Here is a 72,089-nt window from a genome sequence, read left to right as displayed (position 1 = left end):
ACATGCGAAGTATATATCGTGTTTTGGGTCTGGATCGAGTAGACACATACACAAAGTGATTTTGAAGATCCAAGATGGCAGCCTCTCTAATGGTCCGGGGTTCAGGTACACTTTGTAGTATATAGATACCAGTAAATAGCCCCGCCCCCTTTGTTTGTCCAGGGTTTTTTTTGGCAACCTGTAGAAGCTTTCATACGAGACACTGTATCATGGAAAATCAAGAAATCCAAAGCAACAAGTTGAGAACCTGCCCAGGGTTTTGGTGGTGGAGGTGTATATATATGTGTGTGTGTGTGTGTGTGTGTGTGTGTGTGTGTGTGTGTTGGGGGGTTTAAGCTGTCACTCTGTTTCTCTCTGTCTCATTCACTGTTAATGCACTACCCAGGCCAATCACGTCGTTCTGTGGGAAAGCTGATGTCCACGTCCTTCAGAACTGTGCAGCTCATAATAAAGACGTTGGAGGGGCAGCAGCAGAGGGAGGAGGGAAAAGAGGGTGTACGATTGTCCGGCTCTGAGCAGGAAGTTGATGCTGAATTGCTGAGTCGAGCCATTGTATGTGAGAGAAGGACCACCTCCATTTCTTCTACTTCTTCTTTGTGTGTGTGTGTGTCCGTTCTCTTCTCCCGGTGACCCCCACCTCTACCAGGCTCTCGAAAGAGCAGAGTCCGATAATGAATGAAGAGAGAGAGGGGGGGGGGACATGGACGAGAGAGAAAGAATACATTTTAATGTGTTTCTTTCTTTCATTGGGGGGTTGGACAGGCCTCTTTATCGTGACTCGTATCCCACCTCTCACCTCGCTCATTGAGCGCTTTAGGGGCATCCTGTGACCTTCGACCCTGAGGACAATAGGGGCCGGAATGTTTCCCAGTGTGCTCGGCACTGGCCGACAACAGGAACACGAGGGTGCTCATGGGAAAGCAACTGTTTACTGTGTGACAGGATGAGAGGACCCTTCTCTAACCACATACGTGTGTGCGTGTAATTGCGTAAGCGTGCAAGTGCATGTGTCTGCGCATGCATGTACATACACACACACTCTTATCTTTGCGTGTTCACACACACACACACACACACACACACACACACACACAAGTTCATATGCAGTACATTCGTTTTTTGCATTTGCATGTAAGCATAGATTGTCAACTGGAAACAAAGTAAACACACACATGCATGTGCACGCACGTGATTTCTTTACTACTCTATATCATATTTAAGGAGAAATCATCTGAAGGAAGAAACACTAATGCACGCTTGGATGAAAAAAAACCATGCTCAGAGAAATTCTCGGTATTGGATAGACAAGAAAAACGAGAAATAATTGAAAGAAAATGCAAATATGGCACATATCTGTGTGCTTGCATATGCCAAGAATCCCCTGTACCTCTGTTTATTCATGTGAGCAGCGCATGTGCAAAATCACGCCAGATGCACGTCAAGAGCTTCAGCTTGTTCCTCGTCCTGATGAGTTTAGGGACGTTAAAATTAACACACACACACACACACACACACACACACACACACACACACACACACACACACACACACACATGGAGCATTCAAGTCAAACCGGGACTTTTTCGTACCCTCATCCAGGGGAGTCCCACAATCCCTATTACTGTTGTAACACAATCCGTGCTTTCTAAATGACAAAACTTGGACCTCTCTCACATTCTGTTTTATATATACATATACATATGAGTGTGTGTGTGTGTGTGTGTGTGTGTGTGTGTGAAGTGAGCACAATAGGATACAGTTTCCCCGATTACATTTCAGCTCCCCGGGCCGTTCTCTTCGTAACGGGAGCTCCGTCACCACAAAACGCTTTGACATCTCTGTTCCTCGGAGGCTAGAGGGCGAGTTTTGAACCCTTTCCCCCGTTCACATCACATCACATCACATAACATCACCTCGGACACCCTCTTGAGACTTTTATCATAGGGTTCAAACGTCCGCTCACCCCTGCTCTCTTGTGTTGTCCGTATCTAATAAAGCATGAAGCCAGCTCTTCTCTTTTCACTGTGGCTTTTAGTTAAATAAATCTTGCTTTCCTGCATGGCCAAGTTTTTTTTTTTTTTTTTTTTTAAGAGCAGGACTGTAACCCTCCTCCCCTTCCCCTCCCCCGCTTCAGGAGGAACACAAAACGCCTATAAATGCAGCCTTTCACGGTGGTACAGTCTTCACGCTGGAGTCCAAGGCCTCCTCTGAGTAATAGACCTGTTTAGATTTCATTACCCGGGTGCCATTTCATCTGTTTGTACTTACAGCTACACGGGCCGCTTGTCTACAACAGGTTGTAGCGAAGAAACAGGCAGACTGTTCTTAGGGCGAACGTAATTCTCAGATACACATCGTCTCCCTTAGCGAAAGTTACGTTTTCGATGTAATCACGGAGGCTGATGCCGAGCAGAGCCACGGCGCTGACGTTTCTGATGCTAATTAACATTTCAACAACGATTTAGAAAAAAAAAACTGTCCAGAACACCGAGACACACCTACGCTCGGAAACACTGAGAGACATTGTGAAGCTAAAGAAAACGTTTAAAGAAACTATTTGTGGAATTATAACGTTTAAGTCGAACAGCCAAAGCAGGTCTGGTGTCTGATGTTTGCTTCTTTAGTACGGCGCTGGAGCTAAAAAAAAACGTCCATTCGCCGGATCAGAAAGAATGCTAAGCTAATCATGCTAAACCAATTAACGATTTTGCAAATTAGCATTTATAGGAATTTAATTAGCGACAACAATTTTGATTATTGTATTAACTAGTAATAATATTGTATTAACTAGTGATAATAACAACAGTATTATTTATTTATTAAATATTGTATTTATGATTTTTGAGACCCCCCACAGTCACACATGGAGGGGAAAGTGTAATAGTTTGGAGTTGTTTTGGAGCAGGGAGGTTTGGAGACTTATTCCGAAAAGTGAAAGAAATCCTGAACCAACATGGCTGCAATTCCATATTTCACCACTATGTGATTCTGTCTGGACTGCGGCTGTTTGGAACCGACTTCACCGTACAACAAGACGATGAATCGAAGCGTACGTCTGAGTTCTGTAAGTGTTTTTTAGAACGCAACAGTCGTCTGGAGTCTCATCTATCATGGAACAACCTGCCCAGTCACCGCACCTAAATCCTATTGAACTGCTCTGGGATGAACAAGAAACCTCCAACTAGTGAAGAACAAATTTAGCGAGTTTTACAAGACGTACGGCAAAGTATTTTAGCTGAACGTTTGGAGAAACGAAGTGTCCAAATGCTGAGTGTGTGTAAAACTGTTCTTCATGCAGAGGGAGAATTTTTCAATGAAAATAATGTGAAACATCTGGACCTTTATAGATTAGTTTGGTCAAAGTAAATGTTTATACCAAGGAACTTGTATGTCTCTCTGAAAAACCACAAAACACTCAGTGTTTCCAAACTTTTCACAGACACTGTATTAAAAATTATTGAAAATTTTTTATTTATTTATTTATTTGATTTATTATTTTCCTGTAACAGCCTGTCCGAATATTGGGCAAATAAATATGTTTAATGTTGTGGAACATCTGTAAGACAAGTTACTTCCTGTTCTCTCTTACATGAGTAAATAAAGCAGCTTTAAACTGTTATTGCTTTTCCAACAGCTCGTTTTTCCAACAGCTCGTTTTTTCCAACAGCTCGTTTTTTCCCTCTCTTTAACTCCATGGAAGTTTTACCAAGAAACCAGCTGAACGGCCAAAAGTTTGCAGACACCTGATCATAAAAGTTGTGCTTATTTTTTAACATCAAATTGCACATTTAGTCTTCATTTACTGCTATAATAACCCACACTTTTCTGGGAAGATGTTCCACAAGATTTTGTGGAGATTTGTGTGAGATTCATTCAGCTACAAGGATGTTAAGGTACTGACGTAGTCGAGGTCAAGAGGTCTGGAGGTCTGGGGTGCAGTCAGCATTCATATTCATCTTAAAGACCTTTAATAGGGATGGAGCTCTAAACCAGGAGATCTTCCACTCCAACGCATAGAAAGCAAATCTTAATGGCGATCTGGTTTTGTCATGGTTTGTGTCTCCTATTTTAAGTGAAGGGAAACTTTCATGCCAATGCATCTAAAGATGTCCTACACAACTGTGCGCCTCCAAGTTTGTGGGAACAGTTTGAAGAAGAACCACATATGCTAACAAAAAAACAAACCATGCCAACCAAGCATGAACCAAAACATGCTAACACTTGAACTAGCATTATAGAAAAATAGTCAAATGCAAAAACTAGTGATACAACACATGCTAACATGAATTAGTGTTTCAGAAAATAGTCTAGCGTAAAAACTAGCAATGGAAAAGTCCAGTGTCCCAATACTTTTGGCAGTATAGTGTATATGTGAATACATTAGTTTATTTTTCCTTTTGCTTTATTCTGAATCACTTTCTATTTTAAGTTGTGCTTTTTTGTTTGTCTTTGGTTGGTTATTTTAATCAAATGTCTGTGTGTGTGTGTGTGTGTGTGTGTGTGTGTGTGTGTGTGTGTGTGTGTGTGTATGTGAGCTGGCACTGTGTGTGGCTTTGTCGCTGTTTGTGCTTAAAAGAGGATTTCCCTCTTTTGTTCCCTGAGGAAACCCACTAGCTGTCCAGCTCGCTTTAACTGTCATTCACACTGAGCTAAAAAGCACAAAATAGCAGCGCTAATGTACGCCGCTAAAGCTGTCAGTAAACCCAGGCTGTGATTAGCAACGGGTCAGAGTGGGACGCAAATAATCCCTGAACCTTTTAGCCTGCGCCGGCATGCTGACTGACTGACTGTCATGCATTCAAACTCGATTGGTATTTTCACTTGTTTACTGTGTGTAAAATTACCTCTGGAACAGATAAGAACTCCGTAAATCCCCCTTGGGTTTATCTGGAAAGGGTCGGCCCAAGTGTCCAAGCTCCAAGGGGCACTTATTTTTAGCTCGCTAATCATAAACTGGCTAGGCGTCAAACTACAACTACATTATGCAGTTTTAATAGCGTAGTCACATGAGCATTATAGGAAATGGTCTAAAACTATGCTAAAACTTGAACTAGCGTTATAGAAAACATTCTAATGTAAAAACCAACGATACACATCATGCCAAATCTTGTACTTGGGTTATAGAAAACAGTCCCCTGAACTAGCGATACAGAACATGCTAACACTTGTACTTGTGTTATAGGAAACAGCTAAAACTATCAATACAGAGCAGCTAACACTTAAATTAGTGTTAAATAGTCAAATGTCAAACTAGTTATACAGAACATACTAACACTTAAACTAGCCTTATAGGAAACAGTCTAAACCCTAAACTAGTTATACAGAACATGCTAACAATTAAACTAGCATTACAGGAAACAGTCTAACCCCTAAACTAGTTATACAGAACATGCTAACACTTAAACTAGCCTTATAGGAAACAGTCTAAACCCTAAACTAGTTATACAGAACATGCTAACAATTAAACTAGCATTACAGGAAACAGTCTAACCCCTAAACTAGTTATACAGAACATGCTAACACTTAAACTAGACTTATAGGAAACAATCTAAACCCTAAACTAGTTATACAGAACATGCTAACAATTAATCTAGCATTACAGGAAACAGTCTAACCCCTAAACTAGTTATACAGAACATGCTAACACTTAAACTAGCCTTATAGGAAACAGTCTAACCCCTAAACTAGTTATACAGAACATGCTAACAATTAAACTAGCCTTATAGGAAACAGTCTAACCCCTAAACTAGTTATACAAAACATGCTAACAATTAAACTAGCCTTATAGCAAACAGTCTCACCCCTAAACTAGTTATACAGAACATGCTAACACTTAAACTAGCCTTATAGCAAACAGTCTAACCCCTAAACTAGTTATACAGAACATGCTAACACTTAAACTAGCCTTATAGCAAACAGTCTCACCCCTAAACTAGTTATACAGAACATGCTAACACTTAAACTAGCCTTATAGCAAACAGTCTAACCCCTAAACTAGTTATACAAAACATGCTAACAATTAAACTAGCCTTATAGCAAACAGTCTAACCCCTAAACTAGTTATACAGAACATGCTAACACTTAAACAAGCGTTACAGGAAACTATAATAAACGAGTTTAATGGATTAAATGATGTGGCTGATGAACTTTTTGGCAGTTTTGAAGCAGAGTTCAGTGTGTGAACTTCCTCTGAAGCTTGTAGTGTTTTCCTTTTCCACCTTCCGCTCTGCTCCTACGTCACTCACAGCGAGGATGTGATGGCGTGTCCACGAGCTAATGCTACTCCGCTCTTCCTCTCTGGATCAAGGAGACCCGAGTGTTTTCCTGCATGTATGTTGCGATGCGTGACTCACACATGACTCGAGGCGTCTCAGTGATTAAGTGATCGAGTCGGTCTGCACCAAGTGAAGACGAAGTTACTGATGATGGAGTCCACAAGAGAACGATAGAGTGTGTGTGTGTGTGTGTGTGTGTGTGTGTGTGTGTGTGTGCAATTAAACTGTGTTTTCTGTACTTGTAAAGGAAGCAAAGAGAGAGAGAGAGAGAGTGAGAGAGACAGAGAGAGAGAGAGAGAGAGAGAGAGAGAAAGAAAGAGGTTAATGATGTAATGTTGTACAGGACAATGGGCCTCTTTATGACTCTGAAAGGTGCTAAAAGTTTCCCCAAATGTCCTGTTTAGTCTGAACTTCCCACCAAATACCCTCTCCCTCGTTTTCTTTCTCTCCTTCTTTCTCTCGCCTGCTCTCTCTCTCTCTCTCTCTCTCTCTCTCTCTCTCTCTCTCCATCCCTTTCTTTTTCCTCTATTTAAAGGTGAGATAGTCTAAAATAAAAAGACTCTTGATCCCAACTATTCTTTCTCTGTTTCTTCATCTTTCTTTTCTCTATCCAACAGTTTGTCTCTCTTTCTCTCTATCTCTTTCTTTGTTTCTCATCTATCTCACTGTTTCTCCTCTCTTTCTCAAACTGCCTAATGGTCTCACTTTTTGTTCTCTGTCGTGTCTCTGCATCACTTTACTTTCTCTCACCCGCTATGTCTGTTTCTCCATCTCTCTTCTCTCCGTCTCCCCACTTCTCACTGTTTCTCCTCTCTTTCTCAATCTGCCTCATGGTCTCTCTTTTCTTTCTCTGTCTCTGCATCTCTTTTCTATCATTCATTCTGTCTATCTCTTTTCTCTCAATCATTCCTACTCTCATCTATCTCACTATGAGCTAGACTCATTGTCTTTCATTGTCTTTCTTTTTGTCTTTCTCTCACCCTCTATGCATGTCTCTCTCTTTCTCCATCTCTTCATCTCACCTCTCTCTCCTTTATCTCTGCCCCCAATCTCACTGTTTCTGCCTCTATTTCCGATCTCTCCGCCTTATGGTCTCTCTTTTCTTTCTATGTCTCTGCTTCGTTCTTTTCTCTCTCTTACTCTCTCTGTCTCTTTCTGTCTATCTATATCTTTTTCACTCTCTATGTCTCTGTTTTGTTTTTCTACTTCTTTCTGTATTTTTGTCCTTCCCTGACTCTCTCGCTCTCTTTCTATTTTTGTCTCTCCCTGCCATACTTCCGTTTCTCACTATCTCTCTCTTTTCTATTTTTGTTGCTCTCTGTCTTTTTGTTTCTCTCTCTATTTTAGTGTCTTTCTCTCTGTCTCATCCTTTCTTTTCCTTTTCTCTATTTTCTTCTCCACTCTCAATGACTCAAAGACTCTTGTCTTACAATGTCATTTTTTTTTTCGTTATTTTCTCTTTCTCCATCTCTCACTTCATCTGTCTCTTACCATTTTTCGGTCTCCCTGTCTTTTTCTGCTTCTCTCTCTCTCTCTCTCTCTCTCTCTCTCTCTCTCTCTCTCTCTCTCTCTCTGTGTCAGCTGCTGGCGCCTCCTGAACAAACACACAAAAAACACACAATCCCATTTACTTTTCAATTACCTCAAACTCACAAATTCCTGCCTTTACAGCGTGAGGATATTTGGCCCCGTCAGCAGGATCGTCAGCTCGTTACTGGCACCTAAACTATCAGCCTTTTAGCAAAGTTAGAATACGTATTAATGTTCGTTAAAAGTGCAAAGCATCAATAATATAATAATTTCTTTCTAACAATATTGCTGTGGTGCAGCAGGGTGGCTGTGTGTGTGGCTTATGAGTTGTTGGTGGGGTTAAAACTGTTCATAATCTGATTATGTTCCCACAAACTTGGAGGCACACAATTGTATTAAATTCCTTAGAACTAGGAAACACAAACCTGTTCCAGTATGGGGATGCCCCTGTGCACAAAGCCAGCTCCATGAAGATCTGCTTTCCATTTGATTTGGAGTGGAAGATCTCCTGCTAAAGAGCTTCAACCCTATTGATCATCATTTGAACACTGACTGCACCCCAGGCCTCCTCAACTTCTGACCTACATCAGTACCTGACTTTACTAACACCCTTGTAGCTGAATGAATCTCCACAAATCTCCACTAGATCTAGAAGAACATCTTCCAAGAAGAGTGGATCTTATTATAAGAGCGGGGATTAAATGTGGAACGGGATGATAAAAAAGAAGCAAACATCAATCTTATGCTCGGGTTTCCACAAACTTTGAGTGATGATAGTTTATTTCAGTAAACACTTAATAATAATGTGCTAATGTTTCTATAGTAACAGCTCATTCACAGGGTCTCAGTATGAATTATAAAGACAATAACATTCACACAAACACATTTTTACACTATTGTCATTGAACAAGGGGAAAAAAACATGTCATTGTTGATCTACTGAAGATACGGAAGGAGTCTCCAGTGCAAGAGCTTCGTCACAGTCAGTTTTCGTCACACTCATCTTCCGGACAGATGAGTTTAAGCTTTTCTGGTTTCTCAGGGACGTGACGTTCTACGCTGTTATTCTCTTATTGAGATCGAGAATGAGAATAAATAGAGGTTGATGAGAGAAAGGACATTTATAGCTGCTATAACGTAAGCGAGAACAGGACCGAGAGAGGGATTATATGGGGTTTTCTTTCCACATAAATTAGAAATGTTACATAAAATTCACACACATTCAGAATACTTTCACTCAGATATGTCTTTGTGTCTGGTTTATTCAATAAACTGAAAAACAAGATCATTAGAGCAGCTTTTTAACGTTCGAAAGAAAGAATTCAGGGAAAACTACGACGCAAAAACAATCCACAAGGACAATTCCCGACACTGAATTCAGTCTGCTGGGTTTTACCGAGCTCGAGTCTCATAAAAAAAAAAAAGAAGGAAGTGAGGAGTTGTTAGAACGCGACCCCCTACCACTAAATCACTCTTTACTGAGACCCAATTAAGACAATTAAGCGCCAGGGGGAGATTCGGTCCTGGAGCCTGTTAAAGCTCAACAACACTGTTTATGGCGAGAGCTTTACGATGCTGACTCGTCTGCGGACGAGAACCGCAACTCCCAGCATGCTTCAGGGGGCACCAGGGATCCCATGCAGCTTGGAGAAGCTGTAAGTAAAACTCGACCTCGAGCTCCACCCCTGACCTCGACCTCTTCTCACCGATTGTTGGCTGAATTAAAAATTTTTATATTTTTAGAATCGAGTTCAGAATAACGCACTATGGCGTTTCAGAGCTTCGCGATGTCTTCATTCTACTCGTAAATTTGCCGTAAAATTTGTCGGATTTCTCGTCAAACGAGGGGAAAAGATAAGAATGTTATCATACCAGAAATTACATGAATTTTTTTTTTGCGAGCGTATATCAGTGTGTATTTGGTCATGATAAGAAAGCATGATAAAAAAATCCGACATTCGGATTGTGCTGTGCAAATGTTTTGGCACCCAGTCACTACGAGGTGGTATCAAAGCGTTTCTAGACTTTCTCTGTTTACAAGAAATGACCTTATTTATCTACGTTTTCACACGATCACCTTCAAAATAGTCCTCTTGCACAGCAATAGAGCGCCCCCGAGGTTTTTTTGTTTTTTTGTGGATGAATTTCTGACGATCATCATGCGCAAGTTGCTGAATGGTTTGGACATTTCAGGTTTTCGAACTCGTCTGAGGTCTTCCTGATCTCTCATCATCTTCCAGTGATGTTCTTCCATTCTTGAATTGTGAATGCTGCTCAAAACCGCCTCTTACGATTTGTTGCAGCATGTCAAATGGTTTTGTGGGAGATTTTACCCAGTTTTACACAGAATTCCACGTTTAGTATATATATATATATATATATATATATATATATATATATATATATATATATATATATATATATATATAAAATGCCAGAATTTTGCATCTTGCTACTCTCCAGTATCTGAACAAGTTTGAGGAAGTGCTGATGGTGTCTCAGGTGGGGTACTGATGTAGGTAATGTGAGGAGGTTTGGGGTTCAGTCAGTGTTGACATTCATCCAAAAGGTTGATCTCAGAGCTCTAGCAGTAAAGCATATTGTCCTGCTGGAACAGGTTTTTGAGTCTCCTAGTTCAGGTGAAGGGAAAATGTACATGCTAGACGTCCGGTACAGATGTGTGGCTCTAAATTTGTTTGGTGAAGAACCACATTAGGCTGGAAAAGTTACGCGTCCCAATACTTTTGGCACATATAGTGTAGTTATTCATTTTAAACTTCTATCTAGTCGCATTCTAATTTTTCTCGAATTAAACACTTCATTTTATAAAATAAAACACAATTTCGAGCCAGAATGAAGAAGGAATAGAAGAAATTAAATTGGGTTTGTTTTATTTTTTAGAGCTGTTCTCAGAGTGTGTGTTTCATCCCGATCCCCGAGGCCATCGAAGGTAGATTTTTATCATGAGAGCGGATAAGCGTTCGCTGGCGTTGATTAAAACCGTACACATCCGATGGAGCAGAAATGAAATTCAGCTGACCGGTTTAGATCTGCGATTACAACTGATGTGTATTTGATTTCCCGGGCTAACAAAAAATAGAATGTACATTACTTGTGTAAGAGTGTGTATGTGTGTGTGTGTGTGTGTGTGTGTGTGTGTGTGTGTGTGTGTGTGTGTGTGTGTTCCTTCCTGCATTTCTATTTCAGTAAAAAGTACAAAAGTGCAAAAGAGTTCTTCTACTGACTTCATTAAAGGAAAGGTGAGAATTTATTTCTTTTTCTTTTTCTTTTTTACTGAACCCAAGGTTTAGTTAAAGGTTAAGGTGTTGGACTGCACAAAAGATCATGAGGTCGTGAATTTAAATCCCAGCACCACCAAGCTGCTCCGTCTAGGCCCCTGAATGAGGCCCTTTACCCTCATCTGGTCGGTGAATAAAAGAAATAATTGTGAGGGCGTCTGCTACAAATAAATTCCTAAATCTAATCAATCTATCAATCTATCAATCTATCAATCTATCTATCTGTCTGTCTGTCTGTCTGTCTGTCTGTCTGTCTGTCTGTCTGTATATCTATCTGTCTGTCTGTCTGTCTGTCTGTCTGTCTGTCTGTCTGTCCTCATTATTTTCCTATCTATCTATCTATCTATCTATCTATCTATCTATCTATCTATCTATCTATCTATCTATCTATCTATCTATCTATCATAAATAATAAAAAGTCATCACAGGTGAATGTGGTAAAAGAGGAAAAAAACATTGGAAAATAATCAGAGTTTGACATCCCTGATTGTGTTCTTCCTTTTGTTCCTCTATGAATATTATGTTTAATAACTCATATTAAACCATTGTGTGTGTGTGTGTGTGTGTGTGTGTGTGTGTGTGCGCACGCACTCAGGAATGCCATCTGTCTGCAAAGACTGCTTCGACATCAATCCGTCCTTTGACAAGACAAAAGGTTCATGAACTCGGCTTGCACGCAGACACACGGACACTCAGACACACAGCGAGTGCAAACAGAATTAAATCAGCGCTAAAAGGAAATGGCTCGAGGAGGAAGGCATGACTGCCGTGAGCATAATGGTCGTCCTTCATCGGCTCGTCCTGCGTGCACACACACACACACACACACACACACACACACACACAGGCTGAGATTGTGCCCAGAAGTTGCTGAGCACATCATAAACATGAGAACTGGCCTGTGTGTGAATGCGTAATCGAATCAGGGCCACGGCCCGATTTGCTCCGACGTACACCGTGCAGCGTGAAACACATTACACTTTCAGCAGGCCAAACTTCTTCAGGGGACCTGATGTGAATACGCCGGTGACCGGATTCCCAAACGTTACAAAAATATATGGTGTGTTTGCGTACGCAGCAAAGCCACGAATCAGCAGTTTGTAATTTGTTACTGTACTTCAGTCACTTTGTCACGTATCTGTACTTTACTGAAGTGTTTCCATTCAGGGAGATTTTTACTGTAACTTCTACATTTCAAAATCTCATTTCTTACTTTTTACTACATTTTAGTGAAATCAGTCGTTCCTTTTTATTTACGAGGATAAAAACGTAACTGCTGAAACACGCAGCGAGTCACCAATCAGGATCGAGCGCTCGCTCTGTTTTACACGTGTTCTGATTGGCGCTTTGTGAATCTACTGATCACCAACATACAGTTCAGCATCAGTTCAACATCAAGCAGAACATTTAGAGAGGAATAAATGATGAAGAAACTCCAGACTCGAACTCGCCACCACACACGTGACCCCGTTTACACGTTTTAAATGAAGTAGTTGAAAAGCTTTTGGGTTCATGATCATTGTAATAGAAATCAATCAGTGTTTGAGTCATTAATATCATTCTATTAATTGATCAGTGTGCTGAGAGTCACATTCGAGTCTTTACATATAAACTGAGGTGATTAAGTAAAGAGTCTTGTGATAAAAATGATAACAGGAACATTATATTTATAATAAATCACTACTTTGGATACTTAAGTACATTTGGTCACATTTTAATTTATCTCTATTTTTATTGAACTACACGGTTTGTGTATTTTGTACACCACTGCCAATCAGGCAGCTGTGTGGTGTAAAACCAGATCTTATAATCCGCTGTTAATCTTGGGTTGGTCGTATGTGTCTGAAGTAGAAGGTCAGTAGATAAAAGGTTGGACTTCTGATCGGAAGGTCACAGGTTCGAATTCTAGCACCACCAGGGGTCACTGCTGAGCCTTTGTGCAAGGCACTAAACTATTAATCGCTCAGCTGTATAACTGCTATATAACTGCTGCGGATAAGAGCGTCTGCCAAATGTCTACCGACACGCGATATGATTTTTGCACGTCAGAGTTCACCAAATTGGAACCCTGAAGCGCAGCAAAATGTGAATCTTTTTCCTACTGAGCTTGCATGTGTATTCCTAGACTGCAGCAGACAATAGCAAGTGGCTTAGCATTGAGTTTTAACATAAGCGATAATTAATAAATATTTGATGATTGCGTCTGTATATGTACTGATCACTCTGTAAACCGTGAAGGAGCTCAAACACGAACATTAGTGTGTAAGGAGAAGAAAACACTAGAAAATGGCCTAATGTATTGACTTTTCCAGATCATAGTTGGTTCTTCCTCAAACTGTTAACCTCTTAAAATCAGAGGCACAAAGTTGTCTTTCGATTCAGTAGCATGACATTCTCTACAAAATCTTATGGAACATCTTCCCAGAAGAATGGAGGTTATTATAAGAGCAAGTGGAGATTAACTGTGGAAGCACCAATCTAATGTTTAGGTGTTCACAAACATTCGTCCATATAGTATAATTAGCTTTTTAAATGTAGGGGTCACACCACATGATCTTGTACACACCCCAGAGTGTGTTTATTAGAGGAACCTGACGTTTATTGACTCGTTTCAAACGATTATGTATGATGGATATTCCATACCTTTATTTTTCCCTTAATTCCCTGCAATAATTTGAGGTTCCCCCCACCCGGGAAAAACGCAGAGCGATAATAGGATCTGGAATTTCACGACGTTAATTTGAGGCTCCTGGTCGTGGCGTTCGGGACCCAAGCCGAGCGGGAACGCGCGTGTGTGTGTGTTGCGAGAGTTAAACACACTGTCTGCACTGTAAAGGGCTTTAATTGGATAATTCGGACGCCTTTGCCAGCAGAGGCCATTTGAGATGATTGCGAACATGTGTGTGGCGATTAAAGAGGTGTGTAAATGCTCGGCGCTGAGGAACCTCGCTCCGGGCCGACGCACAGAGTCTCTACGCTGCCGTTTTTTTTTGAGTTGCGTTATAATTGTGAGCTGCCTGATGTGTTGAAAGTGAACAAACACTTACACACACGAACACACAAAAACGCAAGAGCACAAGCGTGATTGTGTTTTGTGTTTCATTGGAAGACTGAGGTTGCTTTATGCCACAGAAGATAGGCCCCTTCATAGTTCCATGTCACTCCAGGGCAAAAGTTCTGACCCACACACACACACACACACACACACACACACACACACACACACACACACAAGCACTCATACATCACTTCTGGGCCTGGGGGCAGCCAGCGGTGAAAGTGGACACCCTGAAATACCGCAGCATGTTCACGGTAATCCAACACTGAGGGGGAAAAGCAGAGTGTGAGAGAGAGTCTCTCTAATTTTACTGCCCTCCTCTCTTCACACACACACACACACACACACACACACACACACACACACACACACTCTCAGATTTAAAGCTCTTCAAAACCTCAAATTCTTCTGTTGTGTGAAAGATCAGCGAGACTCAAATTATTATTATTTATTTTGAAACCCCGTCCAATTACGGCTTAAGATCAGCTCAGGGTTTGTTACTAAACACCACGAAGTATCAGCTACACAACTTCACGTCAAATCACGTCCGGATTTTGTAAATCGGATTCCAAACACTTACTCTCGTTCAGCCTGAAAGAATGTGCTTACTTTGTTTGGTCGAGCACACTGACCTGCTTAAACAAGGAACAATCGTACGTTTTTTGTCCTCCTCAGAGCTCAGTCGTGAAGCCCACGCGCTCGCCCAGACGCCACGCTAATCACGTTAGCGCTTATCGAATTTGCCGACCTGTAAAGCTGCGGTGCTCAGCAGTTAGCTGAGTCGACTCGCTGGAAGTCAGTCTCGGGATTTTTTGCCGTTTACGGATCAGAATAGCATCGAGGACGAGGGAGTCAAAAATTCGAGTCTGGAGTTTCTTCATCATTTATTCCTCTCTAAATGTTAAACTGTTGAACTGATGCTGAACTGTATGTTGGTGATCAGTAGATTCACAACGCGCCGATCAGAACACGTGAAAAACAGAGCGAGCGCTCGATCCTGATTGGTGACTCGCTGCGTGTTTCACCAGTTACGTTTTTATCCTCATTAATAAAAAGAATGACTGATTTCACTAAAATGTAGTTGAGTAAAAAAAGATATTTGACTTTGAAATGTAGTGAAGTCAAAATAAATGTCTCCGCAAATTGAAATATTTCAATAAAGTACAGATACGTGAAAAAACGATTTAAGTACAGTAACAAATTAGATTTACTTCATTAATGTTCACCACTTGGTGCATCTACTGATCACCAACATACAGTTCAGCATCAGTTCAACATCAAGCAGAAGATTTAGAGAGGAATAAATGATGAAGAAACTCCAGACTCGAACTCACCACAACACACGTGACCTCGTTTACACGTTTTTATCAAGTAGTAGAAAAGTTTTTGGGTTCATGATCATTGTAATAGAAATCAGTGTTTGAGTCATTAATATCATTCTATTAATAGATCAGTGTGCTGAGAGTCACATTTGAGTCTTTCACATAAACTGAGGTGATTAAGTAAAGAATCTTGTGATAAAAATGATAACAGGAACATTATAGTTATAATAAATCACTACTTTGGATACTTAAGTTCATTTGAAGGCAAAAACTTTTGTACTTTTACTCAAGTGAAAATATAAAGGGACACGTTTTACTGAGTTTATCTCTACTGAGTTTATTCAGCTACATGGTTTGTGTACTTTGTCCACCACTGATCTCATTTCAGGAGCTGATTGCTGTAGATGTGTGTATGAAGGGTCCACATGGTGCCTGTAGTATCGGCACTGGAAGTGGGCGCGGTGCCCACGCGAGCTCCCTGCTTCCCCAGGCCTCTTCTGCAGGACACTGCAGTCATTGAAATCTCAGGGTCGAATCTCTTCCCCCTTCCTTCCCAACAATAGCATATTATCTCCAGGAATCTCTAGGTCTTCCAAAAGGGAGAAGGGGGGAGAAGACGAGGATGAAGAAGAAGAGAACGTTCCTTTTCTCAGAGTCATGCTGATGAGAGGCTCCACCAACCTGACACTGAAGTGAGCCATTTAAGAGCAGTGAACAGTGGCGGCCATTCATGAAGGCGAGCAGAATGGACTCTCTCTCTTTCTCTCTTTCTCTCTCTCTCTCTCTCTTTCTCTCTTCCTGGCCTTGTTTAAGGCGTAGAAAGGGAAGCTCATGAGAAGCACGCACCGAGACACAAGAGCCACGCAGAAACCCGAGCAGCCAGCTGACTCGCACATGAATAGGGCGAGCACAATGCCCGAGCACTCGCCAGCACAATCAGGCCTGCTTTACTGCCTGCTCCACATCGATAAATAGATAATGAAATGGCGAGAGAGCGCAGCGTCGCCACTGTCTCACACACACACACACACACACACACACACACACACACACACACACACACACACACAAACACATTAACACACACACACAAAACTGATTCTGCAAATGTGCTGATTTGACCTCCTCCCCAATTCAATTTAAATGAGGAGTTTAAAATGTCAGCTGAATCACAGCAAAGTAGAAGATTCAATTGTTCATTTTGGGAAAAAAAGGGGTCGTTATAATCCTTATAGTCCTTATAGTCCTTATAGTCTTTATAGTCCTTATAATCCTTATAGTCTTTATAGTCCTTATAATCCTTATAGTCCTTATAGTCCTTATAATCCTTATAGTCCTTATAGTCCTTATAATCCTTATAGTCCTTATAGTCCTTATATTTCTTATAGTCCTTATAATCCTTATAGTCCTTATAGCCCTTATAGTCCTTATAATCCTTATAATCCTTATAGTCCTTATAATCCTTATAGTCCTTATAGCCCTTACAGTCCTTATAATCCTTATAGTCCTTATAGCCCTTATAGTCCTTATAGTCCTTATAATCCTTATAGTCCTTAAAGCCCTTATAATCCTTATAGTCCTTATAGCCCTTATAGTCCTTATAGTCCTTATAATCCTTATAGTCCTTATAGCCCTTATAGTCCTTATAGTCCTTATAATCCTTATAGCCCTTATAGTCCTTATAGTCCTAATAGTCCTTATAATCCTTATAGTCCTTATAATCCTTATAGCCCTTACAGTCCTTATAGTCCTTATAATCCTTATAGTCCTTATAGCCCTTATAGTCCTTATAGTCCTTATAGTCCTTATAGTCCTTATAATCCTTATAGTCCTTATAATACTTATAGTCCTTATAGCCCTTATAGTCCTTATAGTCTTTATAATCCTTATAGTCCTTATAGCCCTTATAGTCCTTATAATCCTTATAGTCCTTATAATCCTTATAGTCCTTATAGTCCTTAAAATCCTTATAGTCCTTATAGCCCTTATAGTCCTTATAGCCCTTATAGTCCTTATAATCCTTATAGTCCTTATTATCCTTATAGTCCTTATAGTCCTTATAACCCTTATAGACTTTATAGTCCTTATTATCCTTATAGTCCTTATATTCCTTATAGTTTTTATAACCCTTATAGTCTTTATAGTCCTTATAGCCCTTATAGTCCTTATAATCCTTATAGTCCTTATAGCCCTTATAGTCCTTATAGTCCTTATAATCCTTATAGCCCTTATAGTCCTTATAATCCTTATAGCCCTTATAGTCCTTATAGTCCTAATAGTCCTTATAATCCTTATAGTCCTTATAATCCTTATAGTCCTTATAATCCTTATAGCCCTTACAGTCCTTATAGTCCTTATAATCCTTATAGTCCTTATAGTCCTTATAGTCCTTATAATCCTTATAGTCCTTATAATACTTATAGTCCTTATAGCCCTTATATTCCTTATAGTCCTTATAATCCTTATAGTCCTTATAGCCCTTATAGTCCTTATAATCCTTATAGTCCTTATAATCCTTATAGTCCTTATAGCCCTTATAGTCCTTATAATCCTTATAGTCCTTATTATCCTTATAGTCCTTATAACCCTTATAGACTTTATAGTCCTTATTATCCTTATAGTCCTTATATTCCTTATAGTCCTTATAACCCTTATAGTCTTTATAGTCCTTATTATCCTTATAGTCCTTATAATCCTTATAGTCTTTAAAGTCCTTATTATCCTTATAGTCCTTATAGTCCTTATAATCCTTATAGTCCTTATAATCCTTATAGTCCTTATAATCCTTATAGTCCTTATAACCCTTATAGTCTTTATAATCCTTATAGCCCTTATAGTTGTTATAGTCCAGGCCGAACACAGTAGACGTCACGTTTTTTTTCCTTTAAAATAACAGGCGTTTTGTTTCACAGCAGCGTGTCTCTGTACGTCTCTGGCAGTCTGTAAACAGCCACCTGTTAGCACACAAGACACAGGAGTGAAAGTCGCATTCACTCAGGATTGATCGAGAGGTTTCTTTCGTTTCCTTAAAAACAGGCTGCTCCTACATTCATAGCATTCAGCAGATGCTTTACAATCATCTCATATATGAGCAGTTAAAGGTTAAGGGCCTTGTTTAAGGGCCCGGGAGAGCCGCTGTGGCGGTGCTTGGAGGTCCAACGTCTTAAACACTGAGCTACCACTTAAAACCTAACATCATTTATTCTGAACCCTGCATTCACAAGTGACTTTCTTTCTTTCTTACTTTCTTTTCTTTCTTTCTTGTTTGGATTATTTTCTTTCTTTTTAGTCATTTCTTTATTTCTTTCTTGTCTTCTTGTCCTTTTTCCTTCTTTCTTTCTTTCTTTCTTTCTTTCTTTAGTTCTTTCTTTCTTTCTTTCTTTCTATTCTTTTCTTTCTTTCTTGTCTGGATTCTTTTCTTTCTTTTAGTCGTTTCTTTCTTTCTTTCTTGTCTTCTTGTCCTTTTTTCTTCTTTTTTTTCTTTCTTTCTTGTTTGTCTTCCTTCCTTTCTTTCTTATAATGAGACACCAGCCATTAAACTCTGCCCTACGTTTGATGTGGGAGGTAGAAACGTAGTCATTAAGGCATTGGACCTTCTCTCTGAAAGTCATGAGTTCAAATCCCAGCTTCTATCAAACTGCCACTCCTGGGCCCCTGAACAAGGCCCTTGACCCCACCGCTGCTCAGTTGTATGATGAGATAAATGTAAGTTGCTCAGAATAAGGGCATCTACCCAATGTTGTGGGTGTAAATGATATAAGTGCCCTGCACAGGGTATAAATTGATGGGCTCCTTGATGTAGTGCTCTACATGTCCAGCAGAGAGCGTTCTAAAGCGCCCTCAGGGTCTCCAGGAGCTCAACAGTGTGTCAGAATTGTGCAAACTGTCCGCTCCCTGTGGTAACAATGATAAGCAGTGTGTTTGCGGTTTGGGGCCGCCGCCATGTTTTTCACTTCTTTAAAAGAAACACGACGGCGCCATCTTGTGGGAGAGATGAACTACCTTTAAAATTTCTGTTTCTTCAAATTAATAAAAACTATTCGCGTTAAACTCGAACGACGAACTTGTAATCTTGGTTTTATGAGTAAAAGCAACGCGTTGAATTTCTAAGTTATTTAGCGAAACTTCTCCAGTCAAACACTTCCGGGTTTGTGGCCCAAAATAACTACATTTCCCGGCCGTATGAAATCTCGCGAGCGGAATCACGGAGGGCCTTGTGGTCGCGCGGTCTCGCGAGAGTAGAGCACTGCTCTCTAGGCAAAGCTGTCAGTGAAGGTATTGAGAAGGGGGTTCCGAATGACTGAAATCGTCCTCCTTCGGTTCTTGTAAAACTGCGTGAATGGTTCGACTTGTGCTTTCCTAGTGGTGAATTCAGAACCTGGAAAAGCCTTAAAAACACGCGTTTATAAGCCGAACTGCAGCGGGGAAACCGAGTGTTATCCAGCTGGCTAACAATACAATAACAGGCAAATGGCGTTGAAAAGGATCCAGAAGGTGAGTAGCTGATGCTCATGGCCTGCATTGTGGACTTTTTATTTATTTATTTTCAATGCTTAAAAATAGTATATATTTCAAAACACATGGTCCCATCCCCCCTTCTATATTTATCATTCTATACATAAAGACATATTGATAGCAACATTTTCTCACGAATTAAATCTGAAATATAATATAATTCCCTCGATTTCTCAGTCTGCTTACGTAAAAAATATTTTACAATATTCCAAGTCATCCATAACACACGTCTTGATTATTCTATTATATGTTATTGTCCAGTTTTTGAAGATATTCATGATTTTTGTACAAACTACACGATGCTGACTGGTTTGTTCAGGAAAATAAAGACGATTTATTGATCTGTAAAAAAAAAAAAACCAATAATGAACATTTTACAAAATCTGAAATAATCCAGACAATAAAAATCATGAAAAATATTGGTGTAATCGAGTGCTAGTGAATGAGAGTCTGCGCATGCGCACCGAGCTCCTGCGCTCAATGTCGACGCGGCCATATAAGGCTGTACAAATAGGGCCAGTGGGGCAGTGAGGGGTATTTATAACAGATCCACCCCACTGTCCACATCATAACACCCCAATCACACCATTCAATACCATCCACAACTGATTCTTCACTTTTTCTGTTTAAAAAAAAAAATCTCCATATGAGCTCCAGGGTCTATCTGATCTCCTGAAGATGAAATCTGTCTAAAACCTCATTAATATAATATTCAATGTTGATCATAATCGAAAAAAATCCTCAGTAGTGTTGTATGTGGATTTTCTAATATCAGTATGCTAATGAAATACATTCAAATATTACCAGTGACGTCTCAAGAAAGCGATAATTTCCAAAGAAAAAGACAAAAAATGCAAATTCATTTTAACTTCACGAATTCTATTGATGTGCGCATTTCTGTTTAAAAAAAATAAAATAAAAAAGTCTACAGCAAAAATCTTTTTTAATGACGAAACATTTGTTTTTCTGATGAGTCTCAAATCGACGGCAAAAAAATGAGCTGTGATGCGCGCGTCCCGCAATTAAATCCGTCCGTGTGGAAACATGGCAAAAGTTCCGGTTGGAGTCCTGATGATTTAAAACTTTTACAAGAATATTCAATTGATTTGACAGCCCTGATAGATAGATAGATAGATAGATAGATAGATAGATAGATAGATAGATAGATAGATTGGACACACATTCCACCTTCAGATCAAAACAACAAAAAACATGTTAAATAACCCATAATATGTTTTATATTATCGATTGTCCAAACGAGGTCGTCACCTGGAACGGTTTTCAGGTCACAAGTGTTTTCTCAAGAGTTCATTTGTGACATTTCTTGCCTTCTTAGCATGTGTTAGACCATCAGTTGGTCTTTTGTAGAGGAGAGGGTGAGTACAGAGTCAACAGCCCTGTTAATGCTACGACAACTACTGTACAAATCCATATTATGACAGGAAACACTGTGTTAAGGAAAAGAAAACACGGCCCATCATCACTGTAAGAAATGAAGTTCGGTTAATTAGAAAAATCTCAATAACTTCAAATGTATCTTCAAGTGCAGTCTTCAGAACCATCAAACACTCATGGGGACCATTTAAAGAAAAAAAAGACTAAGAGCTACCTCTGCTGCAGAGGATTAGTTTATTAGAATCACCAACCCTAAAATGCCAATTAACACAAGTGCTTCAAGTGGCAGACATATTTCAACATTCACTGTTCAGAGGAGACTGTCTGAGTCAGGACTTTATCAAATTCCAGCAAAGAACCTTTACTACGGAATAACTACGAGCAGAAGAGACTTGGATGGGCCAAGAAACACAAGAAATAGACATTAGATCAGTGAAAACTGTCCTCTGCTCTGATGAGTCCAAGTCCTTCGGTTTTATCCGCCACGTCTTTGTTAGAGGGTGAACAGATGGTTCCTGAATGTGGGGGTTCCCACTGTGAAGCAAGGAGGAGGAGGTGTGATGGTGTGGTGGTGCTTTGTTGGTGATTTGGTCAAAACTGAGAGCACGCTTAACCAGCATGGTTTCCACTGCATTTTATTGTGACATGCCATCCAATCTGGTTTTCATTTGTTCACCAATATGATGATGATCCCAAACACACCTTTAGGTTCTATAAGAACTTTTAGTGATCGAGTGCTGCATCAGATGACCTGGTCTTCTCAATCACCTGATCTAAACCAGTCGAGATGGGTTGAGAGTAAAGGAAAAGCAGCCAACAAGGACTCAACACCTATGGGAACTTCTTAAGACGGTTGGAAATCAATTGCAGGTGGTCGTCCTCGTGATGCTGACTGAGAAAGTGCCAAGAGTTTGCCAAGATGTCGTTAAAACAAAAGTAGGCACTTTGAAGAATTGAAAATATAAAATATGTTCTGGGTTTTTTTTTTTTTCTCATTATTTTGTTTACTACATAGTTCTTTCATAGTGTGGATGTCCTCAGTATTAATGTACAGTGTTGGAAATAATTAAAAGTGTGCAAACATACTGAATTGTTTAATTTGAAATATTAATTAGAAAATAGTCCTTGTAGGCCGTTCTATCATTCGTTAGTAAAATCAGCACAGACGTTTTTCACGTGTACACCTGCATGTGCCTCTCATTTAACACCCCCCGCCCCCCCGCTGAGAGCTCCAGCAGGATATTAATAGATCTTTATGAAAAATTTATTAAAATTTATTTACATATGTTTCATAAACCAGAATTTCTGTATTTTAATAAAATAGTGTGTTAATGAATATTGATGGGATTTATTTATTTATTTATTTATTTTTATAAGTCAAAAACTCTGGGTCAAGCTGAAAATCCGTTCAGAATTTTCTAACAAATATATTTTATATCATTTTGTATTATTTATAATCTGTAATATTGATATTATGGTGTAAAATATGAAAAAAAAACACCATCCAAGACATCTGAGAAATGTCCTGCTACGAAACACAGATAATTGAACAGCATTTACTGAAGGGTCGGTAAATAATGTATAAAAAATTTCTAATAATTGAACAAAAAAAATCAATAAAAAAAAAATTCAACAAATATTACCAAAGGATATATTTCTATAATTTTTTTTTCCTATTACCAAATTTTTTACAAATGTAAAATCAAAAGCTACAATTATTTAAATTTTACATCATTTCGTTTTTGTCCTGATTATTAACACGCTTTACTAAAACAATAAAAAAAACAAACAAACAACAAATAAAAAATCTGTGAAAAGATATCACAGGTGTGTCCCATCACATTTATACCCAGGGTTATAATAAATAAATAAACAAACAATTAAATAAAATAAATATTCCAAAGTGCCCAAAAAAAAAAAATTGGGAAATTGTGATGATGAAATATTTAATTAAAATAAATAGACGTGAGCAAAGAACGAAATGGGGAGCAGGAACGTGTAAAACTTCATTCGGATCTGTCAAAAATATCATTCTAAACGATTCCACGCTCTGTTTCCTTCTCACGAAGTAAAATTAATATTAGTTGATTAAAGTTTGTGAATATTTCACTGCTCAGGGTGAACTGGAGGTATGTAGAAGCTCGAGTGAAGAATTTATTGTATCAGACAGCTGGTGAGCCTGACGGAGAACTTTACAGACGCCTTTTCTGGAGCAGTGACTCAGACTTTAATGTGTAAACCAGAGTACGGTCCGAGTAACGACTATCTAATATCTATCTTCAGTCTTTGGCCAAAAGTATCGGGTCACCAGTCTTTTCCAGTCTTATGTTCTCACAATCTTGAGCAAAGCATTACATTTTGCTTGAACTTGAACTAGGAGACTCAAACCTGTTCATCTCCATGAAGATCCGCTTTAAAAGGGTTGGAGTGGAAGATCCAGGAACCTCCTCACCTTCTCAGGACTTTACTAACACCCTTGTTGCTGAACGAATCTCCACCAAATCTAGTGGAACATCTTCCCAGAAGAGTGCGAGCAAATAAACCACACAGACATCGTATCCCTTTGCAGGGAATTTTTAAACCTGTCTATGCCGAGGGTGCCAATACTTTTTACTGCTGACCTATGGCTTGATTTGGGTGAGGAGTGACTGGGGGACGTAATCTGGAGCATGAGGGATGTTTACGTGTTTACATGAGCGTGTTTACTCCACTGCTGAAGTTTCTGTGGCACCGTGTAGAGCTCTGAAGGTTCCTGGGGTTTATTTTTAGTGCTCCATGTTCATCCACTCGCACTCTTTCAGATTCTATTTTCACTCGGCTTCTTTTTTTTTTTTTTGGCATGAAGGGGTTGCTGGCTAAAACGTGTATAGTAATCCGAGATCCTGTTCAACGAAGGTTCTGGAAAGACCTGAATGAGCTTCAGGAGATGTTTGTGGGTTAATGGGTTTTTTTGTTTTCTTCTGCAGGAGCTGACTGATCTACAGAGGGATCCTCCTGCCCAGTGTTCAGCAGGACCAGTGGGAGAAGACTGTGAGCAGTTTATTCTCAAATCAATGGTTTTATTAAAAAAAAGAGAGTGAAAGCATGGAGTCTGATTAAATACTATGGTTTTGAGGAATGTAATCGTGGTGTTTTCTGTTGTGTTTTCAGTGTTTCACTGGCAGGCTACGATAATGGGGCCGGTGAGTTCCTCAAGTTCTTTCAGCGGCCACACCTCCATTAGCACCTCCTATAAAACGTCTAAAATTTACAAATCCTCATTTTTGTGTTCTAGGACTTAAATCATTTTAAACACGTCTAATTTTTTCTTTTTTTCTTTCAATGTAATCATCTTTCTGTTTTTGGTCTGAATCTCTGTTTTTGATGTGATGTAGGTCTTAAATTTCATTCTTAATGGTTTAAATTGGACTTCGTGGAACCTGCAGAAACCCTGTTTAGTACTTTAGTACCACTGTACTTAATGACTTAATGTCATCAGTCAGCTACACTGACTCAGGACCACAGTCTGCATCCGATCACCATCACTGCACCTCAACATCGTTTAGATGTAATCAGTGGACATTGGCTTGCCACTCAGATAAGGATGAGGTTCTCTCTTGAGTCTGGTTCCTCTCCAGCTTTCTTCCTTTTGCCGTCTTTTTCGTCGCCACCGGCGCGCTCGTTAGCGAGCATACACATCTCCTCCACTGTCTGATCCACAGGGACCACACCTCCTTCACTGTCTGACCCACAGGGGCCACATCTCCTTCACTCTCTGACCCACAGGGGCCACACCTCCTTCACTGTCTGAAACACAGGGGCCACACCTCCTTCACTGTCTGACCCACAGGGGCCACACCTCCTTCACTGTCTGACCCACAGGGGCCACACCTCCTTCACTGTCTGACCCACAGGGGCCACACCTCCTTCAATGTCTGACCCACAGGGGCCACACCTCCTTCACTGTCTGACCCACAGGGGCCACACCTCCTCCACTGTCTGACCCACAGGGGCCACATCTTCTTTATTGGAACACTGTTGTTGATGCAGTAACTGTAATATCACAGTATTACTTCATTGTTTTTTTGTTTTGCTTCAGAACGACAGTCCTTACCAAGGCGGCGTCTTCTTCCTCACCATCCACTTCCCTACAGATTACCCCTTTAAACCGCCCAAGGTAAGCCGTATCTAAGGTATCTAACGTCTCCACGATTGTTGTTCGAAACGCTCGTTACCTGAAAATTAAACGAGATCCTGTCGTCCACTCACGACTTTCTACAGGTGGCGTTTACGACAAAAATCTACCATCCCAACATCAACAGTAATGGCAGCATCTGCCTCGATATCCTGCGCTCGCAGTGGTCTCCTGCACTCACCGTCTCGAAAGGTCAGCGCTCGCTGCTCAGCTTTTTCAAAATAATTATTGACACCCTGATGATCGTTGCAGTCAAAATATTATTCTTGACTATGAGACTCCTTGGAGTTTGAGGCTACAGGAGTGTTTTAAATGATGTTGATTTTGATCCTTCCTGTCTTGCAGTTCTGCTCTCCATCTGTTCCCTGTTATGTGACCCGAACCCTGATGACCCTCTGGTGCCCGAGATCGCACACACGTACAAAGCCGACAGAGAAAAGTGAGCGAGTCACAACACGTCCACCTCACCACAGTGCTGAATGATTTTAAATACACGGACAAATATGCGTTTATGCAAATGTATGTTTATTTTGAAGACAAAATATTCTCAAATAAACACCTGTATTCATGTATTCTAATATTTGTTTTCTTTCCTCCAGATACAACAGACTAGCGAGAGAATGGACGCAAAAGTACGCCATGTGAGAAGATCTCGTACGTTCTGCACAAACACGTCGCAGCGAGCGAACGCACAGAGGAACCCGTTTTAACGTTATCTTTTTTTTTTTTTTAACCAACACGAGGAGAACGAGCGAGAGAGTGAAAGAGGTAAATATGGATCAACACCGACGCCATGCTTTGTCTGGGAGGAAGCAGAGAGAGCGGAGAGACCCGAGAACATCACCGCATGCCGGCTGTACGCCCATAACTCGGAGCCGCGCCCGGAAACACGCACAGCCCGGAAAAACTATCGGGACAAACACAAACCAGGGAAAAACAAGACTTTTTATTTTTCCCTGACTATTACTTCGATGGCACGTTGTTTCTGAGTGTTTCGCGGGGTCTCTGAACAACCAGGTGAAATGCGGCGCTCACGTACACACCGTTTTCTCTCCGGGCATTTCCTGTACATATCACGTGCGCGAACGTGTGTGGGTTTTTCTCTCTCTTTTATTAATTTATTTTTTGGTTCAGCAGTTTACACTCAGGGGCACGGTACGTTTCATAACTCATTACAGTATTAACAACACTACTGTTCCTCTTCAAGTCGAACCTCCAGATCTTTAATATTTAAATTATTAAAACAGATTGTCTGTGTTACAGAAGCCGGGATGGGACTCGGGAGCGTCTGTATGTGTGTCCCGTTTAATCCGTATCACTGCAAAGGTACCCTGTTTCATCATAATGGGGATTAATGCGTGTGTTCAGATGCGTAAAACTATAAAAAAAAAAAAACATTTCTGCTCACGATCCAATTAATTCATCTTATGATGGAAAAACTGTGTGTGTAATACTGAGATCTATTTGTAAATGCATGATATTAAACATTTTTTTTTAAATACATGCACACACACACACACACACACACACCACCTGGTCATATTTCGCTGGACCGCCTTTTGCTGTCGTTTTCTTAAGCTTATGCAATTCCACATTCATTTCTGCCAAGATGTGCATCCGTTTCTCACAAGGATTTTGTAAAAGTCGGACTTCCGCATCAAGTCTTTTCCAGCAAAGAAGATTCTCAACAGGATTACGATCCGGACTCTGCGGTGGAAAACTGCCCATTTTCATTTCATGCACATTTTTACGTTTATTTTCTAGTTTTAGTGACGATGATGATGGTGATAACGGAAGAAACAAAATGCGCCCGAAAAAAAAAAAAAAAAAAAAAAAAAGAATCCGATAAAAATGCATTGCATGTATGACAGAATTTAAAATGAAAAAAACAACAACAGTATAAAATGACACCATTTAACATAATTACAATAATATATATTAAATGTGTAACGGTACACAAAAAAATAACAGTTTGGTTTAATTTTGGGGGAAGAAATGCAAAGCAAACTTGTCCTTTTTTATTAACGCATTTCTTTATTATTATTAACTTTTGTGAATGTCAACAGTATAACAAAACAATTAGAAATAAAAAGCCTGCTTACTTTAAATAATAATAAAAAAAAGGTTCATACTAAAATAGAATAAATCAAATGAATGCCATACACAATTTTTATAATATTGTTTAAATTAGCACAAATTTAATTGATTAAATAAAATTAAATAAATGGAAATTAAATAGTTAACATTTGGGAAATACAGATGTGTACATGTGTATGTAATATTTCCTTTTTAAAAGATTTGTTCTACTAAACGGTTCTACTTATTACAGCAAACTTCTGCATTTAATTTATTCTTCCAATTTATTTATTTATTCATAAATGTCATTCACTCTCTCTCTCGGTATGTGGAATTGTCCGTTTTTTCTCCTTTTAAGAGAAATTCTTGAAGCCGGACATAAAACGCAAAAGAATCCATAGCGCCAGACTGTAGTAAAAAACGTCAGAGTGGCAGCGATTTCGCACGTACGTTAGTACACGTGGTGTTTCCCGAGACGGATCGAGTAGCTACGGTGACCCTGTGTTTAGTGGGAGGCGGAGCCTAAACAAACTCTCGGTCCACACGTAAAACAAGGATTGCATTCGGTACACGTGAGCACCGTAATCTAATCTAATACTAACGTACAAGCAGCTCGGTTTGTCCTCAAATAGAAAATTCTGGAAAATCGGATGATGAAATCAGATATCGGCTGTATTGAGGTGTGTGTGTGCTGATTAAAAGTCATGTGGTACATCGTGATATTTGACTTTTGAAAGGTGATAGAAAAATAACCTTGATCATTGATTTGATTCAAAAACAAAACAAAAGTGGGAGGGGCTTCCACTCTCTAAACTGTCAATCACAGTGACACTGGCTAATTGTGTGCATGAGAGGTGTCACGTATGCAGAAGAGGGCAGAAAGCACTGATAACTACTGCAGTAAAAGAGATTCTACCAGCTGAATCCGTCCTTAATTTGCAGGATCTCCACCATTTTCCGTTATTAAACCGGACGCGTTTTGTGACACGTCTTATACACCAGAAATACGTTTGTTTATTTGCTTTAATACATTTGTTTTTGGTTGCAGGGTCGGAAAACACCCATGTCCTCATCCTCTCTCATTTACCACCAACTGCTCATATTATTGCCCCAAAAACACTCACGCATGGTGTCCCAGACGACACTTGGGCTTCTCGGGGCGGGGGAGGGGCGAGTCGATTCGAGGCCATGGATCGTACTTTTGTCCGTCATTTTCAACACGTCCGTCCATCAGGAAAAAGTCTCGGAGCAACGCGAGAGCTAAAGCAGGACTGAGTTTATATAAGATATAAATATATACACTACATGGGGAAAAGTTTGTGGACACCTGAGCATAAGATCCCATATTTCATCCCTATTTGCTGTTCTAATAAACTTCTGAGATGATGTTCCAGTAGACTTTTATGGAGATGTTTGTTGTTGAACTACGAGTGCTAGTAAAGTCAGGTACTGATGTAAGTGAGGTGACTTTGTTCTTCTGGACCCCTGAATTCCTAGTAGTAGATTAATTAGATGTTTGAGGTTTCTGTGGGTTGGTGGATTTGTTTGTTTTTGAATTTACTTAATCAAATCCAGGACCGTGAGCTCTGTCTCGATCTTCGCACTACTCGATTTGACGGAGGTTTAATAACTCGCAGACGAGATCACTCCAGACTATTGAGGCTGGGGTCTAAAAGCTTCAGAAGAAAGCGTCGCTGCTGGTCGTCACCTTCTAGCCTGTGTGAAGGATCTGATAAAACCCTGGTCTTCTTTTTGCTCTATTTCGTGTAATTAAAGCCGTATAACGGAGGATCGTTCCTCAAGAGAACTTTTAATGAGCCCTTACTCACTCCCTGACGGCTCCTCCACTTCCCGATATCCCAGCCTGACCTCACCCAGGATGAGATCTTCACTAAGGAGAACAGCATGGGAATGATGTGATGGTCAGGAGTTCACAAACTTTTGGGTTTGAAGCTTTGTTTTCTAACAGCGTGCCTTCAGAGTTTAGAGGTTTTTTTTTTTTTTTTTGGAATTGTTTCTTGAATGTATTGTTTTTTTTTCCTTTCTCGGTCTCGAGATTCACTGTGTCATTGTTCACTCTAGATTTATTGTTGGAGTTGTATTTATTTATTTATGTTTATATATAAAAATAATCCTAACCCTAGATCTACACTACTAAACCATCAGAACTGACGTTTTTCTTTCATCTGGGTTTCGGAACTCAAACCAGCCCTGGAACGGATCACAGTTTTTACTCTTCATACAACCTTATCAGGGATCTCCTTCTCCATTCTCCACACTCTCGCCTCTCCTCCTCCTCCTCTTCCTCCTCCTTCTCCTCATCATCATCGTTCACATCCAGCCTTAACCATCACAACCTGAACTGTACTGTAATATTTTATTTTTTTGCCCTTTGGGATAGAGAGTGGTATACACACACACACACACACACACACACACACACACTGAGCCATGCTAACCTCTCCTAAAAGTGTTTTTACGCTGAACACAACGTTCTCCTCGAGCTCCCTGAACTGCTGAAAAGAACCTCAGAGGTGTTGGCATTAGTGAATAAAAGCTCCTATAGGTTTTATACCTTTGGCCTGGATTTGGTTCTTTGTGTGTGTGTGTGTGTGTGTGTGTGTGTGTGTGTGTGTGTGTGTGTGTGTGTGTGTGTGTGTGTTTTTCCGAGTCATTTCAGAAGTTGGATTACAACAAAAATGAGAAATATTCTGATGGAAAACCAGCACATTTTCCTCGATACTCAAACTCTATAAAGGAAAACACATCAAACATTTCAAACACCACCAAACTAATCAGACTAGAATAACTAGAAGAATTGTTTAAGATGCTTTCAGGAGCATCTGCTATGGCATAGACAATTCTTCTGCAGGGATTTTTTTTTTGTGTGTGTGTGCAAAACATAACCACTGTAATATGTTTATCTGTATTTGGTTGAATAAAAAAAGTAAAGAGGAAGAAGAAAAACTTTGACCTCTCCATAAAATAATTTGAGCAAATCTTACATTGTGCATTGGACTCGTGTGAATGTAAACAGTCAATAATTTCATTCTAGTCAAATATTCTACTCTTATTCTCATATTTTGCTCTAAAACAAGCAAACAAACCAAAAATATTATAGTAAGAGCATTATATTCGGATGACGTCCACTAGGCGGCGCAAATTCCCCCCTTTGTTTATTTCCAGCGATCAAGCGGCGTAAAGAATGGACCAATCAGAACGCGGCTTTTCTCAGAGAAATGCGAGACTTAAAGGAGAAAAACTTTTATTTTTAATTTTATTTTACTCCATGTAGCTTTTTAATACTAACAAAATAAATGTGTATGTATATATGTGTATGTGTGTGTGTATATATATATATATATATATATATATATATAAATTATTAAAATGATTTGTTTTTTCAAAAATGGTTCTATGTAATTAATTTATTATTATTATTATTATTATTATTATTATTATTATTATTATTATTAGTGAATGCTGTAAAAATATTTAAAAAAAATCATAAAATCAGTACATAACACATGCAACTTGCTTGCAATTAAGGATTTGGAGTGAATTACATTTATTATTACTTAAAGGGTTTAAAAAAATTAAAGGATTTTTTTGAAAGAAAAAAGATGGATGTAATTGCAAATTATTGTACAATTAATTTTCTTTCCTTTTCTTATTATGTATTTATATAATATTTTGTACTTCTCGATTGTCTCCATTTTTAAAACTATATATATTTTTTATATATATTTTTATAATGTATATATAATTACTATGTGTAGTATTTATTGGTATTATAAATGTTTTTTTTTATTACGAAGAAAATGAATAAATAGTGCGTGCAACCTGACGTCGACGTGCGTGATGACGTATACTCCAGCGCTTCCGGTAGGCGTGGCTCAAACTCCTTCGCCCGAGTGTCGCTGTTCTGCTGTTCAAACCTCAGGTTCAGTCCAAGACTCGGTTTATTTATATCAAATTTCTTTTCTTTTTCTTTATAATGTCCGTGAATTTAAGTAAGAACGGTCCAGCGCTTACAGCCGCCTATAAGGAGGTGGTGGATGAGAAATCCGAGACTAACTGGTGAGTAATGGAGCGTTAAGACGCGTCATAGGTGCGTTATAAAGCTCAGGGACACCATGGGTGGTTAGGGCAGGAGAGTTCTGCTCGTCCATCAGATTCTCTTTTTGTTTCTAGAACAATAATTTCTCATGTTAGATAACATTTCTATCGAGCGAGAAGAGCTGATCTGGGAGATGTCTACAGAAGCTCCTGGAGGATGGAGGTGACTCACTTTCTGACCCCAACATGACAGCTGATTGCATTTCCATGTGATCATCACAGCATTCTGTTCACAGGGATTATTACAGGGTTTAACAGAGATTAGTGCTGATTTCATTAAATCATTGCACCATCACATGTTCTGTCACCTCCAACCCAAACCAGACTAGATAGATGTCAGGTTTTTCTATGTTCAGATTCATTTCAGCTCTGCCCAGTGACCGGTGAGAAGAGCGACCCAATCAGGACGCTTTTATTTTAACATCGTAACACATCCTGGTCTTCTCACGAACGTTCGTGAATCCTTCTGCTGTTCGGAAGGTCCGTGATCTGTTTGTATTTTGTTGTAGTCGTGTTTATCACAACCCACTGTAGAAGAGGCGTCCGAGCATCAAAGTCAACCCGGACCCAACATGTTTGAGATGAGCTGCATGGCTCCTAAAATTTTTCATACCTACAAATATCTCTGTACCGAGGAGGTCTTGGGGATCTCCGTACCGAGGAGGTCTCCGAAATTCTCCATACCGAGGAGGTCCCCGTAATTCTCCGTACCAAGGCGGTCCCTATAATTCTCTGTACTGACGAGGTCCCCGGAATTCTCCGTACCAAGGAGGTCCCTGTAATTCTTCGTGCCGTCGAGGTCTCCGGAATTCTTCGTTCCAAAGAGGACCTGGGAAACTTGATCCCAAAAAGGTCCTGGGAATTCTCCGTACCGACGAGGTCCCCAGTATTCTCCGTACAGAAGAGGTTCTGGGGAATTTATCTATAATCCCATTTTGTTTGCATTTGAGTCCTCCGGTACTGCAGGTGGCGTTGTTTAAATGTATCTAGAAGACGTGATAAAACGATGACGAGGGGGAAAAAACTTTATTGGTGACGTCATAGCGTAAATGTAACATCGTAATTTCACCTATATATATATATATATATATATATATATATATATATATATATATATATATATAGTGTGTTTATAAACAGTTTTTACTCAGTGATGGAACTAAAAGGACCCAGACGAGGACAGGTTCCTTTTTGAGTCTGGATTCTCTTACAGTTTCTTCCTCATACAATCTCAGGGAGTTTTTTTTCCTACCACCGTCCCCACTGTCTTTATATTCGTAATCGATTCATTTCTTCGTAAAGCTGCTTTGGGATAAAGTCCACTGTAAAAAGCTCCTGAAATAAAATGTAAATGATGTAATTATATTATTGAGTATATTAAATTATGATTTTATTCTAATTGGACAGGAAGGAGGCGCGCTATCGTAATGTACAGGCGAGAGAATTCGCTCGTACGATGTGATGAATGAAAACCGTTTCCTTTCTAACTGAAACGTCCGAATAAACGCTGCTACTTTTTTGTTTCTATGGCAACAGCAATGCCTGGTCATTAAAGCTGTACAGAGAGCACACGAGGTGAGATCCCTGCGTGTGGCCTCGGTCGAATCGTCTCAGTGATGAGCCGATGTGAAACGGGTGCCATTTTGGGTTTGACTGCAACTTCCTTTTTAGTGTGTGTGTGTGTGTGTGTGTGTGTGTGTGTGTGTGTGTGTGTCCCTTTAGTGTGACTCTTGATTAGGTAATGAGGAAGTAGCTTTTGTTTCCTCTTACAATGAAGACCGCAGGTTCCTGTGAGAACTAGAAAAGAAAAGTAATTAGAAACTGACCGTTTAATTACCCGCGCGTTTCCTCTCGGGACCCAGACGCCGTAGCAGAGAAACGAAAGCGCCGCTGTGACCTCCTTTAGTGGGAAAAATGTCAATAAAAGAATAAGCCGTGTGGCATGTTTGATAAACGTGTACCGCAGAAGAGGGACAATAAGAGAGAGAGAGCGAGATAGAGAGAGTGAGAGAGAGAGAGGAAATAACAAAATAAAAGAAATTAAGAGTAAAGAGAGAAAAACAGTGAAAGAAAAGAAAAGAGGCACGAGACTGAAAAAATCAACAGAGTATTTAGAGACAATCAGAGAGAAAGGGGCAATAGAAGAGTGAGAGAGAGAGTAGGACAGACATACGGGCAGAAGGACAGACAGGGACAATAAGAGACATACGGGCAGAAGGACAGACAGGGACAATAAGAGAGACATACGGGGCAGAAGGACAGACAGGGACAATAAGAGAGACATATGGGGCAGAAGGACAGACAGGGACAATAAGAGAGACATACGGGGCAGAAGGACAGACATACAGGGCAGAAGGACAGACATACGGGGCAGGAGGACAGGCCGAGGCAGGAGGACAGACCGAGGCAGGAGGACAGACCGAGGCAGGAGGACAGACAGAGGCAGGAGGACAGACAGAGGCAGGAGGACAGACAGAGGCAGTGCAAGACCGAGACTACGTCTACACAAATCCGGATAAATTTTAAAACAGCGTTTTCGACTAAAACACTTCGCGTCCCGACTTTCGTTTCTCAGGCGTTTCCCAAAAGTTGCTTATCTACACTGAAACGTCTGAAAACGCTCACGTCACTGTACTGCGCATGAGCAATAGGCGAGACGATTCAACCCACGTCTTTTCTTTCTGCGTTTTTTTTACGTGCCGGCTCGTTGAAAAGTCTCTGCGATCCGTCACTGTTTTCGAAAGCCTTCGTTTTCACACACAGTCCACGCGGCAACGCAAAACCCGCGGTCGCAAATGTATAAAGTTTAAAAGCGTTTTCCAAAAGCTACGTTTCCGCCGACTGAAAAGGCGGAGTCAGTGAGGAAGGAAGACCAAAACTGTGAGAGAAATATGTGTGTGTGTGTGTGAGGGGTAGTAAAAGAGAGAGAGGCAATAAAATATTTGAAGTATCTTACAAACCTGAACCTGTGACAGCGACAGTGCTGCTGGATTCTGATTGGTTGATTAGTTCTCCGAAACGGCAGCTCTGACAGCAGTTTAGCTACAAATGTCAGGTTTATATTAACATCAGCACACTCGTTTCCATAGCAATAGCACAGGCTCCACGTAAAAACATTAAAAAGGCGTGTAATCCATGATGATGGCTTGAACGTCTGTCGTCGCTTTACCGAGTTAAACTTTTGTGCCATTGCGATATCGAAAAAACTTTCTGAAGTCCATAAAAAAATAAAAAGTCGAGAAACTTGTGGTTCTACAGCTTTAAATGTAATAACAAGCAGAAATAAAGTGTCACGTGACCGATGATAATTCAGAAACCCCAAAACTTAATTACGCTACATTCTACATTACGTTACTATGGAAACGATAAAGTATGCTAATCAGGCGTAGCTTCTGTCTCATCTTCTGTTATACATCAACACTTTCTGACGAATCGGATTTAAGAATTCAGAAGCGATACGTGCTCATGAATTGGTTTGGTTTCTTTTTCGTGCTGCTGATTCAGCACCGAAACAAGAACGCCAACTTCCTCGCTTCAGCAAGAAAAAGGAACAGTTTAATGTGGTTGGGGATCTTTTTTTTTTCTTACACATTCACTTTGTGCCCAGAAAAAGACCACAAAAGATTTCTCCAGAACCTCCAGAAAGATTTCTCACAGAGGTCTCCCCAGAACCTCCGGAAAGATCTCCCCAGAACCTCCAGAATGATCTTCCCAGAACCTCCAGAAAGATTTCTCACAGAGGTCTCCCCAGAACCTCCAGAATGATCTCCCCAGAACCTCCAGAAAGATCTCCCAAGAACCTCCAGAAAGATTTCTCTCCATGATGGCCATTATTCGCCCTCTCGTTTTACGTCGCCTGAACCAGTGTCACATTTCAGCGCTCATATTGTTCCCTGTCAAACAGCCCAGTCAGGATTCTACAGTGTGTGTGTGTGTGTGTGTGTGTGTGTGTGTGTGTGTGTGCGTGTGCGTTTTTTGTTGTTTTTTTAGCTAGCACAGAAAACTATTGTGACATGAAGAAAAAAAAGTGAAACTGTGGCCCCAGACGTCTGCCACGTTCATTCCTCCACCCCGGCTCCTACTAACTATCTTCTGATGCAAGAAACCACCAGAGTTTTCCTGGTGCACGACAGGAACTTTATAGACTCTGCAGATTCAGCAAAAAGAGTCGAGTCCGACTTTAATGACACGGTGCTGAAGACTATCATTAAGACTACGTAGCCTCTCTGGGGCCATGAACGTCTCAAAGATTGGGACACTGAGCAAAACAAACCTTGACGGTCTCCAGGTTTTAGGGAGGAAGTTGATACGACTTCCTGCGTACACAAATGGCTTTGTTTGTCTGAACACGTGAGCGCGGGAGCTCGCTGTAGGAGCTGAGCTGAGTTTGGGGCTTTGGTTTTACGGTTCTGTATTAAATCTGTGCTTAGACTTACACAAAACAGATCTCAGAACAAAACAGATATATATACACTTCCATATCACACACCTGTTCTTCCTCTGTTTCAAAACCCACAGCAGCTTCCTTATTAGAGAGCCATCTGTTTTTTCCCCCCAGTGAAGGGAAATGTGTAAAACCCTGACCTCATTGTGGATCATGACTGTTGAGTTTGATCATATCGTCATTGTGCAGAGATTTAACTGCATTCTGGTCTTCTAGGGCTTTGTTCACGTATGAAGGAAACACCAATGATATCCGTCTGGCTGATAAAGGGGGTGAGTATTCCAGGTGCTAATCATCATATACAGTAACATTCTACACACACGTTAATATATAAACGGTAAAATAACGTGAGTTAGTGAAGGTAAACATCATTATATTGTCAGTGTTTGTGCAGCACCAGGGTTAAATCGCTTAAAAGTAATCAAGATTTTTTAGATTTAGTCTTCTGAAGCTTTGTTGTTTGTCAAAATAAAATTAGGAACTCAATCAAAAATTCAATTAAGTCTCAGCAACTCGACCCATTCGAATAATTTAACTAAAAATCAAAAATTCAACTTAAATATCACCAACTCAAAATAAAAATTAAATTAGGTCAGCAACTCCACTCAAAATCGAAAAATAAACTCAAAAGCTGTTGCTCGTCTCAAAATCAGCAACTCAAATAAGATGTTTTACTTAAATTCAGCAACTCAAAATCCTAAAGCAACAACTTGACAAATCAACAACTTGACACGATCAAAAATTTTACTCAAAATCAGCAACTCAAAATGAGAAACTCAAAATAAAAAAAACCTTAACATTAGAATCAAAACACCATTCAACATCAAAGATTTACCTCAAAAATCAGAAATTCAACCCAAAATAAAAAATCTGACACAAAATCACATTAGAAAAAAAAAATTCTACATCATAAACACTTAATTTTAAAATCAACTCAACATCTGGATTTTGTGGTATTTTTGTGAAGTGTTTATCGGTATTTGTGTGTGTGTGTTCAGAGGGAGGTCTGGAGGAGCTGGTGGAGGAGTTGAACAGTGGGAAGGTGATGTACGCCTTCTGCCGGGTGAAAGACCCAAACTCCGGCCTCCCGAAATACGTCCTGATTAACTGGGTGAGTTTTTATTAGTTTTCAACAGAAATGTTTGTTCGCTTTCTTCACACGTTTGACTGTGTGTGTTTGTTTCAGACCGGCGAGGGGGTGAAAGACTCCAGGAAAGGACTGTGTGCCAACCACGTGAGCTCCATGGCTAATTTTCTGAAGGTGAATTTTCTCCTGGCTTCGGTACAGACGTGTGTGTGTGTGTGTGTGTGTGTGTGTGTGTGTGTGTGTGTGTGTGTGTGTGTGTGTGTGTGTGTGTGTGTGGGTGGATCCATGTGATACTACGCTAGTGGTCTGATTTGAGTTGAATCTCCTAAGCATCTCTCTTGTCGGATTGTTCAGTCTTCTGGAAAAAGGACATTACAGTTGACCTTTTTGCAGCTCTGGAACAGAAGCCAGGAGCGATCCGAGTGCTACATAACAACCCTGAATACGTTCAGATCGTCTCTGAGTAATGAGCAGGGCGAACATCTGAGAAAAGCCTTAAGCGCTTGTGGTGAAGCTGAATCTGTCCAGCTGGAACATTGTGTAGCAAAGCACCAGGGGAAAAACCTCGGCAGGATCTTCAGCACACACTGAAGATATATCAGAACCAGGAACATCAGGAACTTCTCTGTCTAAAACATCACATTCTGAAACACCAGTAAAGCAGCGTGATATGCACAGTTCAGGCCAGTGAAGCATGGAAACATCTGTGAATGAACATCAGTAAACAACTACATCATGTTTGCAATTGGGAACTCGATAAAAAATTGGCAGAGCGACTCAAAACAGGCAACTCAATTTAAAAACAAGCAACTTGAACAAAATACGGGCAGCCAATTTGACTTAATTTGACTTAAAACTGGCAAACCAATCTAAAAATAGACAGCTCGACTCAAATACAGTCAACTCGAGTAAAAAACTGACAACTCGACTTAAAACTGGCAACCCAATTTACAAATGGACAGCTCGACTCAAATACAGTCAACTCGAGTAAAAAACTGACAACTCGAACTTGAAACTGGCAACCAAATTTAAAAACGGATAGCTCAACTCAAATACAGCCAACTCGATTAAAAAAACGTGCAACTCGACATAAAACTGGCAACCCAATTTAGAAACGGACAGCTCAACTCAAATACAGTCAACTTGATACAAAACAAGCAACTCGACTCTAAATTCTATCAGTGCTCACCATGATTCCCCTGAAGGACGAGAGCCACACCAGGTGTAGTGGACGACACGTGCAGAAGACGAAGGGGAACTAATCGTGTTTCACCTCCAGATCCCGAGGTACATATCGGCGGTGTAGCGGTTTTAACAGCAGGGATTTTCTCAACCGCCCGTAGATCTGATTTGATCCAGTCCTGTTAAGAACCAGGTCCTGATCACAAGCGCACATTCAAATCAGGTAGCAGCTCAAATCTGTTATTTTCACGTAGATCTGAGTTATCTTTAGATTTCCTGGATTCAGGATTGCTAAATAAATCAGAAGCAGGATGTCACATGGATTAAAAACTTCACACAATCATCACTGAAACATCTGCAGGGGGTTTGTGTGAAGACCATGGATTTTATAGTGTGTGTGTGTGTGTGTGTGTGTGTGTGTGTTTTTAGGGAGCACATGTGACTATAAACGCTCGTGCAGAGGAGGATGTGGAACCCGAAGCCATCATGCAGAAAGTGGCCAAAGCTTCAGGAGCCAATTACAGCTTCCACAAGGAGTCCAACCGCTTCAGAGACACTGGACCTCAGGGGCCTGTGGTGAGTCTCTCTCTCTCTCTCTCTCTCTCTCTCTCTCTCTCTCTCTCTCTCTCTCTCTTCTGTTTCTCTCCCCTCTGTTTCACTTTTTTTTTTGCTTTCAGTCTCACACTTTCTTATTTTCCTTTTTTTTTTTCGCTGTTTTCTTTTCCCTTACACTTTCTTCACCCCAGCCTGTCTTACTCTCCATCCCTCTGTCTCACTTTCACTTTTTTCCCCTTATTCATTCATTTCTTTTTTCATTCATCTTAATTTTCCTCCTTTCACTGGAGTTACATGCTACATGTCCGGTCCTGCATTTTGACCTCTAGTAACCCTTTCTGTGATCATGGCTATTTTTGTAATTGATATCTGGGTGGAGAAAAAAAAGCTCAAGATCGTTGTGATTATTAAAGTATTGTGAACGAACATTAACATATTCTAAGTGGAACTGCACATCTTAGGACTTTATATAAAACAAAAAAATTTTAATAAAAACTTATATATATTAGTGATGTTCATCTTTATAACTGAGACAGATGCGATTTAGCTCTCGATGCATAGCCTACGATACGATACATTAAAGATACATATGAAGCAGCTACCGATACAATACAATTCACCCGATTACGATACAATTTACCCAATACAATACGAATCATCATTTGCAATATGATTCAATAAAAAAAATTATACTATGCAATTCAATATGGTGCAGATAGTTCACTTTTATTTCTTTGGTTCAGACAGACAGCAAATCAATTCAGTTCTTTTCCTGTTGTGTCTAGAGGAAGTTACAGCTCTACCTCTGCCATGTTAATCTAAGAGAACGCGCTCGAGAAACAAGTTCTAGCGACAAGAAATCGATCTACATATTATTGGTTACTTTCTAAAGAATAAAATTATAGTGCATCTACTAATTATATATAAATAAATCGTCTTTTTACTCACGTATGTTAAAAACGATGCATCGCCATATAAACGGCAACTTGTATCCAACGCCCACGTTATGCAAATCAGTGAATCTTACCATCTGTGTTATGTACAGATGTTAACTTTGCCTCACCACAGCTGGATTTCAGTTCATCCGGCTTTCAGTTAATGTTAAATCCTATGAAGGAGGAAGGCTGAAAAAATGCAGTTGGGTGGAAAAATGAAATGTCTGAAATATCTTCCACTGAGACATTTATTAATCTGGGGAGGAGGACAAGAAGATAAAGAGATTAGAATAAGAGACAGGAATGCCTGTGTGAAGTAGGAAGACTAAATACAGACAAAAAAGCTGAAGGGAAATGTTTTCGCTTCACACAGGAAACAAACTGTTACCTCACAAAATGTTCTTAAACCACATTTGAGCAAAACCACTCGAAGAACCAGTCTGTGAAAAGGGTAAACTCTGCAACACAAGTCTGAAAGGGGTGTGGAGCTCATTTCTGGGCCAGAAAAAAATCTGACTATTACTATTAATTATATTCTATAATAATTTTGTGTTTCATGGTAAAAATGCAAATCACAGTTTTGTTTTACATCAAAGTGTCTTTGATGTGACTGATGATTAAAGGCATGAAAACACGTTCAACTGTTGCGTACTGCACCTTTAAGGAGTAACCAGTATAATAACACTTTTGCTAGATTCATCCGTGTGTGTGTGTGTGTGTGTGTGTGTGTGTGTGTGTGTGTGTGTGTGTGTGTGTGTGTGTGTGTGTGTGCGCGCGCGCGAGCGCGCCCAAAGCTAATAAGCTTGCAGTATTGGTGGAAAAAGCAAAAAAAAAAAAACACAATTTTGTGTCTTACTGCAGATTTCAAACTAATATTAAGGCATATCCAAAAGTATTGGCACCCCTACACAGACATGACCCACACAGCGACTCGCGCCCGAGGTGGTGTGTAGTCTATTCATTTTTACACAGGTAAAAGTAATGCAAAACTACCGGTTTCAGAATTATTGGCACCCCATCTAATTCGAAATCAATGAGTGATTGCATGTCCTCGACATGTTTCTAAAGAACAGCAATGCATTGTTGCATTATAACGTTTATTCTCTGCTCATTCTTTTGGTCTCTCTGTGTTTTTCTACAAACAAAATCCCATAATGACAACGTGAACGAAGTCTGTTCAAAATCTTTGCAAATTTATTACAAAAAAATAACAAAACAAAAAAATCACGTGTACATACGTTTTCACAGCCTTTGCCGTGACACTCAAAATTGATCTCAGGTGCATCCTGTTTCCACTGATCATCAATGAGATGTTTCTACAACTTGATTGGAGTCCATCTGTGGTAAATCCAGTTGATTGGAGATGATTTGGAAAGGGACACACCTGATCTATATGAGGTCCCACAGTTAACAGTTGTCCATTTTCAGTGTCAGAGCACAAACAAAGCCATGAAGTCCAAGAAATTGCCTGTAGATCTCAGAGACAGGATTGTTTTGAGGCACAGATCTGAGGAAGGAGACAGAGAAATGTCTGCAGCATTGAAGGTCCCAATGATCACAGTGGCCTCCATCATTCGTAAATAGAAGAAGTTCGGAACCACCAGGACTCTTCCTTGAGTAGGTCAAACTGAGCAATCAGGGGGAGAAGAGCCTTAGTCAGGGAGGTGACTAAGAACCTAATGGTCACTTTGAAAGAGTTTCAGCGTTTCTCTGTGTAGAGAGGAGAACGTTCCAGAAGAACAACTATCTCTGTAGGACTCCACCAATCAGGCTTTTATGGCAGAATGGCCAGACGGAAGCCACTTCTCAGTAAAAGGCACATGACCGCCCACCTGGAGTTTGCCAAAAGGCACCTGAAGGACTCTTAGGCTTGAATGTCAAGCATCATGTCTGCAGGAAACCAGTCACCACTCATTACATGGCCAATACCATCCCTACAGTGAAGCATGGTGGTGGCAGCATCATGCTGTGGGGATGTTTTTCAGCAGCAGGTACTAGGAGAATAGTCAGGATCGAGGAAGAGATGAATGCAGCAATGAACAATGACGTCCTTGATGAAAACCTGCTCCAGACCACTCTGGACCTCAGACTGGGTGACGGCTCTCTCTATAAAAAAACAAAATATAAATTTGCAAAGATTTTAAACAAACTTCTTTCACATTTTAATTATGGGGTTTTGTTTGTAGAATTTTGAGGAAATCTATTAAAATAACTGGTTCGTTGTCTCTCACATCCATCATTTACACGTTTCTCCCATATTGCACTAAATAAGAAGTAAATACCGAGTGTAAGATTGTAAGAAAATTGTTGACTTTTGGGAAATAATAACACATTATCTATAAGAACAAATAACGGATGCATTCTTTTTTCGAGAACTTAACAGATCTAATTATTTTAAGAGGTGCCAATATTTATGGAGACGACCCCCCTTGCATGTGAGGTTTTTTTATCTCGTATTTGTGTTTTGTTCTCGCAGGGTTCTGTGTATCAGAAGACCAACGCGATGTCCGAAATCAAGAGAACCAACAAGGATAACTTCTGGGCGCAGGCAGAGGTATAAAAAAAAACAAGTGATTTCCGAAGATTATCAGATTATCATTTTATTTGATTTCGAATTCTCTCGTGCGCTTAGTGATGCTTTAAAATACATCTCTTTTTTCACCTCTTAACCTCAGAAAGATGAGGAGAAGCGACGACAGGAGGAGAAGAAGAAGGCGGATGAGGAGCGTCAGCAGCTGGAGAAGGAGAGGAAGGATCGGGAGGTCAAGGAGGCGGTGCTGAGGGAGAAGGCGGCCAAAGAGAGAGCCTCACAGATCGATGAGTCGAGGTGAGACGGGACTGTACAGAGTAACACACACACACACACACACACACACACACATACACACACACACACACTCACTATAGTGATATAGTGATACTCTAGCACCTAGCAGGTGTGTGTGTGGACTGATAAAGCTTGTGTTTGTGTTACAGGAAGTACCAGCAGCAAGTTGAGAGTAAGCAGGAGAAACAGCAGGTAACCAAGACGCCCACACACACACACACACACACACACACACACACACACATATACCTATACGTCGATAAGAAGTGTGTGTGGGTGTGTGTTTGTTAATCTTAATCTCTTAGATAAGACCAGGTCTACAGAGTAGTGTTGAACATTATTATTATAATTTTTTAATATGGTTTTTTTTGTTATTGTTGTTGTGTGTGGGCGGAGCTACAAGTATTACTTGAATGACTAGAAGACTTCTAAAATAAAAATTACATTTTGTTTCGAATGTTTTGCTGATGAACTTTTTCAAACAATTCCCACGTTTCATTCATATTTGTCGTGTTTAAAAACAAATTGGTTTGTTTGCTTGTTTATATTATTATGACTGTTACTATTCAGCAACTAACAATGAAGCTCCTCCCATTTTTCCAAGCAGAGATGATCCTAGGTTCTGATTTTTTGCCGTATATCCGGTGGGTAAAGTTGCTATAAGAATAAAACTGAAGGTGTCCTGTGGTTTACACGCTACATCACGTCACTTCTACACTCTAATATTGAGAGGTAAGTGACATGATGTAGCGTGTAAACCACAGGACACCTTCAGTGTTCCTGTTTTACCCCCCGAGTCGACTTTTCATAGCAACACAGAACTCTCTGAATGGGTATAGAGATCATTTCTGGGCCAGAAAAAAATTATTAGAACCAGTCTGAAATAAAGAAGGCAAAATCACCGTTTTATGTGACATCAAAGTGTCTTTGATGTGACTGATGATTAAAGGCCTGAAAACACCTTGAACTGTTGCGTACTGCACCTTTAAGGAGTAACCAGTGTAATAAGGACGAATGTGTGTTTTTAAATCTGCTTTTAAAACTATCACCTTTTTCAGGAAAGCTTTTATGTGATCTTTTATATTTTTGTGATTTATTCTGTGATGTTTATTTACTTATATTTATTTAATTTCTTGTATGCTTTGAAAGTGCCTGAGATATATTAATAATAATAATAATAGTGAGTGTGTGTGTGTGTGTGTGTGTGTGTGTGTGTGTGTGTGTGTGTGTGTGTGTGTGTGTGTGTGTGTGTGTTAGAGAGTGAAAGAGAGAAAATTTACATATCTGCATTCAAGAAGTCTGTTTGAGCACTGAAGAAATGTATCACAGCAATTAGGCTAGGGGTGTGTGTGTGTGTGTGTGTGTGTGTGTGTGTGTGAGAAGGAAAAAGTGTGATTTGGGATGTAAAGTGTGTATTCATGTGTGCCAGGAAGAGGAGGAGCCGACAGACAGACCCAAATCCTTTAAGCGTGCAGAATCTGTGGAAAAAGCCAATGTGCGTGAGTGTGAGAGACGCTGATCAACTCGTCTTTCAGCTTCGCTCAGACTCGTCTTCCTGCTCCTTCCTTCTTTTTTTTTTCTTCACTTTCACTTAACCGCCTTTATTCCTCCATCTGAGACAGTGCTTCGGATGGCTTACATCTCTTACTCTCTCTTTCTATCTTACACACACACACACACACACACACACACACACACACACACACCACTCTCTCTCTCTCTCTTTCACACTCAAGTCTCTCTGCTACTAACACATTCGTCCTTTCAGAAATCCGTAGTGTGATGCTTGGTGTTAACAAAGTGTGTGTGGGTGTGGGTGGGTGTGTGTGTGTGTGTGTGTTCAACAGGATGCTGCTGCTCTCATCTCCCAGCGTTCTGTGAACCCCAGAGAAATGTTCCAACAGAGAGAGAGGGGTGTGCCAGCCAGCAGCACAGACAACACACCGTCCAGTCCACAGCCTGGTTAGAACACACACACACACACACACACACACACACACACACACACACACACACACACACACACATAAAGCATCGTTAAAGGATCATTTTGCATCTAAAAGTTTTGCTGAAATTCCACTTAATAGAAATAATAATAATAATAAAAAAAAAACATAAAACAGTCAACATGGCTGCTTTCCATTTAGACACGCCCACAAAACTCCATAAAAGGCAAAGCAATACGACACAAATGAACGAACGTAGAAAATGATTGGTAAATCAGCAGTACTGTAAGTTTAATAGTGTAAAGTAAGTAAATAGTGAGTGTAGACGTCTGTCAGTCAAACTGCACTTTAGACTCTTATAACCATCATATGATCTGGTTCTAAAACTCCAGCTGACATTCCTCATAATCACACACTCCGGTGCTCGTGATGTTTCTCACTCACTGGTGTTTATAATGTTGTAATGATTTATAATCACATTCTTGGATGAGGATGAGGTTCCCCTTTTGAGTCTGGATCCCCTCAATGTTTCTTCCTCATACACTTCCGGCTGCTCATCACGGATAAACACACACACATTTACATTAGGGGTGTAACAGGACACGGAGTTCACGGTTCGGGACGTACCTTCGGGTTTTAAGTCACACTTCGGTTCACTTTCGGTACGTTTACAGGGGAAAAAATGCAAAAGATAAAATTGTTGGTGTTTTTTTTTTTTAATAATGTAAATATTATTATTTTATTAGTATTATTATTAACATTTCTGAATATTAACAGTTTGCATTTAAACAATTTTAAATAAAATGCCTGCATGGTTTAAATAATAAAAAATAGAATAAATCCAATTAATACACATTTTTTATTATATTGATTAAATTGAATAATCGATTAAATTGGCACAAATTAAATTGATTTAATAAAATGAAATAAATGGAAAAGTGTAATTAAATTGTTTACATTAGTTTGACCCGAGGCGGAGACTCAACAAACTCAGGTTTGGTTTACACGTGCACTGTACTGAAAGTACAGAAACGGTCCGGTGCGAATACGTGTACGTTACACCCCTAATAAAAAAATAAGTGAATTTTCTCTCATAATTCTTACAAAAGCTACTTGGACACAATGTGCATTGTTAAAATGTTACGATTAGGCCACGCCCACTCTGAGAGCATTGATTGATTGGAAAAGCTCTGAACAAGAAGCTCGGCCGTGACTTAATGCAGCTCAGATCTGCTCCCAGCGGCCATTTTAATCCGTGTTTGTGTTCACGAGACCGGGGTGTGTGTAAACGCTGGCGCTGAACAGGCCAGAACAAGCTGAACTGATAATATCTGGGTCCGCTGGTGTACGCTGGATCATCTAACATGTGACTAACACCGATCCTGTGTTCTGTGTGCTCGTTAGCGCCCTCTCTGGCTACACCCTTTTCTCTCTCTTTCTCTCCGGCTTCATTCTGTCTGTAAATCAGACACTTCCTAGTTTTGTTCAGTGTGTAACATTTGTGGTGGTGTGTGTGTGTGTGTGTGTGTGTGTGTGTGTGTGTGTAATCATTTCTGCCTCTTTTCATTCTGTGTCTCTCTCTTTCTCTTTGTTTCTGTGTGTGTGTGTGTGTGTGTGTGTGTGTGTGTGTGTGTGTGTGTCAGGGCGGTTGAAAAGCCCTTTTCTCTCTAAGCAGCCTTATGAGCCCGAGCCGCCTCGCTCTCCTCTACACCAGGTCTCACCTGTACGAGCCACAGGTACACACACACACACACAAGCCCACGCTTACACACTTGCACACACATTCCAGCACGATTCCAGGAACCTTTCGAGACACTAAACCATTCAGGAACTGTCCTGAATGCAAGCGAACACTACGAGACCTCGAACAAATCGAGCGATTGATCTGAAAGTTCACTCCACATGAAGTTCAAGTTCCTGATGGTTAAGAAATACAATAAGATGTAATTAAACACGTTAGCGCAACGTTTAACAAGATGAAGTCCGTGTGTTCTAAAAAGCCTGTGCGCGACCAATCAGCACCTTTCACTACAACAAACTCCGCCCCTTAGCGATTCCCAGGCTGCACTGACACCCCCTGGAGGTTCCTGGAATGACACATTTTAAAAAAAAATTAAAAGGGGATTAGAGGTTCTTTATGGGTTCCTGACTTCCTAACTTCCTGTATGTTTTAAAAAGGAATGGCAATCTAGTTAAGTCCCGCCCACTCCAACATTGGCACTCTGATTGGTTCCAAATGTGACAATTTATTGCTTCAGTCTGAACTTTGGGGAAAATGGACGATACGTTCTAGCATCCAGAATGGAAAAAGAAACGCTCCTTTCTGTTAGAACCATTCAAAGAACCCCAGAGGAACCTTTTTCCTGACTTTCTCTTAACCTCCACCAACCTCTGCGCTCACAGTGCACATCAACACAGCTGCTGTGGTGTGTGTGTGTGTGTGTGTGTGTGTGTGTGTGTGTTCTGTCTGCTTGGTGTGTTTTTGCCGATACACTAATTCTTTCCTCCTTCTGCTTCATGTTCATACACGTTACTAGGTGTGTCACAGTGTTCTATCGTGATGTTATCATCATTTTCCTCAGATCGCTTTACTCAGTAATGTTTCTCCACATTAGTTCCAGCTTTTTAGTTCCGAACATATTTACGTCTGAAACAGGAAGTCTCTAGTGTGTGTGTGAGATTCGCTACGCCCCACGTGTCGGATCCCAACAAACCTGATTGAGACGAATTCCCTCTGGAATTACAGACTTCGACTACGAAGTCTGCCGGAGAAAAACACTCCTGAGACACGCAGAGTTTAACCCCTCCCCCTTTTTTAACATGAAATCGAATGCTAATTTAAATAAATCCGCCTCAATACGAAAAACAGGAAAGAAATGAATGCATGCATACCTCCAGGTTGGTAAAATGCTTTTGTTTGGATGTTTGGACTTCTGATCAGAAGGTCATGGGTTCAAATCCCAGCACCACTAAGCTTTAGGGCCCTTGAGGTCTCTTAAGTGCTCAGCTGTACAACTGAGAGAACTGTAAAAGTCACGTCACTTGTACAAACTCCTCCGACGTTTCCGCATGATCACGTGGCTATAGCTAGATGCAAAATGTTGTGTTCACATGTTCTCGTGTAAACTGATGTCCGTGTCACCATTGAACAGATACGGAAAAGTCTGAAACGGTCATTTTTAGATATGTAGATACACACTTACTGCTGTTTTAGGCAAAAATTTACTAGTTTTATATATAAAAATTTATAAAAAGTGTTCGATACACACTGAGCACATCCTCGTCCTTCTCCTGTCTCCTGTTCATCTGTGATAAAACTGTCTAACAATCCTTCACCTGGAGTTCCAGATCATCAGACTTCACGCCAGTGCATTTACTTCAGTTCTGATAGGATACGTGCACCTGGGGTGTGTTCAAGTGTGTGTTAATGGGGACCTGAATAAATCACTACAGTGTGTATCGCTTCTGTACGTTTGTGTTGAAATGTGTGTGTGTGTGTGTGTGTGTGTGTAGAAACCAGAGTTGTGGAGTCTCAGAATGAGTACGAGGAAGCAGAAGCTGAAGCAGAGTACGAAGGTGACACACACACACACACACACACACACACACACACACACACACTCTCTCTCTCTCTCTCTCTCTCTCTCTCTCTCTCTCTCTCTCTCTCTCTCTCTCTCACGCAACCTAGAACACACTTTTTTCCTGAATCTTCATTCTGTCTACTCTGTGTACTGGCACCCAAGCGCCATCGTGTGGTCAAACAGCAGCGGTGCATGACTTTTCTCCACTCCCCCCCCTCTTTCTTTCCCTCTCTTTCTCTATCTCTCTTCCCATCTCTCTCTTGCTCTCGCTCTCTCTCTCTCGCTCTCTCTCTCTCTTTCGTTTGTAGACGTCGCAGAGGTCAGTAATCAGTACAGCTCTCATGTGGAACAGCATGAAAATGAACCAGAACCTGAGCCAGAGAACATTTATGAAGAACCACCACAGGTACAGCACTTACACACATACACACACACACACACGCACACATACACATACAAGCCGAGACGGAAAAGCTTTGTATTTTTTATTTTGTTTAATTAAAAAAAATGTGTGTACGCACAGGAGCAGAACTTATATCAAGATGCAGACACAAGTGATCGTGGTACCTGTGCTCGAGCACTGTACGACTACCAGGCAGGTGAGTACCACACGTGTGTGTGTGTGTGTGTGTGTGTGTGTGTGTGAAGGGTTCCCAGGCAAAAAAGAGCATTAGATTGTGATCTATTGTTATGTGACTGTACATTTGCATATGTAAATGAGACTGACTGAATCATAATAATTAGCATATCATCAGCAGATTGTCTGATGTGTTTAGTTTTATCGTGTGACACACTCACAGGGGAGATTTTCACATGATAAATTATTGTGTGTTTGTGTGTGTGTGTGTGTGTGTGTGTGTAGCTGACAACACAGAGATCTCCTTCGACCCGGATGACATCATCACCAGCATTGAAATGATCGACGAAGGCTGGTGGAGAGGCTACGCGCCGGACGGCCATTTTGGAATGTTCCCAGCCAATTACGTCGAGCTTCTCTAAGAGGCTCCGGCCAATCACGTCTGGGGCCCTGATGTCGCTCCGCCCATGTAGGGATTTAGTCACTTGGGGAAGCCGTTATATTTAATTGGGCGGGTTGAACAAAACGCATCGATCATCGTAAGAAAAAACCCTACAGTTTTTTTTTTTTGTTTTTTTACAATGGTGTATTTTTTTTTTTTTTTTGCATTAAACATTCCTGTAAAAACTGTAATACTGTGTACTCACTGGCTCAAAGAATCGTGTGTCATTGAGTAAATATTTGTGGTTCTTTTAATTATGTTAACTACAAAAATTCCATCGATCTCTTCACTTTGTATTTCATAATCCTATAATATTCAGTATTTCCTCTTTTAGGTTTTTTTTTTGGGACCAATTCCTGTTTAATGCGACGAGTTTCAGTTTAAAGAGCGCTTTATCTTCTGATGTGATCTCCGAGGACCTGTTTTGCCTTGTTTATTTTTTGTTGCCTTTTTTCTGCACATTTTGGAGCAGGAAAAAAAAAAACCCTCAGCCGATGATCTGAACCCAGACGCCCATGAAAACTCAGTAGTCTGATGATTTCTCTGCGTTTCTCAGCGTTTAAGAGGCTGAACCGTGATGATAAACTTCTCCTGGCCTTCCGTCTGCTCTGAAATGTCGGAAAGAAATACTGTGATCTTCGTTGCATTCTTTACGTTTCAGGGAAAAATCATTCAAACGGTTCTAAATGGATTTCTTGGCTGCTTTTGCATCGCCGTTTTTTTTCTTCTCTCTCTCCTTTCTTTTTTTTAGATGAATTAATTACACCACGGTTCTTTTCTTCGATCTGCACAGCTCTTGAAAACCCGCACGCTGACCAGCTGTGAAGCCGTGCCAATAAAAGGAGTTCGATTGATTATTATTTTTCGAATTGAACAAATGTTTGATTGTGTGGCGAATCCTCGTGTGAGCGCCAGCGGAGTTCCTTCAGATCATTGTTTTAAATCCGAACGATGAAATAAAGGAAGTGAAAACGCTGAGTGTGTGAATTTGGTGCTCTTTTTTTGTACATTGTAATGCCGGGGGAGGGGGGGGGGTATTGGGACACCTGACATTTCCACTCTTATGTGTTTCACACAAACTGTTACAGATACACAAGTCTATAGGACGTCTTTGGAAGAAGGGAGAATGAATTTTTCTCTTCACAAGACCCAATGTCCCTGTAAACAAAGCCAGAACATCTCCAGGAAGATCTGCTTTCCATGTGTTGGAGTGGAAGATCTTCTGCTGTAGAGCTCTAAGCATCCGCTCCACCGTATTAAACACTTTTGGGATGAATTAGAATGTGAACGCTGACTGCACCCCAGGTCTCCTCATCTCACCTACATCAGTACCTGACTTTACTAACACACCTGTAACTAAAGGAATCTCCACAAAATCTCTACAAATCCAGAGGAACATCTTCCCAGAGTTTCTCTCGGCTGCACTGCTTCAGTACGTGTATGTGGATGTTGGATCTTTTGTCCAATCAGATTTCAGCCTCTATGTGCTGCCATGTCGATCTAATCTGCCCAGAGCCTTCAGAGTCAGTACTGCTGGCCTTCATACCAAAGTCTACTTAATAAATATCTCTGTTTCTTTAACCAGTCAGATTTCATAATCTCCTCACAGGGCAGCTCACAGGCCCAGAGTAGCTTCAGCATTTTTCCGTTCTCTGATTGGTTGGTCAGAAGGAAACTGTTACAGCCAAGTTTGACTGGTAAAACACGTGTGTAGCTGCAAATGTTAATACATCTGAGTTCGACTTTTTACACCTACAGAGGAAGAGAAATTGTTTTGGTCTTGGACATACTTAAAAATACATTTTGAAGAAAAGCTAGACATGGTGAGGAGGTCAGTAAACCCTGAAGCTAGCTAGCGTGTCTCAGCCCATGAAAGGGTTTGTTCTCCACTTCCAGACCAGTGAATACGAGCGGTACCACTGGATTACAGCCTCTAGGGGGCGCTGCACATTATGAGTCTGTATCTCTGGTGAATATGATGTATTTTATTTATATTTTTATAGTTTTTGTCATGTTATTAGACAAATATTGATTCTGAACTGCTCCAGATGTTGTAGGTGAACAGTTGTGGTTGTAGTGTAGAGTCTTAAATGGGTTTCTTGCTTTAGTAAAATGGTTTTCACCTCCAGATGTGAAACACTTCTATAATTGCGATGTGAAAGTGGTGGTATTAAGAGATGAATTAAGTCGGGGACGTCCTCACTGAAGGCCCAGGTACCAAATACACGGCCCGCCACTGATATATATATATATAAATTATACATCAGTAAATTTGTCCCTAATGAACAAGTCAGAGGTGGTGGTGGTGAAGGGAAAAAACTCACAGACAGGACAAAACCCTGTGAGGAACCAGCCTCGAAATCAAACCCATCATCTACACCACCGGATGGTGCCATTACAAATAATTCTCCTCTAACTGTGTAAAGTATAAAGTCAAAAATTTCAATTGCGTTATTGGGAAATTCATTCAAGTTTCATTCTGAAGTCTGCTGTATTGAACTTACTGTACTGATGTAGACTATTTTGAGCTGCAGTCATCTCATGTACCTCCAGGGGAACCATGCTGGACATCATCCTGAGCAGCAAAGCATGGTTTCCAAGCAGGTTTGGAGAAGCAAAAGAAAAGGAAAAACAAGAGATATCCATAAAACTTGGTGATCCACATCAAGTGAGAAGATCATAGTGGTAGTTTTTCTGTCAAAACCACAAAGCCATAATGGGAGAAATGTGATGTTCTGTAGTTACATGGTGTATCAATAATTGTTTTATTTTACAGATATGTTTCATATATTCTTCTTACATTCTTGCAAACCTCCAACGCTGGTTTCTTTTCTGATCGGATCTTTGGTTCATTGGATGGCTAGAAATCAAACCAGTCTCTAAAAATCATTCTACAGTTTCATTTTCGGTCATTAAAGTCACTGCTGATTTGTTCCCAGGCGTTAATTAGAAGAGACATGGGAGGGCAGTGTGTAACTGTAAGTGACAGCGGTGTCTGTGGTTTATCACGTTACACCAGAACTATTTCTGACATTCAGGACTTCCTGTGGTGCGACAGCCTCAATAAACTGTTTAAGTTAAAATCACACACACACACACACACACACACACACACACACACACACACACACACACACACACACACACACACACACAAAAAGAGATTAGAGCTCGTGTAACTCTAAACTCAAATTTCATAGTGAGCATTTCAAGGATTTTGTCGCCTTAATCACACTGTGGGAAGATTAAGCCTGATTTCCATCTCATTTGAGGGACGATGAGGGACCACGAGGTTAAAGGCTGTGCAGCGTGTCCAGAGATTTTGGAGAATTTTGCAGGGGACATTAACGAAGCCTTCTGCAGGATTATATGGGATTTTTTTTTCAAAAGCAGATCTGGTCAAGAGCATCTGAAGAACCACATGGGATTGCTCAAGGGAAACTGTGAAAGCAGGCAGGGTTGCTCCAGATTTCTGCAAGACAGGTTCAAGTTTTGTTCAGGTCCAAGTCGTACATTCTACAAAAGCTGGTATGATGTGTGAACTTTTCTGCACAGAAAAGTGTCTGCAGGAGCAAGCGAGATTGTTCAAGGTGATTTGTAGAATTATACATGACTGGTCAGGAGTGTCTGCAGAAATAGGTGATGTTCCTGAGGAGGTTCAATTGTTTAAAGGGTTCTTCATGAGGAGGTGGGATTGGTCATTGTTTCTATAAGAAGGTGGAATTTTTAAAAGGTTCTTCAGGGGTAGGTTTGATTGTTCAAAGTTTCTAAATGAAGAGGTTTGATTGGTCAAAGTTTTCACATGAGAAGGTGGGATTTTTTTTTTTTTGAAGGTTCCACATGAGGAGGTGGAATTGGTCAAAGTTTCTTCATGAATGTTGTTAACGAGGAGGTGGAATTGAAACGATTCATCATAAGCAGGTGGTCAAAGATTCAACTTTCTGTAGTTGAAAGCAGGATTGGTCATGAGTGTCTGTAATTAAACGAGGAATTGGTAGGTTTTTTCCAGAGTGTGTGCAGAAGCAGATGTTTTCAGACTCAGGATTTCTACAACATGAGCTGGAGGAATTGGTGTGTCTTATGAAGCGAACAGGTCCTTTTTATGGGGAGGATGCGATGGAATTGGTTTCTTGGAAAACTGAAAGGGACGGGATGAAAAACCCAGTCCTGAAACCACCTCTATCTTTAAAATATCTAGTCGATTGCGGTTTGCAACAGATGCATCGATGATTCAATGTGAGATTTCGGCCCAAGTGCCCCTTTAACCACCAAACTCCCGCCCACCCCTGTGCACTACATATACGTAAATGACTGACTTGTGTTATGAGTCACAGTCTGAAATATAGAACATTTTCAGTTACAAAATACAAAAGTGGTTTTTAGTCCAAATCCAAATATTATTGTGAACATAATCGGGTTTTTTTTGTTTTGTTTTTTGTGCTCCGTGTGCAGTTGTAATGAACCTTAACAAAAAGCACGAAGCGTCAAACACACGGCAGTTTCCTGGAATAAGAGAAATCAACATGGGGATTTTCTGTTTTGTAACCCCAAAGTTTCACTTTCAGTGCAAAAGACAGAGTTTACGTTTCCCCTTTTTTTTTCTGAGAGCAGAATCGATTTTAGCTGAAATTATAACTGAAAAATTCCACCCCCCATATGCATATGCATGCATGTGATCATTCACCCCGGCTTTTCCTCTGACCCAGGATACACACGTTCTCCCTTCCGTATGGAATTCGATGTGCTTTGTAAACGTGCGTCAAAGTTTTGTGCAAAAAATCGATGCTTTGATCATCAAACACTATCAATCTAATAAAAAAGGAGTGCAAGTGCTTGTTAAACCTTATACACACTCACACACACACACACACACACACACACACACACACACCGATATTCTCAGAGTGCACTTTATTCTCACTTCTGCAAGTTGTTTTTGCGCCACGAGGAAGCTACGGAGTCAATGTCCTCTGCATGGGGTCATGCTGAATTTTAGCACAATATGAACTTTATTCAGAAAAAGGAAGTAAGAAATGTCTTGACGGAAAAAATATCACTGCACTTCTGCAAAAGCCGAGAGGAACTGCAGGCCAGCCTGGGCCTGGCGTCTGATTTCAATTCGAATTTCGACACATAATTCTACACAGAATCTACTCAGAATCCTGGAATCTCATAAATCCGAATCCTGGAATACTGAAATGGACCCTGGAGGAAGGAAGCTGGAAAGCTTAAATTGTAATTGTGTTACATGAACACACATGAAAGTCTTCATATAAAGTAAAAAAAAAAAAAAACGGTTCTGCGACTTTCTGAGAAATGTTTCAGACTGATGCACAGTTGCTAAAGAATCTCGTGTGATGTCATGACTTCAGCATGGGATGGAAATATGTTCATCTGTAGTCGCAGTAGTCAAAGGAAAACTCAGCATTGTGGGTAATACAACTCCTGAATCGAGTCACTTCAAACCACATTTGACGTCTGAACCTTTGTGTGTGTGTGTGTGTGTGTGTGTGTGTGTGTGTGTGATTGATCTTTCAACATACATTAATATCATCTTTTTTTTTAATAATTATTGTAATTGTGTTTAGTGTTTGGTTGCATTATTTAATCCATTCTACTTATATTCATTAATTATTTTAATGTTTTTTTTTATTGCAAAACTTGTAAAAGATGTGATTATAGATAAAGGTATTAGAAATAATACTGATACTGGGACTTGCCTACGCATTTCCATATTCTAAATATAACCAGGTTTTATTTCTTTTTTGAAAAAAAAAAAAAATCCACATTCTGTTGTATGTAATTTGTCGTTCTGTAATATGTTATTAATATAGATTTATAATAATATTAATAATAATAATAATTATTATTATTATTATAATTATTATATATTATTATATTATTATGATATTGTTATAATATTTCAGGATTTAAAAAAATACATGAAAAAAAAAAAAGAAAAAAAGATGATTCAAATAACAATAATTAAACCCTGATTTTCATCTGCCACCACTTTGGAGCATAAAACCAAAAATTCAAGCTGAAATCTACTTCCCTGTTTTTGTGTGTTTTGAAGGAAGAAACGGTTCGTTATATGGAATGTATTACATTTTAGATTAAAGAGGAACAAAAACACTTGTGGGTTTTTTTTTTTTTGCTCTGTGATAATGCACCGCGTTCCACCGATATCAGAACGAAGTTGGTGCACATGAAAAGGCCGGCACGTCGAAAATCTCGAACATGCCGTGTTTCTGATATTACAGATACGAAATAAGTAATCGATCGTGCTCAAAGTTCCCAGGTTTGTGAGTCAAATGAAGATCTCAGAGCGTTAAAAGGGATGACAAGATTTCTGGTTAACTCTTTAATGTCTTTCTGCATCTGGACTTTTTTTTTCACCCTTATTCTCTATTTCTATCTCTTTCTTTTCTCTGCCTGAGATGAATAAAAGGGGAATTTTGTCTCCTCTGCCTTTACACACACACACGTACATCTTTGAGGCCCTGAAGTCCTTCGCTGTTCCACTCGGTGACTCACTCGCACGTATTTACAATTTTCTGAACTCCCTCCGTTACCCCACTTTAACTGTCTACTTGAGCGTGACTGCAGAACTCCAGAATCGACTCAGCAGCTTCACGACAGAGCTTAGGCTCAACCCCTGACACACTGAGACTTTTCTACTTTTCAAATAACATCAGCGTGATTTTTGTACATCTTTAGATTTTCAAATATATGGGAAATGAAACTGATTTGAAAGCACGTGCATATTCCTTTCAGTTATAATCATTAACATTTCAGTTATACTATAAAACATCTTCCTAAAGTTCCCTTCTTGATCGAATCTCAAAATAAAAAAAAATGGCACCCCTGCAACATCAACATCGGTTGGCCAAAAAAAAAAATACCTCCCACCACTCCAGGGTGCCATTACTTCTGGAGTGAAGACTGCTGACGTTTTTCTTTCCTGTCGCCTTGTCACTCGGTACGCTCGAGGACGTGACACTGGCTGGAAAAGTGAAGAGGGGAAGTACATCAAGTGCATTAGTGTTTGTACTGAAATGATGGACCACATGCTGGATATGATTTGTGAGTGCTGAGTCAAACGTTTCTCTGAGCCTTGATCACAAGCGATGGAGAAACGAGCGGCTTCTGGTTTTATCCGGTTTCACTCCAAAGTTAGGTGAAATCTAATCCAAAAGTTTAGTCATTAAATGCTCAGCTGCATGCTTGGATCGGATTCACCTGATAAAATCCAGATAAGAAAGGACGCTCTCTTCTCCATCAGGGAACATTGAATCAATTACAAAAGTGCCATTCAAAAACCAAATCCACAACAACGGACACTGAGAGGAACTTGACTCAAAAGGGAACTCCTCTGGGTGACACCTGAACCTGATACTGAGTGTGTTGTAGATAGATCATTCATACCACCAATTTTTTAGGTCTTAGACCACAACCGGTCCTGTCCTTTCTTCTCTTCATATCTGCCTGGTTCATCCTGACGTCCTACCTCTGGATTGAGTCCTTCCTTATTGAGACCACTCTGTGCAGCTGGGGATTGTTCCACATCTACAGACTGAAGATCGATGAAGCCGCTGAACAACTGCAGAACTTTGAGGACTGATTCAGACTGTAATTTGTATCAACAGTCTACTACAGTGGCTCAGGACACCTATTACTACACACCTCAATAATGGAACTGCAATGAATGGACATTCGGTGTCCCTTTCGAGTCTGCTTCCTCTCAAGGTTTCTTCCTCATACCATCTCAGGGAGTTTTTCCTTCCTTCACCACAGTCGCCACTGGTTCACCCATCAGGGATACACAATTATGAGGATCAAACTTATAGGCAATAAATGTACACATTGTTTTAATTGATCGTTACCACTTTATCTGTGTAAAGCTGCTTCGAGACAATGTCCTCTGTAAAAAGCTCAAAAACAAATAAAAGTTTAATGAATTTTCGCTTAGCAACAAGCTGCTTAGCAACCGTTATTGTCACATTATCATTAACACATTAACATCATGCCTCTATACATTTTTACCAGAGTTGCAAATTGTCCACAATCAAGAAAAGTTTCTTAAGAGATTTATTGGGTATCATTGGTTATTTTTTCATGAGTGTGATGAGTGTGTGTGGTGCTGCTGATTTTCAGTATGAGGAATAAAGTATGATGTTTCAGTCTGTGGGTGGTCTCAGATCAGAATTGTCTTCATTTAAAAATATTGGTTTCAGAATGACTTAACGAGGAGGTAGAAGGCCATTCGCACATGCTCTACAGCTGTGCAGTTAAGGGTTAAGGGGTTTTGCCCATGAATCTCGGGTGTGAACTCACAAACCGGTGCTGTTTTTCTAACAGAAACTTTGAGCTTCTCCTCTGAGAAAAAAGACCTGGTGTTAATGTCTATGAACAGAGTCAGGTCCTTTCAGGTCCTGGTGAATATAAACTACATTGCTCTCTACAGCTCTCACACAGACCTTATATAGACCTTATACAGCTCTCACACAGACCTTATACAGCTCTCACACAGACCTTATACAGCTCTCACACAGACCTTATACAGCTCTCACACAGACCTTATACAGACCTTATACAGCCCTCACACATCTCTCATACAGACCTTACAGAGCTCTCACACAAACCTTATACAGCTCTTACACAGACCTTATACAGCTCTCACACAAACCTTATACAGCTCTTACACAGACCCTATACAAACCTTATACAGCTCTCACACATCTCTCATACAGACCTTACAGAGCTCTCACAAAGCTCTCACACAGACCTTATACAGCTCTCACACAAACCTTATACAGCTCTTACACAGCTCTTACACAGACTTTATACAGCCCTCACACATCTCTCATACAGACCTTACACAGCTCTTACACAGACTTTATACAGACCTTATACAGCTCTCACACAGACCTTATACAGCTCTCACACAGACTTTATACAGACCTTATACAGCTCTCACACAGACCTTATACAGACCTTATACAGCTCTCACACAGACTTTATACAGACCTTATACAGCTTTCACACAGACCTTATACAGACCTTATACAGCTCTCACACAGACCTTATACAGCTCTCACACATCTCTCATACAGACCTTACAGAGCTCTCACACAGACCTTATACAGCTCTCACACAGACTTTATACAGATCTTATACAGCTCTCACACAAACCTTATACAGCTCTTACACAGACCTTATACAGCTCTCACAAACCTTATACAGCTCTTACACAGACCCTATACAAACCTTATACAGCTCTCACACATCTCATACAGACCTTACAGAGCTCTCACAAAGCTTTCACACAGACCTTATACAGCTCTCACAAACCTTATACAGCTCTTACACAGACCCTATACAAACCTTATACAGCTCTCACACATCTCTCATACAGACCTTACAGAGCTCTCACACAGACTTTATACAGACCTTATACAGCTCTCACACAGACCTTATACAGCTCTTACACAGACCCTATACAGACCTTATACAGCTCTCACACAGACTTTATACAGACCTTATACAGCTCTCACAGACTTTATACAGACCTTATACAGCTCTCACAGACCTTATACAGACCTTATACAGCTCTCACACAGACTTTATACAGACCTTATACAGCTCTCACAGACCTTATACAGACCTTATACAGCTCTCACACAGACCTTATACAGCTCTCACACATCTCTCATACAGACCTTACAGAGCTCTCACACAGACCTTATACAGCTCTCACACAGACTTTATACAGATCTTATACAGCTCTCACACAAACCTTATACAGCTCTTACACAGACCTTATACAGCTCTCACAAACCTTATACAGCTCTTACACAGACCCTATACAAACCTTATACAGCTCTCACACATCTCTCATACAGACCTTACAGAGCTCTCACAAAGCTTTCACACAGACCTTATACAGCTCTCACACAGACCTTATACAGCTCTTACACAGACCCTATACAGACCTTATACAGATCTTATACAGCTCTCACATCTCTCATACAGACCTTATACAGAGCTCTCACAAAGCTTTCACACAGACCTTATACAGCTCTTACACAGACCCTATACAGACCTTATACAGCTCTCACACAGACTTTATACAGACCTTATACAGCTCTCACACAGACTTTATACAGACCTTATACAGCTCTCACACAGACCTTATACAGCTCTCACACATCTCTCATACAGACCTTACAGAGCTCTCACACAGACCTTATACAGCTCTCACACAGACCTTATACAGATCTTATACAGCTCTCACATGAACCTTATACAGATCTTATGCAGCTCTCACACAGACCTTATACAGATCTCACACAGACCTTATACAGATCTTATACAGCTCTCACATGAACCTTATACAGATCTTATACAGCTCACACAGACCTTATACAGATCTCACACAGACCTTATACAGATCTTATACAGCTCTCACATGAACCTTATACAGATCTTATACAGCTCTCACATGAACCTTATACAGATCTTATACAGCTCTCACACAGACCTTATACAGATCTCACACAGACCTTATACAGATCTTATACAGCTCTCACATGAACCTTATACAGATCTTATACAGCTCTCACACATCTCTCATTCTGACCTTACAGAGCTCTCACACAGCTTTTACACATACCTTATACAGCTCTCATACAGTCCTTATAAAGTTCTCACACAAATATGATAAAGATCTTAAATAGATGTCACAAAATTCTCAGCAGTGTTAATTTGAAATGCTTAACACACACACACACATACGTGTGGTCCTGTGATATTCTGAAAGCATGGTGTGATCTCAGGCTGAGTAAGATGCACTACTGAATCTGCCAGACTGAAACTATACTAATTTCCATCTCACTAATATCACTTCAGATAATATCACATGTCAGAATTGTCAGGGGGCTGCTACTGCTGGTGCTGCTACTGCTGGTGCTGCTACTGCTGGTGCTGCTGGTGGTGATGCTGCTGCTACTGCTGGTGCTGCTGGTGGTGATGCTGCTGCTACTGCTGGTGCTGCTCCTGCTGCTGCTGCTGCTGCTACTGCTGCTACTACTGGTGGTGCTGCTGCTACTGCTGGTGCTGCTACTGCTGCTGCTACTACTGGTGGTGCTGCTGGTGCTGCTGGTGGTGGTGCTGCTGCTACTGCTGGTGCTGCTACTGCTGGTGCTGCTACTGCTGCTGCTACTACTGGTGGTGCTGCTGGTGCTGCTGCTACTGGTGGTGCTGCTGGTGGTGGTGCTGCTGGTGGTGGTGGTGGTGGTGCTACTGGTGGTGGTGGTGGTTGTTGCTGGGGGTAGGAGCATTAAGGGGGCTGATAGCAGGTGAGTTACAAAATGAATGTGGTAATATTCCACTGAAGATATTTGTCATGTTATGAACCTCATGGAAAATATTCTTCAGAGGACCTTCAGACCAAAATATCTATCAATCTCTATTGATCTATATTATTATAATATTCATATATATATATATATATATATATATATATATATATATATATATATATATATATATATATATATATATAAAATATCTGGGATTTGTGTTTTACTAATTACTGAGAAAATCTATCAAAAAACAAACATACAAAAACTTATTTCCATTAATAATTGTTAATCACATACCTGATTACTCAGAGCGAGAATTCCCTAATGATCAGATCGCTTTTCCCTTCACCTCTTTTATGCAAATTTTTCAGGAAGGAAAAAAACCCCAGAATGATATAACCACATATTAATAATAATAATAATAATAATAATAATAATAATAATAATGAAAAAAACACTGATATGAGCAATACATTGTATTTATTTCAGGCATGGGTGAAAACTGTGGCTTTTATTATAATAAATATAATTATATAAACGATTTGTGAATAAATATAATAGAGAAATAAATCTTTTTTAGGTTTACAGGAAGTTGAAAGCAGATCGACAGAGCGCATAAAAAAAAACATGATGATCGTAAGCGTGTTGATTTTTCACACATTTTCACGGATCCCCTCGGCACACTTTGCAGACATGTGTGTGTGTGTGTGTGTGTGTGTGTGTGTGTGTGTGTGTGTGTGTGTGTGGAAGGGGGTGTACAGCAGCAGTAATACCACTTCTCAGGTTCCTAATAATAAAGAAAGGCGGATGTTTTGTCTAATATTTTTTACCAGAGAAACTCGTCTCTGTTGTGCCTGTCCTCTGGGCTGAGGTCTCTGTTATTCGTTCTGACATTTAAAGGTTAAACGCGGTTAAATGTCAGGGACTATCCGGGCAGGTGGAAGACAATGAGAGAAAGACTGATAGAAACAGATAGATAAAGAGAGAGATAAAGAGAGAGAGAGAGAGAGAGAGAGAGAGAGAGAGAGCGAGATTGAGAGGCCCCTCCATAACAAAGATCCGAAACTTTCAGCAGTCAAAACCTTGTGCAGTTTTAACCCAGAATCTCTTGCAGATTCAAAACAAAGGCAGCTGTTAATATTTTTCTCTATAATCACTATGGGGATTTCCAGTTTTCTTTTGTTTTGCCGTTGAATTTTTGTAAAAACGGCAAAATAGAACAATGTTATCTGTCATTTTTTGTTAAAAAAAATGTAAAACATTTTCTAAAAGGAAATGAACTGTAAGGGGGAAAAAAACAATATTGTTATATCGCAGTGATCGACACTGATTAACGCAAAAAAACTAAAATCATTTTTATTCTTACTAGAGCAAAACTGGCATATTAAATAAATACAATTTATGCTACAGATTATTCTAGAAGGCTGATTTAACTTGCAAATCATTTTGCAACTCGATTTTATCCAACTTACTTTCTGAGCTGTTGTTGTTGTTGTTGAGGTAATGATCGCTCAGGGGAAATTCTGACATGACTTTCACCTGTGCCTCTTCAGACCCGTGAGTACTCGTCTCTGGATCGGGGCAATCCCCCGTTCTCCATCATTTCCAAGGAAACAAAAAAGAAGAAGTAAAGTACACCAAAAACACAGATAAAATCTGATTTCTGACATGATCAAAACACTTATTATAATCGATACGCAGTTTACGGTCACAGCTTACAATCGATACACTTTTTTTTTTTTAACAAACAAATGGTTACGAAAAAATTCTGTAGAATCGGTTTTATGTTTTACACATTCATATCATACATTTAATACAGTGTATATACTTTTATTCATTAATTAATTAATTAATTATATTTATTAATATATTTTTTTAGAAAAGCGTAATAGGACATACTTCTTTAACCTTTGTTATTAACTTTTAACAAAAATGTTTTACATAAAATATATCAATGTAAATAACCACCATCAATAAGATAAAGATTTAGATCAGTATTTGGGGAAATTAATATCCCCGAAAAGTTTGTTGTTTTTTTTCTGGTAAGAAAAACCCCCCAATATTTAAAGATTTTAAAGTCAGCCAATTAGATGAGAAACGCTTGAGCTGAAATGGCGCCATCCATGTTAGTCATCACTTGCTCTCCAACGTACCTCAGTGGAAAAAGAAGTCAGTAGCTCAAAACAAAACGCTTTTTGTTAGATATTTACAAACCTTGTTAATGTCACTAGTTCAACTGACTACACTTATATCTCAGCATAAACCTTTAAAAGGGAATGTGCCGTCATTTTAACTCTGTTTCCTCAGGAGTTTCCTCTGAGCAGGAAAATGAGCCGTTAATGAGTCAGTGAGTCAGTAGCTTGAGAAATAATGTTTAAAAGTAAGTTAAATGTAATTCATTTTTGAGTAAAAATTTGTAGAATTTGATATTACAGTTGGTTACAAAATAAACCTGTCATTTCCTTTTAGAATAAATAAAACCCCCATTTGATTTACATAATATTTGCATAATTAAACACAAAGTGAAATATGCAAAGTAGTTTACAGATGAAAGATAAAATTTTTCAAATGCCTAATAAGTATTTGTGTTTCACATTTATGTCTTTCTTTAAGCAAAATGTTTTTTTTTCATAGTTATTATAATAATCATTATTATTATTCTTCATTGTTGTTTTGTTTTACTGAAAATAAATTCAATAAAATAATCACAGATCTATTTTCTTTCTTTGCAATTCGTGGACCGACATAAAAAGGATTTCTGTTATATGAAGTTTTGATCCGAGTAAAAGAAGTTTGATCTGTTTAAAAGCAAATCAGAAAACAGAAAAAAAAAAACCAGAAACATTATTCCCATATACTTACATATAAATATTCATAGCTACAAATTGTTTTTTAATTGCTTATTCAGTGGTTTAGAGTTTTCTGACCAAACACAGCTAAACAACCCTTTAATTAAGATATGAACGTTTAACTATGTAATAAACTACCAAAACTCCCCAAATAATTTAAATGTTCACAAACCACAAAAGTGTAATAACTTGCTAGCGAGTGCCATTACATTACCATCAGCACCCACATTGTATCATTGATGACTCTCATCTGTGTCTCATTATGTCTCAGTAGCACCGCTATTTAAGATCTAGATTTTTTTGCCGTCGTTTTTTTTACTGTATCTACAGTTTATGCTTTTTGTTTTCATGAGGCATTTCTTTTGTTTTGGTTGAATTTTATCTTTGGTTATCTGGAACAAAGGGGAACCATGATTCATAGCACACACTGTGGGACTGCTCATGCAACTTTTTCTTCAAGACTCATAACGCTCATCAGAACACGCAGAACGGGCTCAGGGTAGAACCTGTTAAATATACAAAGAACCTGTAATTAACTCTTCAAGAACCCATTCTAACAAATCTCCAAGTTCTAAAGACAAGTTCTAGGTGTTTAGTGGAACATTACCAATAATTTGTCTTCAGTTTCTTTAGAGGTTCACTGTGTTATAAAAGCTCCAGAAGAAGGTTTACACCCAGAACCTTACTGTAATGCTTTCCAAATGACAATCAGAATTCTATAATAACAGAGTTATTACTCAAACAATAATAATAACATAGTTATAACTCAAATAATGATAACAGTTATTACTCAAATAATAATAATAATAATAACATAGTTATAACTCAAATAATAACAATAATAACAACAAAGTTATTACGCAAATAATAATAATAACAGTTATAACTCAAATAATAATAATAATAAAGTTATTAGTCAAATAATAATAATTACAGTTATTACTCGAATAATAATAATAATAACATAGTTATTACTCTAATAATAACATATAATGAGTATACTAAATATTAATGTTTCATTAATTAATATTCGTTTATCCCCAACCCTATATGTATATATTACCCTGATATTATCCTCCACACATCACATATCACATTGTTTCACACCCCTGTAGAACTTGATATGATCACAGCAGTAATAATAAGTCATAAAAATAAACTCCATCACCCATAATCCTTTGCTTGAAAAAGTAAGGAAGTGAAAGTGTGTTGTGTTTTTTTTTTTCTTTCTTTCTTTTTTTTCCTGCCCAATGACAACTGGTACAACCAATCTGGTTCAGACCTCGAGATTTCGAAAGCCTAAAGCCTTGCGGTGAGAGAGCGAGCATAAACGAGAATACACACTAAAGGAAGGCATTCACACAAACACACACACACACACACACACACACACGGATTTGAAGCTTGGGGACAGACACACGTTTACAATGGGTAAGTCAGATTAGATTTTTTTAATATATTGCTTTTATTTGTCATTTCTATCTATCTATCTATCTATCTATCTATCTATCTATCTATCTATCTATCTATCTATCTATCTATCTATCTATCTATCTATCTATGTACATAGCTAGATAGTGGTGAAGTAAATACTGTAATAAAAATACTGATAATTATCATCATTATAAATTATTCATACACGGGCTCTCTCAAAGAGCTGTAAAATCAAAATGAATTAAATTAATTAAAAGTTTAAAAAGTACAATTGAATAAATAAAAAATTAAATAAATAATAAAAATGTATAGATTTTGTAAAAAATAATGCAAATTTCAGTACGAAACTCTAAATGAGACTGAACGAGAGGACGTCTAGTCAAAGTAGTATTATAATAAAAATATTACAAAATTATTCACTTCATAACACATTTATTTTGTATAAAGCGTATTATTGTAAGCAGATAAAAGGACTGTTATATAGTGTTTCCTGATTGTATGTATTTATGTGCTTATTGTATGATATATTAATGGACCAGAAAAGGACGTGTGCGTGTGAGACACTGTACCACGCAGCGTTTTTATTAAACTCCGTTTTAGGAAGTGCTGTGTATAATCCTAATCAACCATATAAAGCGGGTTGGGGTGAGATAAAAAAAAAAGTTCGAGGTTGTGTCAAGTAACGCATGAACTCAGATATTTGTGTCTGTAGGCAGAAGTAGGCAGGAAGTGGTTAAAGGAAACAGAAACACAGTACAGTAGTGCTGCAAGCGTAAAATTCCGCATCTGATAAATTCACAGTTTACACAGTATCATCTGATTCAGATTATGGGGACGGAGAGGTTTAGAAAGGACAGGGGTTAATACATAAAATCATGCAGATCAATGTTCAGCCAATGTTTCTATCAAATGGCAGAATGAGAGGGGAACAAAGGTGTGATCTCTGTGACTTGGTTATGAGAGGGAGTGTTTTAGAAAGTGGAAAAAAGAAAAGAAAAAACATAAACAAAACAAAAATTATATATTTACACACACACACACACACACACACACACACACACACACACACATATATATATATATATATATATATATATATATATATATATATATATATATATATATTACACTGAGCAAGAAAAAAATATATATATATATGTGTGTGTGTATATATAATTTTTGTGTGTGTGTGTATATATATATATATATATATATATATATATATATATATATATATATATATATATATATATATATAATATTTGGTTTTTTGTTTTTTTTTGTTTTTTGTTTTTTGGAATAAATGATGGAGCGATTTGAGGCTCTGGTAACTCGAATAATAAATATTTTCAGCTGTAATAAGCAGAAAAGCATTTCAGAGCACGAAAAAAAACAAACAAACATCAAATCATCCAATCTCACACTGGGCACCAAAACTAAAGAGATAAAGACGAGACATCCGGTTTGAACTCTTGACTTGAAAAATTCCACCAGCTACGCAACTTTTAAACCCACTGAGGTCATTTACCACCACCGGCTCCTCAAATCCGCTTGATTTTTATTCATCATGAAAACTTAGTTTATTGTGCAAATCTGGAACTTGCGCCACACACAGTTTATAGTGTAACTTAGAGCTCAGGTTACAGTCTGGGTTATGAGTGATTAGATAACTGTGATCAGATAACCATGAAAACACAAATGATTAAACAAATGTTGATTGATATAAATGATATATAAAAGAAATATAACTTTATATTTATGGTACAGAATCTTTCTCTGACCGGGAAAACCTGGTGTTCACCTCAGGACCTTATAATCACTATGAATTACTATTAATCCCTTATAATCACATGAACTGAAACACTATGCAGTGATTCATTGTGATCTCGTCGCTGCATTCGTGACGAAAAAAACAAACAAAAAAACACAGATGGAAGGCGTCAGGGTGGAGCTTTTAAATCAAAGCGAGCGATACCATTTTTGCACGTTAACCAGGACGTGCGAATATTGATTTCTTGTTTTTCCCGTAAATATACCTTCATGATCATACAAGGCCTTACAGAGTCTCTCTCTGGTGTGGAAGTCCTGAGTTTGAACTTTAGATTCAAATCAATTGAATCACTTTTTGCTGTGAAGTCGATGTCACAACGATTCCGAGGAATTTCGCAACGACTTGACGTAGAGCGGTTTTCTGCGAAAAACTAGCGCAAGTGGCAGAAATCAGTGTCGAGAACCTGGGCGTGTTCGTGGCTCCTGTACGCCTCGTCCGTGCATCTGCGGCGATGCAAACGAAATGCAGAAGTCAGATAATTAAAAGACTGCCGCAGCACAGGAAGTGTGTGATCTCGAAAGCGCAGCGTCCTCTGATATGTGTGGAAAGGAGCGGTGAAGTGAGGAAGGGGAAGTTGGGTAGGGTGCAGGCCACAGCCAGTCTATAATTCGAAACAAAAGCTTTTTGCAAATGAAGAAGGGCATATGCACAAACACACACAAGTGTGAGTAAGTGTGAGAGTGTATATATGTGTGTATGTGTTTATTATCAACCACATAATTTGATCATTTTCCGGTAACCACACGCACATCCAATTATGTTTTATTCCCCTTTTATACCACAGCAATTCCCCCAAGACAAATCTTTTTATTCAGTATTAAAATCGACACCCTGTGCTCTTTTTTTATATCCATTTATAGTTATGAAACGAGTCAGTTCCTGTTCTCACTCATTATAGCAGCTATAAACAGTAGTTCCTTCACAGCTCATTTTTACAGCCAAATTTCAAGATGTGTCTTAAAAAGCTCGTGGCAGCTCTTATGGATTTTTACTTTCTTTCTCTTTTTAAATGTTGCGTATCTGAAGAAATGCAGCAACACCTTCTAACCCGATCTGAGCGATGAATCCGGCAGTGGTATAACGAATAATATGTAATAATAATGCGAGTGATGAGAGTGATAAAAAACGATTTTCCCACTGTGGCACATTATCACTATTTTCGGATTCCCTCAACACGGTAGTCGACTAATTCTTGAGTGATTTGAACACTGATATCTGTACAGAGAAGATGTTTCGGATAATAAAAGTCTATACACTATATATGATTTAGAAAGTGGATGGAAATCCCCGGGCCGTGTTTGTGCAGTAATATTTTATATTAGACAGAGGCATCATGAAGCTGTGGTTTATACACACAGACAGGAAGCAAGGTTTGTAAGCATGCGGTTTCATATTAGAACAGTTCTCTCTCTCTCTCTCTCTCTCTCTCTCTCTCTCTCTCTCTCTCTCTTTCTTACTTGTCATTTCAGTCCTTTTTTTCTCTCTCTCATGTATTTCTGGAAGTACAAGTCAACACTTTTGTGCCCTATAACTATAAGTACATGTTAAAAAAGTTGCATGGGCGTTTATTCAGAGCACTGATGTTGCAGTTTTTTATTTATTTTTATTTTTTTATCACAGCATTAATAGTTAAATTACTAATTAAAGAATTAAAGTGAGATTGTGATTAGGCTTTTTTTTACCTTATACAGTTTTCTTCATCCGGTCTTCAGTCGACTGGAAACTGAGATGTTTTTTTCTTTTATTAAATTACTGTTAATATTCTTCCTGCTTATTTTATACCTTGGATTTATTTATTTATTTATTTATTTGTAGGAAAAATAAAGTCGCTCTAGGAAAGAGCTTCTTGCAAATAAATGTGAACGACGTGTTCCTTATTCCGCACTGCAAAGTGGATTATTCTCAGAAGTGTACAAGATACAATAAAAAAAAAAAACATGTCACGTCGAATCTGATTTCTGCAAATGAGCTTGTAATCAGTTCTATTATTCACGAATCGCCGCAATAGAGAAACGAACAATATTTTTGGATAATCTTTCATTTTTATCTATAAATACAAGTTATTTTTAGTGACATTTTTTAAGTAAAAGTAAAAAAAAAAGCTTGTATGCTTGAAAATTATAAAAAATTTAAAAAATAAAAAAAAAATTGTATTCCGTAAACTGATTGGAGAAAAGTTTATCTTCTAGTATGTGATTTTTCAGAGTGTGGATCTTACAGGAGATTCAGATATTTATAATGATCTTTTTGCATCACAAATTATACATGTCGTACTCTGTATGAATGTGTATGTGACAAATACAATTCGACTTTGCGGACGCCAGACCATTAGATCGATATGTGCGTTTTGAACATACAATTCCACATCTATTCCTGTCATGGGCTGTTATAATAAGCTCCACTCCTCTGGGAAGATGTTCCACTGGATTTTGTGGAGATTCGTATGGAGATTCATTCAGCTGCAAAGGTGTTAGTAAAGTCAGGTACTGATTTAGGTGGGGTGAGGAGGCCTGGGGTGCAGTCAGCATTCACATTAATTCAATAGGGTTTGAAGCTTATAGCAGGAGATCTTTCACTTCCACCAATGAAAAGCATATCTTTGAGGAGATGCTCCTGCTTTGTGCACAGGGGCATTGCGTTCAAGTGAAGGGAAAATGTCATGGTCCTGCATCCAGATACATCTAAAACAATAGTGTGCCTCTAAAAAAGTTTGGAGAAGAAGCACGTATGAGTTTTATATTGTGATTCTAGTATAATTGATGTAATCTATAGAAGTTACTACGCAATAATCTAATAAAGAATTAATACAGTTTGATAAAGACATTATATAATGGCTTTATCTTGCTTATCTGTTTGCTCTGTGCAGTGTATTAAAGCATGCTTTAGACTCTAATACACTCTGTAACACACTCCCTGTGAAAGCCCGTTTGAGAAAGACTGAAGAACGGAACAGCTTCGTTGCAGATGCGACGTTTGTTTGTACAGCATTCGAATCACCGCAACGCTTTTCAAAGCGCACTGTAGATTTGTGTTTGCTGCTTGTGGTTTTACTGAAGAGTGTGTATCTGTGCGTGTGTGTGTGTGTTTTAAATGCATGTGTAAAGTGGAACACAATCACAAACATGATCACACCGCTAAAAACAACAGCAGCAGTGTGTATTTCTGTCCTCAATGCGTTTTTTTTTTTTATGTGTCTGTATCTTCATAAGGCCTGTAATAAAAACCATGATTCTGTTTTCAGTTTTGGAGCCTCGTGGAGAACCGAGCGGTGAAGAGGAACACATAGATGTGTGCGAGGACGAAAGAACAGAGCAGAAGAATCCGGTGAACCAGGTAAGGAGCGTGACTGGTTAAGAAAACATGCGTGTTTTGGCTGCAAAAAAATGTCTCGAACAAACAAGAAAATTAAGATTTTATCTTAATATCACTGATAAAATTTTGTACTGTATGTGAACATTGTGTTTCACACTGTTGTGGACAATTAGTCAATAATGTGTGGTGTAACTATGTAGCTACGTGGTGGCCATCTTGGAAAATCATATTTACCTTCACTAATTTACAAACGTTTTAGAAAAATTCGATCAAAAATGTCCCTTAGCGTTTTATATGGTTTCTGAAAGACACACGCATGCTCCTTTTGTTTCTATGCAACAAACGGTAATGGTATAAAGATTTCATCTAAACAAACAAATCTATAAATGTCCAGATGTTTAACTTTATTTACATTGGAAAAAAAAAATCCTCCCTCAGCATCTGGACACTTCGTTTTTCTCCAAACATTCAGCTGAAATACTTTTACTGTGCCTCTCGTAAAAATGGTCAAAGATGTCTTTCTGATCCAGTTCATCTCACAGCAGTTCAAAAGGATTTAGATGCAGTGACTGGGCAGGTCGTTCCATGATAGATATCACTTAATTACACGTACAGAACTCAGACGTGCGCTTCGGCTCATCGTCTTGTTGTACGGTGAAGTCGGTTCCAATGAGCCGTGGTCCAGACGGAACTACATGTTGTTGATGTATGGAATGGGAGCCATGTTGGTTCCATTCACCTTCTGGAACCTTCCCTGCTCCAAAACAAACCCAAACCATTAAGCTTCCACCTTCATGTGTGACTCACAACAAAAGGAACATACATGTGCCTCAAAACCATAAAAGACGCCACACTTTTGACATTCGACGTATATATGACTTTGGTTATTGCTATAAAACGAGCTGTTGCTATAGAAACAACATTAGACTGGAAAAAATAATGAAAAAAAAAAAACCCAGAACATGTTGGTTGTGATTCTGGGTCATGCAATTCGAGTTAAAATTTCCGTGTTTTCACAAAAACCAGGACGGGTGAATCTTGGAATTCACAATCACCAGATGAGCACTTGTTCAAAGGGCTGCTATGACTCAGTTGCAATTTTCCCCCCGTTCATCGTCTTGCAAGACTTTTAAATTGACGTGTGAATGTGTGTTCCAGTAGGTCAACACTCATACTCATCAGTGTCATACCATGATCAAGTTTCTGCTGACAATGTGAGTTTAAACATGCTTAAACAGTCTCACAGTTTTGAAGCCCACAGGCTGAATTTCCACACATTCATGACACGATTTACGTCTTATTTGATGACGATCGGTGGCATCACTGCCAGAAACACCTAAACAAACCGGTCAACTCCTTCAGAAAGTACACGTCATTCCACTAAACTGATCAATGACATGAATTTTAAGGGGCTGAAAGAATATTTAGATGGAAAATTCCAATTACGTAAATCAGATCTAGATGATCAGGCAAATCAGGAATGGTGACTGGGGTTTGTTTTCCTTGTTTCACTCTGAGGCTACACAGCTTTTGATGTCTATATTACCTAATGAAGGTCTATGTCACCTAATGACATTCTCTGTCTTCCAATAAATATCTGTGTTACGAAATGGCAATCTTTATCACCTAATGAAAGTCCGTGCCACCTAATGAATGTCTATGTGACCTAATGAATGTATACGCCACCTAATGAAGGTCTGTGTCACCAAGTGAACGTGTATGTCACCTACTAATATAAAGAATGACATATGGGATATAGGAAAGTATATATACTAATATATATACCTGCACCCCAGGCCTCCTCACCTCACCTCCATCACCTGACTTTACTAACGCCCTTATGGATGAATGAATCTCCACAAATCTCCATAAGCACATTTTAAAATCTAGTGAAACATCTTCCCAGAAGAATGGAGGGAATTATAAGAGCAAATTGTAGCTAAATGTGGAATGCAATG

The 72,089-nt window shown here is 39.3% G+C and overlaps 3 protein-coding genes across 8 annotated transcripts in view; all 3 read left to right on the top strand.

Moving 5' to 3' along the window:
- Window positions 1-19,714: 19,714 nt before the first annotated feature.
- ube2d4 (ubiquitin-conjugating enzyme E2D 4 (putative)) lies at window positions 19,715-30,216 on the top strand. 3 transcript variants are annotated; one of them, XR_006928330.1, is made up of 9 exons: window positions 19,715-19,978; window positions 24,361-24,424; window positions 24,545-24,576; window positions 25,473-25,550; window positions 25,655-25,760; window positions 25,914-26,007; window positions 26,168-26,200; window positions 26,312-26,894; window positions 28,693-30,216. XR_006928330.1 is itself a non-coding variant. In XM_046871805.1 (8 exons), the coding sequence occupies exons 1-8, from the start codon at window positions 19,955-19,957 to the stop codon at window positions 26,526-26,528; spliced, it is 648 nt and encodes a 215-aa protein (XP_046727761.1). In that variant the 5' UTR covers window positions 19,715-19,954; the 3' UTR covers window positions 26,529-28,364. The 3 variants fall into 3 exon arrangements, 2 of the variants coding, with proteins under 2 accessions (XP_046727761.1, XP_046727762.1); XM_046871805.1 differs by lacking the exon at window positions 28,693-30,216 and having other exon boundaries at window positions 26,312-28,364; XM_046871806.1 differs by lacking the exon at window positions 28,693-30,216 and having other exon boundaries at window positions 19,716-19,978; window positions 26,168-26,454.
- A 1,292-nt stretch (window positions 30,217-31,508) lies between these two features.
- Window positions 31,509-50,317, top strand: dbnlb (drebrin-like b). 4 transcript variants are annotated; one of them, XM_046871444.1, is made up of 15 exons: window positions 31,510-31,724; window positions 36,424-36,479; window positions 37,206-37,318; window positions 37,394-37,468; window positions 38,906-39,052; window positions 42,443-42,520; window positions 42,642-42,793; window positions 42,943-42,985; window positions 44,223-44,288; window positions 44,641-44,755; window positions 46,383-46,475; window positions 48,253-48,315; window positions 48,629-48,726; window positions 48,844-48,919; window positions 49,183-50,317. In XM_046871444.1, the coding sequence occupies exons 1-15, from the start codon at window positions 31,642-31,644 to the stop codon at window positions 49,317-49,319; spliced, it is 1,395 nt and encodes a 464-aa protein (XP_046727400.1). In that variant the 5' UTR covers window positions 31,510-31,641; the 3' UTR covers window positions 49,320-50,317. The 4 variants fall into 4 exon arrangements, with proteins under 4 accessions (XP_046727401.1, XP_046727400.1, XP_046727402.1 ...); XM_046871445.1 differs by lacking the exon at window positions 44,223-44,288 and having other exon boundaries at window positions 31,509-31,724; XM_046871446.1 differs by lacking the exon at window positions 46,383-46,475.
- A 14,476-nt stretch (window positions 50,318-64,793) lies between these two features.
- arid5a (AT rich interactive domain 5A (MRF1-like)) overlaps window positions 64,794-72,089 on the top strand; it is a 19,156-nt gene continuing 11,860 nt past the window's right edge. The window contains exons 1-2 of the mRNA XM_046872157.1: window positions 64,794-64,985; window positions 70,061-70,152. Coding sequence (XP_046728113.1) covers window positions 64,982-64,985; window positions 70,061-70,152 — 96 coding nt within the window. The 5' untranslated portion in view covers window positions 64,794-64,981. The remainder of the gene's footprint in view (window positions 64,986-70,060; window positions 70,153-72,089) is intronic.

Source organism: Silurus meridionalis, chromosome 17, assembly GCF_014805685.1.
Source record: "Silurus meridionalis isolate SWU-2019-XX chromosome 17, ASM1480568v1, whole genome shotgun sequence".
NCBI lineage: Eukaryota > Metazoa > Chordata > Actinopteri > Siluriformes > Siluridae > Silurus > Silurus meridionalis.
This window is presented reverse-complemented; position numbering and strand designations above follow the sequence as displayed.

What these genes read in the sequence shown, in the direction of transcription:
- ube2d4 (XM_046871805.1), top strand. Translation starts at nt 19,955, where the DNA reads ATGGCGTTGAAAAGGATCCAGAAG. An exon ending in AGGCTACGATAATGGGGCCG is followed by an intron (nt 24,577 to 25,472) that starts GTGAGTTCCTCA and finishes GTTTTGCTTCAG; the next exon opens with AACGACAGTCCTTACCAAGG. An exon ending in TACAAAGCCGACAGAGAAAA is followed by an intron (nt 26,008 to 26,167) that starts GTGAGCGAGTCA and finishes TCTTTCCTCCAG; the next exon opens with ATACAACAGACTAGCGAGAG.
- dbnlb (XM_046871444.1), top strand. Translation starts at nt 31,642, where the DNA reads ATGTCCGTGAATTTAAGTAAGAACGGTCCAGCGCTTACAGCCGCCTAT. An exon ending in GAGAAATCCGAGACTAACTG is followed by an intron (nt 31,725 to 36,423) that starts GTGAGTAATGGA and finishes CTGGTCTTCTAG; the next exon opens with GGCTTTGTTCACGTATGAAG. An exon ending in AATCTGTGGAAAAAGCCAAT is followed by an intron (nt 44,289 to 44,640) that starts GTGCGTGAGTGT and finishes TGTGTTCAACAG; the next exon opens with GATGCTGCTGCTCTCATCTC.